This window comes from Silene latifolia, chromosome 11 (genome assembly GCF_048544455.1).
Source record: "Silene latifolia isolate original U9 population chromosome 11, ASM4854445v1, whole genome shotgun sequence".
In the NCBI taxonomy this organism is placed as follows: Eukaryota; Viridiplantae; Streptophyta; class Magnoliopsida; order Caryophyllales; family Caryophyllaceae; genus Silene; species Silene latifolia.
The window spans coordinates 188,019,056-188,091,144 of NC_133536.1; the positions used below are offsets into that span (position 1 = coordinate 188,019,056).

Here is a 72,089-nt window from a genome sequence, read left to right on the forward strand (position 1 = left end):
TGCTCGGGATCCGAAAGCTCTTTTTTTGTGACATCCATCGATCGACCAAAGATTATCGATCGATCGACTAGATTTCTATTCCAGACGTGAATTTAGAGATCGTCAATCTTGAAGCCCGTGAAGTTTAGGTTTAGGAAATAATTGTTGCGTTGGTTGCTATATAACGTAACATAAAACCTTTCAGAGAGATATCAAGTTTTCATCTAAGTTTCTATCACAATACAGTACTTTTAGTTCTAGCTTATTTCGAGTTAGGGTTTTGGGTTATCGACTTTAACATTGGATTTCTGCTTTTGCTCTTAATCTTTCCTCTTTAATCTCGGTATTCATTCTGCCCTAATTTCAGTTTTATTGTTTTACTTCCATTGTTAGTATAGAATTGATAGTTAGTGTTCCCAATCCAATTATCGCTTCATCATCGTTGGTATTTATTTTAAGTATGAATTCCGTAATGGTCATGAGTTTTATTGTTGTTTTTACCTTCACCATGAGTAGCTAAATAGTTAGTGCTAGGATGTAGGCGATTTATGGCTAGGCGGCATTAGATTGAACACGGATCGAACCCGCGTGTCGATCGATCGACCGACATTGTTGGTCGATCGACTGACCTTGTAAGGTTATCCTTCGTTTTAATTGGTTTTAATCTCGTATTTAACAAATCGAATGCATGCGACCAGTTAGATACCTAATTTGTGACCGACCCATTAGATCGAAAGATAGGGAAGGTTATTTGACCGTCAATTGAATCGACTAAACTGTGCTAAGATTGAAAGATAGGTATAGTTTAGACCATTAGTCGCTTTTCAGGACGAAAGTTAGTATTAGTGACATTAGGGACCTATAGCGAGATCGAGAGATGCTATTTGTTAGGAGTGGACCGAGAGGACCTCTTATTTCCCGCCTTACTTGTGTTTGATTTAGACCGACTTAGTTTGCTGCCGCCGAAGCTATAATGACCCGACCATCCTAGTACCCTTCTTTTATCTGTTTAAATCGTATTTTTTGTTTATTTTCCTTTTATTGTTATTAGCTATAGAACAATTCAAATCAACCCCCATATTAGTTACTTGAGATCAACATAAATCAACTAAAGTTTACAAATCGCCTCCTGCGGATCGACCACTGTTACCACTAGCCTAGGTTAGTCTTAATAGGAGATTATAAATTTTATCTTTGGTACTCACAAATGACGGGTATCAAATTTTGGCGCCGTTCTTGGGAGGCAATAGTCCTAATTTTAGTTGTTTCAATTTTCAGTCTTTCTTAGTTTAAGGAACATCCGTTCCTTAAACTGTTCTTATATTTTGTTGTAGTTTCCTCTTATGCGCAGTCTCGGGGTGGTCCATTACGCCATTTGATCCGAGATTGAAAGATCTTTGCACGTAAAGAGGAGATTATTTCAAGAACGACAACTGGAAGAGCCTAGTTCTCATTCTAGCTTTTACGAGAACGAGTTGTACGAGGGAAATCCACCATCTTCACCCGTTTCTACATCTTCACCGAGACAGTTATTCTTCTCCGAAAATTTCAGTCATGGCCGAGGAAGCGAGTATAGCTAGTTTTTCCGAGCCGACAGTACAATTTATACAAAGGGTTCGAGTTACACGGAGATGCCAGAAATTTGAACCAAAGCCTCGCTTACATCACTATGGTCGAGAGAAATCGGTTTGGGGGAGCTGCAAATGAAGATGCACTAGACATATGGAGACCTTTATTGACTCATCTTTGCTCCATTCCCCCACCACCGGGCGTGACCCAGATCAAATCAAAGAGACCATGTTCATCTTCTCCCTTCGTGATGCTTTGCAAGGGAGTGGTATAGAGATCCGGACCGAGCCGCTCGGAGATCACCGATTGGAATACATTGGCATTGGCGTTCTACAAGAAGTACTTTTCTCGCCGAGGACGATCGCTATTAGAGCTCAAATCACGGGCTTTAAACAAGGGCCAAATGAGAATTTCCACGAGGCATGGGTCCGATTCAAGAAGTTAGTGCGAACCATACCGCACCATGGATTTGAAAAGTGGAGTTTGTGCAATCATTTTTACAATGGGTTGTACGACGATCGAGGGCCATTTTGGATCTTTGCAGCCAATGGAAGATTTGTTGAAAATTTGGGAGCAACCAAGGGGTGGAAGATCATTGACGATCTAGCTACCCACAAGGCCGAGTATGGGAATTCGAGAGGGAACCAGAGGAGAGCTGCTGAATCTTCCTCTCGTTCTTTGCACTTAAGGCTCTCACCGCGAGATTTGACAAGTATGAGCTAGGAGGAGCCTCTAAGGGTGGGATATACCAAGTCAACACTGTGTCAGACGGTCCCTTCCTTTGTGAAAGGTGTGGAGTTGAGGGCCATGTCTCGAAAAACTGCCCTAGTCCCTTTGAATCATGTGCTGCCTTTCAACACTATAGGCAGGCCAATACCTACTACGAGCCCCAGCATCCAAACTTGAGTTGGAGAAGCCAGAATGTTTTGAATCCAACTCAACCTCCGCCACAGCAGCAGCCATATGTGCCTCCGCATCAAAAGCAACAGCAATACCAAAAGCCTCCTTATGTGCCGCAAAGCAGAACAAACACAAAATTCGAGTTTTCCGAGTCAAGAATCTGTTGCTAAAGGAGTCCCAAGCAAGAGAGGCCGGGATGAAGTTGCTAGAGAGCCAAATAGCTCAGTTGGCTAGCAAAAGTAACACTCGAGCTCCTGGGCACTTACCCACTCAACCCGAACAAAAGGAGACCCTACATGCCATCACCTTGAGGAGCGGGTCCACCCTTGAGGGTCCTGCCATGGTCGAGAAAGCTGTTGAGAAGAATGAGGCGGATCCAAGTCCAAACAAAGTCAGAACGAATAAATCAAAAAAACAGTAAATGCTGCCAGGTATTTCAGTCGATCGACTGACGTACCTAGTCGATCGACTGAAACACGGGTTACAGGAACTTCTGGAACTGTGCAACCCAGTCGATCGACTGAGGAGGGTGGTTGATCGACCAATGTCACTGCTGATGTTGAAGAGTTTCGTCCTTTAATGCCAAATAATCTACGAGACCACTTGTTTCGGGGTACCACAGTCCCGAAAATTTTGAAAGGAACCCGAGTGTCGATGGGTCGATCCGCTCCGGTTCGATCCGATGACGGTTAATGGGTCTCATTTGAGACGGTCTGAGGAGGGGTCTAGCTTCAACAAAGAAAAGGTGACGGACTTCCAGCCAAAGTCCAAGGACGCCGGCGCGCGCGAATTAGAGGAGAGGGCTAAGGTGCTCCTTACAACCCCATATCCGGAGAGACTCGTGCCGACCAAGGAACAGGTATCTTTTAGCAAATTTGAGAAAGTTATTCGTAGCTTAAATGTTCAGGTACCCTTTCTTGAGTTAGTTAACCAAGTGCCAAAGATATACTAAGTTTATGAAACAGTTGTTGTCAAAGAAAAAATCACTTGAACATGTTCATACTTTTTGCGTTAACTAAAGAGTCTTGGTCCTACTTGTCTCACACTGCGCCCCATAAGTTAGAAGACCCGGGCAGTTTTTCCGTCCCTTGTAGCATAGGTACCTTTTCTATCGAAAAGGCTTTGTGTGATTTAGGAGCTAGCATAAGTGTCATGCCCTTGAGTCTAGCTAGGAAGCTTAAACCGACCAGGTTCGCTATTACTTGAAATGATCGTCCCGGATGGTGACCGATCTGCGGTCGAGCCCATAGGAGTTCTAGAGGACATACCCGTCCAGATAGGGAAGTTTTTCTTCCCTGTTGACTTTGTTGTCCTTGACATGCCTGAGGATGACCATATTCCCATCATTTTGGGTAGGCCATTTCGCACACCGCCGGTGCATCATCGATGTCGGTCTAGGTACCTTAACTTTCAAAGTGGGAAAGCACTCTATTGTTTTTGCCCAGTAGGCTAAGAAAAAGGATGCCATGTGGCCTGTCACTTGTAATACGGTTTCTGAAAAGAAATCGTACTTTGTGCTTCCTGAATCGCCTATCCCTATTACTACTGCTGTGTTAACCCCTCCGCTCCGGATTGGGAGCAAAAAGGAGGAAGAACTTGTTGTTTTAGATAATGCAGGAGCTGGTTTGGGGAAGGAAGAGCAGCTGGATGCTCCAGCTGCGACGAAGCCTATCATTCAAAGAGGAGGTCTTGGATGCCTAAGCTATGGGACTGATGAGGAAGTGGAAGATGAGCCAGTCAAGGTGAGATGGTCTGATTTGGATTCCGACGATCCAAAGGAAGTCCTTGATTGGGGAGATGACGAAGCTGATCAGCTGAGTTCTCCGACTGTCAATGCTGAGAAGGGTGCAACTGATAACATGAGCACCATTGAGGCTACCTCTAGTAGCCAAAAGCCGACGAAGTGGGCCATACCTTGGTCCTTCTTGATCAACTATTAAGTTGATCAAATGCGTTATAAACTTCATTTTAATTTCGTTAAGACATTTTTTTTTTATTGCTTTTGTGTGCGCGAAAACTTCGCTTTTATTCTTTTACTTAGGATTTTTAAGTACTTTAGACTTCGTTCTGGGTTTTGCGCAATTTTTGGCGCGTATTATTGTGCTTTTGCAGGTATTTAGAGCTTGGTAGCTCAAATCATTGAGCAATTACGAAGAAATAAGACACTGCAGCAGTGTTTTCAGTCGATCGACTGGCACCATTGGTCGATCGACTGAATTGCAGGGTTACAGGAGCTACTGTTCCCGTCCACTTGGTCGATCGACTGACCTTAGTGGTCGATCGACCACTGATGATGCTATATTCGTTTACGACCTCTCCCCTGCTGTGTTTGGTCGATATGCGGACTTAAGGGAGTCTTCTACTCCACTCTATTTTCCGTCGAATGATCTATTTCTTCTATTGTCTCATTTATGCACAATTTTTACGTTTCAAAATTGCTTTCTTCGGTCTTATGCGTGGTACTTTCTGTCTTTCAGGCACTCTTATTGGTAGCACTGCTAGCTACTGAAACCTCCTAGCTCACGCTGGTTTGGGGAGGTTTCCTTTGCTGCGCTTAAAGTCTTGTGAGTTCCCAAGTCTTTACTTTTTGTCATTATGTTTTATTTTATATTCTCGCAAATTCCCGTTTTCCATTTTTATTTCATTACATGATTTTGCACAATGAGGACATTGTGCGATTTGGTTTGGGGAAGGGTTTTGCATCGCATTTCATTTGCTTGCATTCACGTTTATATTTCAGTTTTGCATTGCTCATTTATTTCCTATATATACAGAAAAATTCAAAAAACAAATTTGATAAAATTTCAAAAATTTCCATAAAATGCACGTTTATTTTAGCATATAGGTCGAGTCGGAACGGTAGTATTTCTATGATGATTTTGCATTTGCATCTGTTTCGCCTGAGCCTTGCTTGATTAACATGTTATTAGTAGAATCGTAAGTGCATACCTACGAGTTTTTGTTAATTATTTGCTGGACTTGAGACTTGACTTTAATAATTGGCAACCTACATCATATTTCTGAGAATTAGAGCCTATAACTGGTGACATTCATGACCAGTTCATCTAGGAATGTGAGTAGTACTCCTTATGAAACATGTTTCCTTAATTTGCATAATTATGAATTTGATCTACTTAATACCTGTATGCATTCGGTTTGTGGTTTGTTGACACATGTGATAGAGGTTTCCTTTTATTCTTTATGCCCATAAGCTCCACACTGCCAAAAATATCCTTTTTGTCCTATCTACTACATACTACACATAGCCTGCCTTTGTCAAGCTAGTAGTCTGTGTTCTTGGGGTTGTTACTCATTTTTGGTGGCATATGCTCATGTTTGAGATATTGTTGGGAAAATGAAAAGAAGGGAAAGAAAAAAAGAAAATGAAATAGAGAAAAAAAAGAAATGAAAAAGAAAAAATGATTCGAAAAAGAAAAAAGAAGAGTTCTGTACTGATCAAAGCAGTCGATCGACTGCCACACATGGTCGATCGACTGAGATTCGAGGAAGAAATCAATTCGCATACCTTATACCTTATCTTTTGGCGTTTTTTGCTCCCATATTTCATTTATATCTTATGGGGAGTTAGTTGATTACTTCTATTTTGGAGTTTGTGAGATTTGTGCTTGCTATAGCACCATTTTATTTGTCTATGGGAAGGAAGTTGGATGTTGTTCTTTTGGTTCCGTTTTGGTACTAGCTTGATCACCTGTACCTCCACTTTACCATAAAATGTTTTGCCTCTTCTTACCCATACCTCACATTTCCATAATTATACCTCGGCATGTGTCAATGGTCATCTGTTTGGTTGGAATGCATATGTACGGTCATAGAGGTCATCTTCATAATTTATTGCTGGCATGTTTTCACAGGTCGCAGTTAGGTGAGAGTCGCTACAAATTTATTCTTTCTATCTTACAAATATATCACCTGCGCTTATTGAGTGATTTGAGTGACCCGTGAGAGTCCAGTTTGATAAGTCTTTACAGTCAACGGTTCAGCAGTTTTAACGACTTTATAACTCGTTTGCATGATTCACATTACTAATTGATTGTTGGTTGTGCATTAAATTGGTTTAGGCTTTACAGTTGTCAATTCGCTCTGAGATTGAACTCGTTCCATTAGGTCATTAGATCGAGTCTAGTTCTTGCTTGGGGACAAGCAAGGTTTGGTTTGGGGAGATTTGATGCGTGTCATTTATATGATGTTTTACATCTCTTTTTACACGCATTTCAGAGCTCATTTGTGTAATATTTGCTGCTTTTCTCCCTATTTCCGTCCACTTCCGTATTTTGTACTTTATTGCAGAAATGTGAAGAATTCGACGGGAAATCAAGCCAAATCCGCCCCCGAGTAATCTGCATTGCAAATGACGTAAAGGAATCACTTAAGGAACGAGCTTGGTGCGCAATCCAAGGCCCGAAAGACGAGTCCACGAGTTTAGAGAAGTCAATTAGCGGCTCGACCATCGATCGACTAGATCTATCGATCGATCGACCAATGCTCGGGATCCGAAAGCTATTGTTTGCTTGACATCCATCGATCGACAAGATTATCGATCGATCGACTAGATTTCTATTCCAGACGTGAATTTAGAGATCGTCAATCTTGAAGCCCGTGAAGTTTAGGTTTAGGAAATAATTGTTGCGTTGGTTGCTATATAACGTAACATAAAACCTTTCAGAGAGATATCAAGTTTTCATCTAAGTTTCTATCACAATACAAAGACTTTTTAGTTCTAGCTTATTTCGAGTTAGGGTTTTGGGTTATCGACTTTAACATTGGATTTTTGCTTTTGCTCTTAATCTTTCCTCTTTAATCTCGGTATTCATTCTGCCCTAATTTCAGTTTTATTGTTTTACTTCCATTGTTAGTATAGAATTGATAGTTAGTGTTCCCAAGCCAATTATCGCTTCATCATCGTTGTTATTTATTTTAAGTATGAATTCCGTAATGGTCATGAGTTTTATTGTTGTTTTTACCTTCACCATGAGTAGCTAAATAGTTAGTGCTAGGATGTAGGCGATTTATGGCTAGGCGGCATTAGATTGAACACGGACTGAACCCGCGTGTCAGTCGATCGACTGACATTGTTGGTCGATCGACTGACCTTGTAAGGTTATCCTTCGTTTTAATTGGTTTTACTCTCGTATTTAACAAATCGAATGCATGCGACCAGTTAGATACCTAATTTGTGACCGACCCATTAGATCGAAAGATAGGGAAGGTTATTTGACCGTCAATTGAATCGACTAAACTGTGCTAAGATTGAAAGATAGGTATAGTTTAGACCATTAGTCGCTTTTCAGGACGAAAGTTAGTATTAGTGACATTAGGGACCTATAGCGAGATCGAGAGATGCTATTTGTTAGGAGTGGACCGAGAGGACCTCTTATTTCCCGCCTTACTTGTGTTTGATTTAGACCGACTTAGTTTGCTGCCGCCGAAGCTATAATGACCCGACCATCCTAGTACCCTTCTTTTATCTGTTTAAATCGTATTTTTTGTTTATTTTCCTTTTATTGTTATTAGCTATAGAACAATTCAAATCAACCCCCATATTAGTTACTTCAGACTGAACATAAATCAACTAAAGTTTACAACTGCCTCCTTGCGGATCGACCCTGTTACCACTAGCCTAGGTTAGTCTTAATAGGAGATTATAAATTTTATCTTTGGTACTCACAGCGACGGGTATCAATGACCATGACACATGCAGAGGTAAATATGGATATGCGAGTTAATGGGTAAGAAGAGGCTAAAATGAATTTGGAATAGAGGAGTTAAAGCCAAGCTAGTAACTACAGGAACCAAATTATAACAACATCCAACTTCTTGCTCAAGATTAATCAATACAAAACGGTGCTAATGATTAGCACTAATCTCACAATCTCCAATAATAATAAACTCCCCATATGATAATAATAAAGCATGGGAGCAAAAATCGCCATTTTAACAAAGACTTTGAATTATGCGATTTTGATTTTTTTCTTTTCTTTTCTTTCTTCTTTTTTACTACTTGCTTTTCATCATTTTTTTTTTCAATTCTCTTCTTTTTTTTCTTTTCTTTCCTCCTTTCCAACATTTCACCAACCTTCTCATAAAGAGCAATACAACCAAAAAGCAATAAACACATTCCCAAAACTACCAATACTAGCTCGGATAGGGTAGGCTAAATAATGGTATGTAGCTTATGGGACAAAAGGCAATCTGGCTATGTGAGGCTTATGGGTAAAATGAGAAAAGGAAACCTCTACCACATGTGTCAACAAACCACAAACCGAATGCATACGGGTATTAAATAGATCAAGTTCATATTTATGCAAATTAATGTAACATGTCTTATAAGGAGTAACTACTCACAAATCCTAAATGAACTGGTCATGAATGTCACCAGTTATAAGCTCTAAACCTTAGAATATATAAGTAGTTTGCCAAAATTTAAGTCAACTCTCAAATCTAGCAAGTAAATTAACGAAAAACTCGTAGACTATGCATATGTGATTCTACTAATAACATGTCAATTAGCAAGGCTTAGGCATAAACAGATGCAAATGCAATGTCATCATTGAAATACTACCGTTCCGACTCGACCTACATGCTAAAATAAACGTGAAAATTTTTGAAATTTTTTCAATTTTTTGAATTTTGATTTTTGTATATATATAGGAGATAAAATAAACAATGCAAACTGAAATGCAATAAACGTGAAACAGAAATGCAATAAAACATGTGAATGCAATGCAAAACCCTTCCCCAAACCAAATCACACAATGTCCCCATTGTGCAAAATCATGTAATGAAATAAAAGGGAAATGGGAATTTGCGATAAATTAAATAAATAAGACATGAAAAGGACTCGGAAACTCACAAGACTTTAAGCGCAGCAAAAGGAAACCTCCCCAAACCAGCGTGAGCTAGGAGGTTTCAGTAGCCAGCAGTGGTACCATATATGTACCTGAAAAGACAGAATATACCGTGCATTATCCGAGAAAACAAAATTGAAGCAGAAATTACGTGCAAAGAATTTAAAATTGGAGAAAGAACAACTCAGCATCGGGCCTTGGTTGATCGACCAATATAGCTAGTCGATCGACCATGGGAATTGAAACAATAGCTTTTGTGCTGAATAAGGCAGTCGATCGACCACTATGGGCAGTCGGTCGACTGTCATACTTGGTGTAACAGTGTTGTTCTTCGACATAACTCAATAAATTGAGTTAACGTGGTCTTTATACCTGCAATTGCACATAATAACGCGCCCAAAATTTGCGCTAAACCCAAAATTATAGTCTATAGTCTATAAAAATCCTAAGCAAACGAATATAAAATGCGAAGTCTCGCGCAAACCAAAAATAGTGAATAGTCTAAAACAGAAATAAAATGGTCCAAAAGTTCAATAACTATAAAATCCGTCAATCCATGCCGCCATATAGCTCAGAATACGGCTTCTGGCTATAAGAAACTCCATCAGCAATACTAATCTCGGCAGCTGGACTCCACCCATCTCCATCATCTAGGCAACTCAATGGGTCATCAGCATCTTTGGCCTCCCATGCTCTAGTATCGTCTGGCTCATCGAACTCCAAGTCATACTCCGTGACTCACGCTGGCTTCTTCTTTCTTGGGCTCTTCTCCGGCTCCTCATCTGATCCATAGCTTAAACATCCCAGTCCACCTTTCTGAATAATTGGTTCCTTCATAACTGGAGCAATATGCGGTAGTTCCTTCCCAAAACCAGACCCTGCAACAAGTAAAACACGAGATTTTTCCTCCAATTCACTCCCAATCTGGAGGCGGAGGTGTTAAAGCAGGAATAGGGATAGGAATAAAAGGCGAGACATCATCAATAATCACATAAGTATTAGCTGTCTTAGCATTGCACTGAACCAACATAGGATCCCTACGAATGGGAGACTGAGCAAATGAAATTCTTTCCTTCCCCACCTTAAAAGTCAATGTGCTAAGGCCAACATCAATAACTGCACCAACAGTGTGCATAAATGGTCTACCCAAAATAATCGGGGTGTGACGATCCTCGGGTATATCTAGGACAACAAAATCTACAGGAAAGAAGAATTTCTCGATTTGCACAGGAATATCCTCTAACACTCCTATGTCCTGGACCGTAGAACGGTCGGCCATCTGAACTGTCATACTCATGCAAGCAAACTAAGTTAAAACAAGTCGTTTAGCTAGACTTAATGGAATAACACTCACGCTAGCGCCTAAATCACATAAAACTTTATCGAGACTAAAGGTGCCTATTTGACACGAGATATAGAAACTACCCTGTCACTAATTTTTCATGAGCGAAGATGAATTAAGTAAGAACTAGACTCAGCAGTTAATGCAACAGACTCGACTCTATCAAGTTTCCGCTTTTTAGTCAAAAGTTGCTTCATAAATTTCATATAAGCAGGAACTTTATTTACCAACTCAAGAAAAGGTATTTGAACATTTAAACTATGAATAACAGATTTAAATTTCTCGAAAGGTACATCATCCTTCATCGGCACCAGTCTTTCTGGATAAGGGGCAGTGAGAAGTAATTTAGTACGCTCCTCTAAATCTCTCATACCAGCATCTGAAAACTTGGGCTGAAAATCGACCATCTTCTCTTTGTTGTAGCTAGAACCCTCTTCAGTCCGTCGCAGGAACGAACCATTAATAGTAGTGGGGTCATACCTAGGCACTGGAACTGACCCATCAGCATTTGGGTCTTGCCTCAATATTTTCGGAGTTGTCGAACCCCGAAACAAATGTCTCTCAAGTCCTCAGGCATTGGAGGATGGAACTGTGCACTTTCAGCAGCTTCCTCGGTCGATCGACTAGGTTGGACAGTCGATTGACTGAGGTCTTCAGGTACAGTAGCACTGGAAGTTCAGGGACTGGTCGATCGACCATGATAGGCAGTCGATCGACCGCCTATGCTGCTAGTCGTCTTTATTTTGCCACTGTTCACAGATGCCCTTTCTTTCTTCTTTTCAGGCCCATATTTCACCACAGTGGGCCCGGCAATAGTAGACCCGCTCCTCAGTGTTATGGCATTCAAAGTCTCTTTTCGCTCAGTCTCGTCTTTCGATTTCTGGAGCCGCTCAGGAAATGAAAGCTTTATCGATAACTTGGCTTGCTCTTCTACTTCCTTCTTTGAAACATCCTTTGAATTAAGGACCTTGTCCTTATCAAAACCTGGAAATAACTTCATGGCTCTTGAAATGAATGACCCGTCAAGAAGTCGGGTTGAATTATCAACAATATCAGCAGTAGGCGAGGTCGATCGACCATGGGAGCTGGGTTCCAAAAGCTTCTGATTGTCAGAAAGAGAAGCATTAACAGAGGTCTTGGTCGATCGACCAGAGTGGTTGGTCGATCGACTTTCAAATGCTGCAATTCTACTCCTAACGTTATTCTTCTGTTCTGACAGTTCAGCCTCTTCTCTTCCCGATTCATCTTCATTAATTTCCGGGCTTACCCTTTTCATAGCAGGCCCTTCAGGGGTTGACCCACTACGGACGCGCATAGCATGCACGGTCTCCATGTGTTGAAGAGAAGAAAGGTCGGCCATTTGGGACTGAGTTGATTTAAACCATGCTGCATGTTCTTCACGACGTTTGGCAGTTTTGGTCGCAATCTCTTGTATCATAGCTTTGATATCCGCCATCTCATTAGAGGGAAGAGGGATTTGCAGAGGTGGTGCAAAAGAATATGAAGGCTCTTGGAAGCCTTGTTGATAGTACGGATGTGGCGGCGTATAATGACCTTGTTTATATTGCCTGTAAGCATAGACTTGGTCCATATCTGCTCGGCATATAGCAGAATCATACCCCTCAGCACCACATCTCCCACAAAATTCCACCTATTGCTCCCAATAACGGAACATGGTGAATCCTCCTGAAGTACTACTAATAGGACCTGTAGGACCTATCGAAACAACACTAAAGAAGAGGATAAGAAATGCCTCAAGGTACTCAGCCTTCCCTTGAGGCTAAAGACAGACCAAAATAAAAACAACTAAAACTAGCGCTACCTCACGGGCAACGGCGCTAAAATTTGATACCGTCGTAAAGTATCAAGATTTAAACTTATAAATTCGAAACTACTACTGTAGACAGCGGTAGCACGAGTCGAACCACAGGAAGGAAGGGAATTTCAGTTGTTCTAGATTTCAGTTTAAAAGTAACAAATAAGGGGTGTGTTTTGGGTTTATCTAAAGCTAATATGCAATATAATTAAACTAAAGCAAATAAATAAGCAATTAAAGAAAATGGATAAAATCAAATATTAAAAGGGATGCTAAGATGGTCGATTCACTATAGCTATGACGGCGCATGTCCTAGGTGTAGGGATGGCAATGGGTAGGGTCTGGGTAGGGTCCGCCTAGACCCGGACCCGACCCGAGATTTTCCCTTTGGACCCGTACCCGACCCAAACCCGCAAGGGTCTAAAATTTGAGGACCCATACCCGGACCCTATGGGTAAGGGTAGGGTCTGGGTCTACCCGCGGGTCCGAGTTTCAGCCACTTTAGTAACAGGATTAACAGCTATGGGGTCTATAATATTAAAAAAAAAAATTCATACTACTTTAACATTATGAGTTTATTAATCTCTATTGTACACTACCAAATCCAATATACATACCAAAGAGATTAAGAAAGACAAAGAAGACCTAAATTAGTTTTACATCCAAATACATGTGAAAGAATCAAACTCGGAACCCAAATATCAATACCGTACTTGATAGCCGTCTCCATCTGACCGTCGCTGGCTGTCGTTAATGGTGGTTGTCGGTCTCCGCCTATTAGAGAGATGGTTGTCAGTCGCGTATCAGTGCTGTGGTGGTGGTTTTCTTGTGTCAGTGGTGGAGTGGTGGTATTGTCAGAAGAGTTTGGTTGAGTTTTATCACTTTATGGGATGAGGGAAGAGAAAGAGACTTTAGTTGGGTTTCTACGGTCTGCCAGTATGAATTCAGGAAAGTTGTGATTTTGTTTTTTTTTTTTTTTTTAATAAAGGGTCTAAGGGTCGGGTATGGGTCTCATAACTTAGACCCGGACCCGGACCCGAAATATTTTCTTAAGACCCATACCCGACCCATACCCATTGGGTCTGAAAAAATGAGACCCATACCCGACCCATTAGGGTCCGACCCTCAGGGTCTGGGTCGGGTCCCCGACCCACTGCCATCCCTACCTAGGTGAGTCTGAAATAAAGTCGTGTAGATGGGTAAATAACAAGTCCTCTCGGTCCAAGTTAACCAATAGCTCCTTTCGGCCTATGCTACTAGCCCCTAAGTCTCACTAATGCTAGCTCTCGCCCTGAAAAGTTATTCTTAAAACCTAAATTACCTATCTTTCAATCTTAGCAATTTAGTCGTTCTAATTCATTAATTATTTCCCTCCCCTATCTCTCGATCTTAATGGGTTGGTCAATACTAAGCATCTAACAAGTCTCCTCTCGGTCTCGTTGTCAAATATTGTACTTAATAAATTAAAACGGTGCTAATCATACACGCGTCAGTCGATTGACCACTATAGGCAGTCGATCGACCAACGGGCACACTCGATTGACCAGAGAAGCCAGTCGATCGACCAATGCCCTAATTCAGGTCGCCTAATTCTACGCCATCTACGCTACAGGTCCCCTACATCTTAGCACGAAGGGTTTAGCTACACATATTAATGAAGATAACAACAACTAATTCGATAAATACGATGAACGAATGCATAATTGAAATTGAACGATTAAAAGCAATAATAAACTAAAGGTTTCGGGATTTTTCTAACAATTCTAACTACTGTAAGAATAACTAAAACAAACTGGAATTATGAAGAAGGAATACCGTAACAAGGCAGGAACAAGAGAATCCGAAAGCAAAATAACGAATTTTATTGAGAGTAAAAGTTAAAGTAATTGAATATAAACCGTATGCTAAATTCTAAACTAATGTCTCCGTCCGTCCCCCCTGCTAATATGATAGCAGTCGAGTTATATAGGAATAACACAACTTCTTATTTTCTAAAACCTAATTGCGTTGGGCTTCTAACTTCTCGTTCTTAATTTGCGTCAGATTCGAAGCTTGGTCGATCGAACAATGAGTCCAGTCGATCGACCAAGGTACCTGGCACAGCAGCTTCTGGAATTCGCGCTCTAGTCCATCGACCATGTAGGTCAGTCGATCGACCAAGGGTGTTGTACAGTAATGCATTCTGACGAATTCTGCAGCGCGCAACGATCTTAAAAGAGCTGCCATTTCTTCGTTACTTGGTCAAATCAGGCGTTCTACGTGGCGTTGGAAAGCTAAGAGGATAAGGTTTCAACTCCAATTGAAATCACTCGATTATCAGGTTTAGAACTCGAGATATTGCCATCTGAAGCAGGCTATAATATCGTGAAGTGCTTCTTTGCTTGTTAAACTCGTACGCACCCATGCTTTTGCTATCTTTAGGCTTTGAAACGCACACCAAGCTCATTCCTCGAGTCACTACTTCATGTCAGGTCCTATGATAAATACTCGGAGACGGATTCGGCTCATTTTCCGTTGAATTCTTCACATTTCTGCAATATTACACAAAAACACGAAAGTAGAGGGAAATATGGAAATAATGGCATATATTACACAATTGAGCTCTGAAATGCGTGTAGAATAAATTGTGAAACATCATATTTTAGACACGCATCATCTTTGATGAAACAAAAATGTGTAACGCTAATGGTATGCTTGACGCGATCGGGATTCGAAACGCGGGGATGAGAAAACTCGCGCCAATTGGGCGAGCCAATTGGTCGATAAAGGTTAGGTTATGATCCCGGACACTGAACCCGACTTATGACCGTGATATCAATTATTGCACTTCAACCAAGACCTCGTTCGAGGTTCACCATCTAGGGTCGCAAAGACACAAATGTCCTAGTTTTTTCCCAGCGAAGTCGCCAATCTGTGGACATAGGCCACCTACACGCCAAGCTAAATCTGTGGACGTACAACGGTCGAAAAGCCATGCTCGGCGGCGTAAGAAATGCTTTCAACCGGATCGCTTTAGATCGGTGGGTTTCGTCTCGGCAAAGGCCTCGAAACGATGCTAAAGTTGTTCAGAGTCGCCACCAAGCAATTATGGGATGCTTGGAAACCGTTCGAGTGCACTTTATACCTAGGTCAATCAAGGCAAAAAGCGGTGCTTGACATAGGTAATAAAGATAAGGGATTGTCCCTCTTTAGCATCCTATCGCTAGAATGACTCTCGTTCGCCCTGGATAAGGTCGTCCACTATCCAAATTTTCTGAGTAAGAGGTGAGGGTACGTATTAGGAATCCCTTTTATCAGACACCCAATCCCGCCCGCGGTAGTGGCCTCTACTGATCGATCTTGGTTGGTTAAGTGCAAAAGTTGATAAAACGGTTTAAATGCATGAATGCGTATCCACAAGTTTAAACCTAACATGCGAAATTTTGCTAAGTCAGTTGTTTATCAAAGTATCAAGTAACTCATTTCAAGTTGGATTTAATGTTGTTTTGCATACAAGATGGAAATTAAACATCCATTTACCGAGTTGGGTTTATGGTGCATAACATGATCCATTTGTCTTAAAAAAAAAAGTATTTTGTAAAATTAGAACTCATTAATCTGATCCGTACTGTATTCGGGTTAACCGAAGTCGGGATCGTCCTAGATGAGTGTCGGAAAGGAAACAGGAGCAGCACCAGGCGGCATATTGAGGCGAGAGCCATAAGGCGATGCAAGGGAGCCTGTCCAAGTTTGAAAACTGGAAATCAGAAGGCATGTTTAGGCGCGAGTCTGGCGACGACCTAAAGGGTGTCTCCTAGTTGTTTAAAATGCTTATGAAATTGTTTGTGAAAATTGTTTGTAACAGGGTGTCAAAACCCGTTTTATTGAAAAAGTCGTTAAGACCGCTTTTTTGCTAATATGAAGAACGAGACTTGGTATAATTATCATTATATTGACAATATTCGATGTCGGGTTCAGTTTTGCAAGCTTGACATGGATAGTTTTATAAAAAAGGATGTGAAAATATTTGTTATAAACTAATTATGTTAAGTTCATTGCTTTGTCAATAAAGTGTAAAGAGTGCTTGATATGAACTAACTATATTAAGTTCATTACTTTGTAATTACTCAAAGTTCATCATCGTACTCGGATTAAACCGACATGGTATGTAGAACCAAGGATGATTATTTGTGTATGACTAATATGATTTTTTGCAAATGTAAACAAATGAATAAAAGGCTTTAAAATACCCTTTAAAATGTAACTAACCAAATATTATCACCGAGTCACTGATTAAACCGTCATGGTATGAGGAACCAATGGTAAGTATAATTTATGGTTAAAAAATCTTGTTTTAAACAAAGGGATTTGAAATAAGAGGCGCGAGCCACCTAGTTGTGACTAGGGACTTCTACTTCAGGTCAAAACTCAGTTTTGGCTCAATCAATCCATATTTTGGATCATATTATGCATGTTTTAGCATTTTAAAGACATAAAAAATATAAAAAGAGCATGAAAGAGGGTGAATAATTACACCCTCATACTTACATGCTAGGTTGCTTGACGAGAAATCGAAAAAGTGTGAAACTTGTGAGTCGGAAAACTCGATTTAAAATCGTTTTTGTAAAGTATGGAGTGTTGTTTTGCTTTAGTGATGGTGTAGTTGGTCGAACTGGTAAGTCAAGTGATTTAATGCATGATGACGGTACCAAACAATGTTTATGGCTCGTATTCTCAATCGGTAGGTCGAAAATACGTGTCGTTTGTTGACTGGGAAGTCGAGGTCTAGAATTTTAAGGGAGAAAAGAGGGGGCAGACGCTCGCGTGCCTTCAAATGGTGGCATTTGAGGGGTATTTATAGAGGATTATGTGGTTGTGGGCGTTTTGAGCGACGTGGCCACCTGGGCTATTTGAAGAGGCGGGAGCATGTTCGCGGGTCTTCAAGTTGTCTTGTCACTATCACGCATTTGGATTTGTGGTTTGTTCTATCCTAGGTTTTATAGGACATGATTGTTGTACTTGACCATCAAGTATACCGTGTATACTTAGAATGGAAGGTTTGTGATGTTTGTTTTTTTGTGTTTGACTCGGTTTGACCCGTTGTTGGAGTCGGGATTTGAATTTTGAGTCGGTTTTTTGTCCGGTGTCGCTTTTGACTCTAGTTAGTGTCATTGCGACCCCTTCGTCGTGCATAAAACACTCCAGGTACTTTTGAAATGTTAAAAAAATGTTTTGTTTTCAAAATCGTTTCTGAGTTTTCCAACTCGTAGTTTATATAAACCGTCGATCAAATATAGCGATTCCTAAGCATGTTGTAGTCCGATAATCATCGGGTGTTTGTTGGGGATTCAACAGATACTGGGTATCTACACAATGTCTTTCGACTTGAATTGACGTATTAGTGAAATGAGGCAACAACTTACTTTCAACAAATGAATATCTTTCGATTTGAATTTGTCGTTGGGCTTCGCTAGAGACCCCCAAAACACATATCATACCTTCAAAGACTGTTCGTTAAGCGATTTCAAAGTGCAATGCTTTTAAAGTCATGCTTTTACCTTGGTTTAGGTGAGTGCTCTAGCGAGAATTTTTTATATTCTCACATAGATGGTGGTTGAACCATGACAACCCCATAGGTAGCTCAAGTGCTTCTTAGTAGCACTTCTCATAAAAGCTATTAAGGACAAAAGTCCAACCTGAAATTAAAACATAATCCATCAAGTGCGTTTCAAAAGCAACACCAAAATATGGCTATGGACTGTCAAACGCCATAAGAATGGAAGCTACAGAGACCATCATGAATCACTCAATCTTGACTTAACGACCTAAGCCCCATTCCCTTCGACGTCTCAAGGATTAATCTCCTTATTAACCCTTTTGTAAAGGGTTCAGAAAGATTACGTTCGGACTTCACATAGTCCAAAGCAATCACTCCATTTTTATGGAGTTATTTTACCACACCATGCATGCCTTATTCGAATATGTCGTCTCTTACCATTATATACATTATTCTTAGCAACCCCGATAGCTACCTGACAATCACAGAGTAAGGAGACTGGTGCAACCTGTCGCCCCCAACCAATCTGCTTCTTGGCCTGCCAACTCAATAACAATAAACTCAGACTCCATGGTGGAGCGTGCTATACAAGTTTGTTTTGCATACTTCCACGATATAACACCTCCGCCTAAAGTAAACACATAACCACTAGTGGAACACATTTCATCATTTCTTGAAACCCAGTTTGCATCACAATATCCTTCTAACACAGCACGAAATTTGCCATAATGCAAAGACAAATCAATTGTTCCTTTCAAGTATTTAAGTAAACAATGAAGTGCATTCCAATGTTCAGCATTGAAGTTATGTGTATATCTACTTAGTCTACTAATAGCATAAGCAATGTCCGGTCGAGCACAGTTTATGAGGAACATCACACTTCCTATAATTTTAGCATACTCTTCTTGGGAGACACTATCACCCAAGTTTTTACACAAAGATACACTAGCATCATACGTCAAAACTGTCAAGTTTCTATTCGTTCCAAAGCTCCCTTACACGAGTGGTCGGGTACGGGTGCTGCAGTATCAACCTTGGAGAACTACCAGCGTGAGATGATTACCACCGCCGCTGTCGTGTCGATATAGTTTTCAAGTCAGTGGCTTCTTTACCACGACACTTCTTTCTCCTTCTATTTCGATTAGTGTTCTTATTCTGTCCATTGTTGCTACGTCTTATTTTACCAACAAAGAGATTGTTGGGCATGATATTTTATACTACCACCAGGTTGGAATTCATTGCAGCAGTATCATTCAGGTTTGATCAGCGTAGCAGCCCAGAATAGGCGCCAGGCAGGAGAGGATATAAGAGTCTTGCGAGATCAATATTTGATTAGGTGAAAGATATTTATTGCGCATTAGATTTTATCTAATTAATCACATGTTAATTATGAAGGCAGCAATCAACTACATTTAAGGAGTAATTAACCACATTTAAAAAAGAAGAAAGATATGCAATTTATGGCTGACAATTTATGAGCAAGGAGCCGTTATTTAATCAAGGACAATTATAAATAGAAGACAAAGAAGAGCTCATTATTCATTCAACCCACAATACTCTAGCTATACATTTCTTAACAAATATAGCATAAGCATTCATACAATTGTTCTCATATACTACGAAATACATAGTGAAATCCTCTCCTGGCTTGGTGCCCGTGGTTTTTCTCATTTAAGAGTTTTTCCACGTATAAATCTTTTTGTCTTGTCTTCTTTTATTATTCTTTACTTTTACTTTCCTCTCTATTTACTTTATAATCAATCCTGCAAAGGTTCGGTTATGATAACATCGAAAGAAGAATATCAGGATCAAAGTTTTCAAAGATGGAGACCTTGTCCCATGGAAAGTTTTTTCTAACACCAAATACACATCACCAGGCAAGCTAACCCCTGCATGGGAAGACCCATACCTAGTTGACTTGGTTTTTGGACAAGACGCCTACAGGCTACAAACACGAGAAAGTGACACGATTCCAACATCTTGGAATGTCATCCATCCAAAACTATTCCACCCACGTAAAAAGCATAATCATACTTGTGGTAATTTCTACCCTGCATGTTCTAGGTAAAAATCTTAACTTACTCATCTGAATGTATGATATGCCATTCCTGAATGATTAAAGTGTTATTCCTGAACATGATACATGACAATGTATGTGCATTTTTTTCCCAATTAGTAGATTATACAACCGGTTGTATACGGTTGTATGATGTAGAATTCGAGCTGTGTACTAAAGTTTTCGAGTTTTGTTTAAAAGAATCTGAGCTATGCTTTAAAGTTTTTGAACTCACACACTTAATGATGTGGCTAAAGTCGTATTACCAAATCAAAGAAAAACTATCTCAGGACTAACAAGAATAGCTAGTGATAAGACAGGTATCGAATCCACAGGGAGGCGGTGAAAGCTAAGTCTAAGAGTATTTAAATTGTCTAGAAGTAACCAATTTCGGGGGTTTTGTTTTGAGTTGATTCTAACAAACTAATTGCAACGTAATTAAATGATGAATAACAATAATATTAAAAGTCTAGGAATTAGGTTCACTAGGTCAATCAGTCGGGGATTATCAATCAATTACTAATTCTATCAAGTTGTTTAAGGTCATAAGATCGGTCGACTCCATTATGCCCTTTAGATCGATTCTAATATGCGGTCGCTATGATTAGATACTCTCTATTTGATTGTCGCAGCCTATATCAATTCTAACCCGGTCGGCGATAGGATCGATTCGCTACACTAATTAATAACTCAGGCCTCAAGCGATTAACTAGAAGAATTACAACAATCAAACAACAACTTTAGCGATACCATTAGCAATTAATTGACTTTCCCTTTTAATTAACCTAGATCCCCTTCATCCTAGATGAGGGGATTAGCTACTCATGGCAATAATAACAACAACAAACATGATTAAAGATGAAAACATAATTGCAAGATGAAAACAATAATTGAAGAACATAAAACAATGATTTAATTAAAGAGGAAAGATTAGTACCATACAAAAGGAAGATTAGGGTTCTTAAGAGAGTTTCCAGCAAATACTTCACAAAATATGACGTAATCCAACCATAAAACACGAGTTTCTAATTTATAATAAAAGATAAGTGTTTTAGGAAATTCCGGAAATAAATCCGTCAGAAAGGATCCTCGATCGAGTCAGAGGTGACTCGATCGAGTCGAGGTGCTCGATCGAGTCGTGATGACTCGATCGAGGAACTTGCTTCACAGGTTCTTTCTTCTCTTCTTTGACTTCTAGTCTTCATGATTCCTCGTTTCCCGTGCCATGCTTCGTGTACTCTACCGTGCCGTCTCCGCTATGCTAATCTCAGCTTGATCACACTCATATTGAGTCATTTCTGCATCAAAACACAAAATAGCGGCAGTATCGACAGTTCATTGAAATAAAGCATATAAATGATATAATAGGCACGAAACGGTATGAAATATGATGTAAAGGGAGCTATAAAAGTATATATGAAAGTGATACATCAAACTCCCCAAACCAAACCTTTGCTTGTCCTCAAGCAAAGCAATCGACAAAACAAAGGACAACAAACATATGGTGAATGAATAACTCAGAGCAAATGTCTATGCACATACAAGACTCATTTGTCCATATCTATAACAAAGTAATGACCGAAGTTGTGCTAATAAAACAAATTCAAAAGCACGGGTAATAGACTCACGCAGCTCTTACTCAAGATGTGACATGATACCGAGACTCAACCAAACACTTTTCAACCTTGCAAGACCATTTTGTCGGATTCTCGCGGTTTCACTCATGCACTCATAATGGGTGATTTATGTAAGATAGAAAGAAATAAGACACTCACTCAACTTATGAGATATGCATGCAATCTAATGTGATAAGAGATCCTCCAAATAATACGCATTCACGAAATGTACCAAGTACATGTATCAAGGACAGAATGGTGGTAAAGTGGCATGGGTATAGAAGTGGCTTGTGCAAAAGTACGTATGGATATGTGGGGCTCAGACGGTAGTCGCAGCTCTAGACCAATAGCCAAAACTAATAAGTAATAAATCAAACATCCAACTGGAGAAATAATCTCAACTTTGACAACATATGAGAGAAATGTAAGGCTCTCCAAATGTGCATTAGACTCCAGTAATTACCACACACGACCTCCTAACATAATCAATGAAGCAAACATTATTCATCTTTTCTTCTTTTTCTTCTTTTTTCTTTTTTTTTTCTTTTGAACTCCTTTTTTTTTTTTGTTCGAAGCTCTTTTTTTTCTGTTTTTTTTTTTTTTTTTTTTTTTTTTTTTTTTTTTTTTTTTTGCTTCACAATACTTCTTTTTCAACATAAGAGGTCACACAATCGTTACAAAAAGATAGCTACTACCCACATGACAAATAAAGTCCCATCCCAACCAAAGTAGCTATAACAATAAGGCTCAAACAACTGCGACTGTCCCGAAAAGGGTAGGCAAATTCTGGAATGTAGCTAAGAAATAGGATATAAAAAGGCTACATGGTTCAAACGGGCTAACAAAACTGGGTAATGTAAGGCTTATTTGAACAATGAGAATCGCCTATCCACATGTACTTAATCAAATGAACGCGCAAAAGCTAAGAAACTAATGTCACACTTATGCAGTTTGATATTACATAAACCACAAGGAGACCACACTCATTAGCCTAAATAACAATGAGACCGGTTTATTAATGTTCCCGGCCTAGGAAGCTCTAAAGACCTCAGAAATTTAAGTGGTTTACCAACAAAATAAAGTCAAGTCTACTCGGCATAAGGCATATTGTGACGGTCAAGACTTGAGTAAAGAGCTTTGGTCATCATAGCTAACAGGTCAAAACAACGTACATGGACAACTAAATGAGACTCAAATGCAAAGACAAAGCAAGTTATCATCATTGCTATACAATTCACCATGACTCGACTCAAAATAAACAAAAAAAAAAAAAAAAAAAAAAAATAAGACATGTTTTTGGATTTTATAATTTTCAATTTTTTTGATTTTTTTTTTTTTTTTCACACAACAATAAATAAAAGCACACAACAGAAATAAACACACTCCCCCAAACCTAAATGTCACAGTGTCCTCATTGTGACGCCTCAAAGATAGCAATCACACGAAAAAACCAAAGAACCTATAGGACACTACTAATAAAGGAAAGAGGGTAAAAAGAAATGCAATAAAACAAAACAAGAAAGATAATACCAAATGTAATGCAAAGAGCCTCCCCCAAACCAGTGGAAAAGAGGGATGTAGTGACCACCATTGTCACTCACTGGGCTCCGGAAGCATCATCAAAATCATCAATATCAGCATATAAGGACATAAGCTCAGGATCAGGAACGGCACTGCGGCCACGGCCTCTACCACGAGTGGGTGGCCTAACACGTCCACGACCACGAGTGGGTGTCCTAACACGGCCTCCAGTAGCAGCAGCGGTGGAAGTAGAAGCAGCAAACTGGCCGAACGGGCCTCTCTGGGAACAAGGGATGCCGGTGTCCTCCCCGAAAAATGTATAGGCCGAGAGGGGCGGACTGGAGTGTAGAAGGGACGGCCTAATGCACCAAACTCGGTGCTAAACTGTCCAAACTCTGTGGGAGTCACTCCGTAAAGATGAAACACACGGCTGTCGTCACCAGGAGTAGTGTAGTAGGAAGGTGACACACCGCGATACTGCCCCCCTGAAGCTAAAGTCATAGCCTCCATCTGTTCCCACATTCTCCTCTCTGTCAAAGCAGTGTTGATGCCAGTATGCATCCTCACTTCCCGTTCAACGACGGGATCAAAATGGTAACCTGGAGCATAGCCTGAAGTGGAATAGGCTGAAGGAGGTGGAGGAGGAGCGGGCTGGTAGGAACCTGGCAAATGGGTAGTGGGTGCTCGACGTCTCCGGCGCCCGCCGGTGGTGGTAGTAGTACTAGACCCAGGAAAAGTAATCAAAAGATCCTCGGGAATCAGATAAGTAACGGGTGGTGGGCGCACCACAGCCGTACTCTCCTCGAGGGGGTCAACAGCAGGCAAACGGGCGCAAGGAAGAAGCATGTATGACTCACCGCGGACCCTCCAGTAATGGTCCGTCCCGTTCTTAATATCAATATAAGAAATGTCGTAGCGAAGGTGGTCATCATCAACAAGTGGCTCATAGTCAGCCATGGGCTCATATGGGTCATCGCCCTCAAAGTCACAAACAGCCCTAGCAATTTTGGTGACAAGAGCACCACAGTCAAGGTTCCCGTACCGCCCAATCGCCCTATCAAATGCGGAGCAGACAAGAGCAGGGGGAGAGAATTGGAATGTCTCCTCCCTAAAAGGATTCAAGTAACTAGCAAGTATTAAGACCTCAATAGAGGAGGTCTTGCTCTTATCAGTCCGACCAAACAGCAAATAACTCAGATACCTCAAAAACATGCGAAGGCAAACGTGTTGGACATCTAACAAAGCCATGGCACTAACGTCCGCATCCATATAACCAAAAAAACAACGGAAAATAACGAACGGCGACAACCCACCAACACCATACAAGTCCCCTTCGATGCTTATCCAACTCCAAAATTTCAGAAATACGGCTAAAGGTTAAAGACCGTTCAACATTAAGCAAACGAAATCGGATTAGGTGATCACTGGGGAAATAAGTATAAGAGCTCAGAAATTCAAGGGTTAGGGCAGGGTAGGATAACTCGTGGAGCGTGAAAAGACCCTGCAACCCGATTTCATTAAACATGCCAAACATAATATCATCGATCTTCAAAGTGCGCAAAATTTCCCTATCAACACAACGAGTGGCACTCATAGACTTGGATAACAGATACACAAACCTGTCCTTCTGCACTTTGTCACGAAATTCGATAAATGGATAATCGTCTAAGGGAGACAACTCATCCTCCGAAGACACAATCTCCTCCGGAATGACTTCGGGTTGTTGAGCCGGTGCATTCCTTTGTCTAGTCCGCTTATTTCCTTGCCTGGAAGTCGACATTATCTACACAAGAACAAGTAGAAAATTAAACTCCAACAATGTCACAAAAACAGTCCCGGTTTTGGCACTTATGGGTCCTAAAAATCAATTTTTAAGACTCCAAATGACAATGAAAGCATCCAAAAACTTAGGGGAACATGAGTATATATCAAATATTGAAGATTCCAAGCAATAGAATACAATTCTAACCAATTTAATGCAAAATTTCTACCCGGATTTTGAAGAACCCTAATTCCCAAATTAGCAAATTAGGCATGAATTTCAACAAGTAAGGGGCTAGAAAGCAAGGAAATAGCAATTGTATACTAGCAAGGGAAGATTCAATACAATAAACTCAAGATTTAAGCATGAAAAATCAGAATTTTCGAGACAAGTAAAGACCAAAAACGTGACTTACCTTGGCAAATTAAGCAAAGAATGGAGAAAATAAGCACAAGAGAATGATTCAATCAAGTAATAAGCAATAAAGCACAAAGTTTTAAGTGAGTTTTGATGATGATTGGTGAAGAATCAAGAGAAAAAGAGTGATAGAGGAGGAAGTATGCAGGAAAATAGCAGGAAAAGAAGAAGGAAGTGAAAAGGAAATAGAGTAACAAATGCATAAAACCCGTGAAAATAAAACGCGGAACCCGGTCTAAAGTGGATCCTCGATCGAGTCGCATGTGACTCGGTCGAGCTGATAGGTTCCTCGATCGAGTCGCATGTGACTCGGTCGAGGAACCAATTTCAAAAATACCCAACTCTCGTTTTAAACTTTTCTAAATTCAGCACAGGTTCCTTGATCGAGTCGCCATTGACTCGATCGAGCCGATAGGTTCCTCGATCGAGTCGCCAGTGACTCGATCGAGGAAGTAGGTACAGGCGTCTTTCTTCGTCATTTGTTACTTATAACTTCAAATCCCGTCAAGTTTCCTGCAAAAGACACTTGAAAGCATATCAAGTACCCTCTCCTCGCCTCTCAAAATGCAAAGAAACACAAAAAAACAAAAGCAATACGTGAATTTAAATCCTAATTACAAACTAATGATTTACAAACTCCGAGCTGCCTCTCGGTAGCGCTGGTTTTTGCGGTCCCGCACGACCGTAATTCTTCATCAGTAAGAAGAATCAATGGGGAAGAGGTCAAGAGCCTCTATTACCCCCACGAAAGCACCTTCATAATAAGTCTTCAAGCGTTGCCCATTCACTTTGAAGGTCTTTCCTGTGTCAGAATGCAGTGTAACTGACCCAAACTTGTTCACATCGAGAATGGTGAACGGTCCCGGACCATCTACTCTTCAATTTACCCGAAACAAGCGCAAACGAGAGTTAAACAAGAGAACTTTCTCACCAACATGAAATTCTCTTTGCAAGATATGCTTGTCATGCCACTTCTTCGTTCGCTCCTTGTAAACTTGAGCACTATCATAGGCATGCAACGAAATTGCCTAGCTCATTCAACTGCATCAGTCGTTTCTCACCCGCCAGTGAGGGATCCATATTCAGCTCCTTAATGGCCCACATAGCCCTATACTCAAGCTCCACCGGTAAATGACAGGACTTGCCATAGACAAGTCGGTAAGGTGAGGTGCCAATCGGCGTTTTGAAAGCAGTACGGTAAGCCCACAAAGTATCATCGAGCTTCCGACTCCAATCCTTCCTATTCTTGCTTACCACCTTTTCCAAGATCTGTTTCAGCTCTCTGTTGGAAACTTCTACTTGTCCACTGGTTTGAGGATGATAAGCCAATCCTCTTCGGTGTGTAACGCCATATTTCTTCATGAGAGAATTGAGATGACGCTCATTGAAATGCGTGCCTCCATCACTAATCATCACGCGAGGCACTCCAAACCGTGGAAAGATAGTCTTCTGAAACAACTTAACAACAGATTTAGCATCACAAGTGGGGGTGGCAATTGCCTCCACCCATTTAGAAACATAATCTACAGCTACTAATATGTATTGGTTCCCAAAAGATGTAGGGAACGGCCCTTGGTAATCAATGCCCCAAACATCAAAAATCTCAACTTCGGAGATTCCAGTTTGAGGCATCTCATGCCTTTGCGAGATATTGCCAGTTCTATGACAAGCATCACAAGAACGGACAAAGTTAGTAGCATCCTTAAGGATAGTAGGCCAATAAAAACCCGATTGCATTACCTTAGCAAATGTCCTAGAAGGACCATGATGACCACCATATGAAGAAGAGTGACAATGAGAAAGGATGGCACGTACCTCACCCTCTCGGGATACATCGTCTCGTATATACCATCAAAGACACTCTCGGAACAGATAGGGATCGTCCCAGAAGTACCTCTTCACATCATGCATGAACCTCTTCTTCTGCTGATAAGATAAGTCAAGAGGAATGGCTCCTCCTACCAAATAATTGGCATAATCTGCAAACCATGGAGTGTTTGCAGCTACAGCTAGAAGATGGTCGTCTGGAAAAGAATCATCGATGGGCAAAATTTCTCTTCCTGAGAATCTCAATCTGGACAAATGATCTCGCAACAACATTTTTCAAACTGACTTATCACGGATTTCCAAATCAAATTCTTGCAATAATAAAATCCATCTAATAAGTCTAGGTTTAGCCTCTTGTTTGGTTAAAAGATATTTTAAAGCTGCATGGTCAGTGTGTACAATAACTTTAGAACCAACAAGATAAGCTCTAAATTTGTCTAATGAATAGACAACTGCAAGAAGCTCCTTCTCTGTAGTAGCATAGTTGATTTGTGCATCGTCGAGAGTCTTGCTTGCATAGTAAATGGCATGTAACACCTTGTCCTTTCGCTGCCCCAAAACAGCTCCAATCGCATAGTCACCGGCATCGCACATAATCTCAAAAGGAAGGCTCCAATCCGGAGATCGGATAATAGGAGCTGAGATAAGTGCTTGTTTGATCCTGTCGAAGGCTTGAACACACTTGTCAGTAAACACAAAAGGAGCATCTTTATGAAGAAGCTGAGTTAGAGGTTGAGCAATTTTAGAAAAATCCTTTATAAAGCGGCGATAGAACCCTGCATGACCAAGAAAACTACGCACACTTTTAACATTAACCGGATGCGGAGTTGCTCAATTACCTCAACCTTAGATTTATCCACTTGAATACCCTTACCTCGACACCAAATGACCGAGTACCACTCCTTCAAGAACCATGAAGTGGCACTTTTCCCGATTGAGAACAAGGTTGCTCTCCTCACAGCGATGCAAAACCTTAGTCAAGTTTCTCAAGCAAACATCAAAATCAGTACCATATACACTGAAATCATCCATAAAGACCTCCATGATAGACTCTATGTAATCAGAAAATATGGCCATCATACAACGCTGAAAGGTAGCAGGAGCGTTACATAAACCAAAGGGCATCCTCCTATAAGCAAATACACCATATGGACAAGTGAAAGTGGTCTTTTCCTGATCCTCAGGGTGAATGGGTATCTGAAAGAAACCGGAGTAGCCATCTAGGTAACAAAAATAACTATGACATGCTAATCTCTCTAACATTTGGTCAATGTAAGGAAGTGGGAAATGGTCCTTTTTAGTGGCCGTGTTCAACTTCCTATAGTCAATGCACATCCTCCATCCCGTGACAAGTCTAGTAGCAATCAATTCATTTTTATCATTCTTTACTACCGTAGTACCTCTCTTTTTAGGTACAACTTGGACAGATCGACCCATTTAGAATCGAAAATAGAGAAAATAATACCAAGATCAAGTAATTTCTGTACCTCTTTTCTTACCACCTCCTGCATAGGAGGATTTAGTCGTCTCTGACCTTGTGCACTAGGCTTGTGGCCTTCTTCCAAGTGAATTCTATGCATACAAAAGTCAGGACTAATACCTTTGAGATCGTCAATGCTATACCCAATTGCCTTTTTATGAGTTCTCAAAACATCAACAAAGCGAGATAGTTGACCTTGATTAGGTTAGCATTGACAATCACCGGATTCATCTCACGATCGTCAAGAAATTCATATTTGAGATGAGAGGGAAGGGGTTTCAATTCAGGTTTCTTTACCTCGCTTACCTTAGGTGTGACACCCAAACTGTATACCTTCGATGTGGGCATTCCTCTCCGTTAGAAGCTTCTCAATTCGATGAACTTCGGACTCCATGAACCCGTCTCGATCACCCGGATCGAAACCAGGGCAATCTCCGGAGGATCCTGTCAAAACACATAGGAAGACACTCATCAATAGTAAAATCAACAACATCTATACTATGACAAGTCTCTTCTATCATGGGGTTTTTCAATGCTTTTTCTAAGTTGAAAATGATCGTGTCATCCCCCACAACTAAGGTCAATCTCCTTGCCTAACATCTATGACCGCCCCGCATATGTAAGAACGGTCTGCCCAAGATGATAGGGATTTGGTTGTCTTCAGCCATGTCCATGACAACAAAATCAACGGGGATGAAAAACTTCCCTATTCGAACGGAACATCCTCTAACACCCCCGCAGGGTGTTTAACGATTCTATCGGCCATCTGCAGTGTCATATTAGTAATCACAACGGACCCATATTTAACTTTTTACAGATAGAATACGGCATAACACCGACACTAGCTCCCAAATCACAAAGAGCTTTACTAATAGAAAGATGACCAATTTGACAAGGGATAGAAAAACTTCCTGGATCCTTTAATTTCGGTGGCGAGTTAATTGGCAACATGGCACCGCACTTCGAGTGTAAGCAATAGTTTCTACCGCGTCAAAGGATCTCTTCCTTGTCAAAATCTCCTTCATGAACTTTGCATAAGCCGGCACTTGAGTAATCAATTCAAGAAAGGGACACTTACCTCGTAGATTCTTCACGACCTCCATAAACTTACCGAACCGCTTATCCAAACTTGGATTTTTGTTGTCGGTGAGGAAAAGGTAGGGAAATAGTTATGGGCTCGGCTTGCTTCTCTTTAGAAATAACTTTTGAAACACCGTCTGCTGATAATTTGGGATCCTCGATCGAGTCAGGGGTGACTCGATCGAGCTGGGTGGATCCTCGATCGAGTCGCCTGTGACTCGGTCGAGGAACCTTGGCAGTTTCAGTTTTCTCGTCTTTTTTACTTTTATCGTCGCTCGTGTTTCAACTTCACAGCTCTTTCTCATCATCACTAAGCTCCAAATTACCCAATCCTTTGGGATGCATGTAAGAGACTTCATCAACATAATGGGCACTTCATTCTCAAGACTTTGCGGTCGGGTTCGTATAAGAAGTACCGCTCCTCAGCTGGATAACATTAGCTTGCTCATGAGCTTGCTTACCTTGAGGAGGAAGACCTGTGGCCTGTTTTGATGGGTTTTGAAGTGCCATCTGAGCCACTTGATTATCTAGCATCTTGTTATGGGCAATCAACTCAGAAATCTGAGCCGTGCCTGTCGCATTGACAAAGTTTGTTGCAAAAGATTGCGCAACTCTGCCATATCATTATTCGGAGCTTGTTGAGGAATTTGTTGAGGAGTTTGCTGAGGAGGCTGCTGATATTGATTGTTGAACTGCTGGCCCCCTTGATTTTGCCTTTGATATCCCCCTTGTTGTTGATTACCGCGATTATTGGGAGGGATATAAGTATTCTTTTGCGGTTGTGACTCACTGCGGATTTTGCACATTCTGGCTAGACCATTGAAGGAAAGGGTGTTCCTTCGTTCTTTCATTGTAGAAGTTGGAGAAAGGTGTACCTTGTGCACCTTGTCCGTAAGCCCGAAAGGCGAAGAACTCGCTCAAATGTGCTCATACAATCACCGCACCATGACCATCCAAACCGCATCTAGCACAAGTCTCCTCTACTTGCTGACTCATAGCATGAACTCTCTCTTTACTACCCAATGTTTGGGTAGTCTTCATCTCAAAGAATCTGGGCGAAATAGCCTCCACCGTGTCGCCAAAGCACTATCAACCCCATACCTCGCGTGCTTCCCTAGGATTTCCATACCTCGCGGTATGGGTAACAATCTGATCAATCAACTTCCACGCGTCACCATCTAGTGTGTTATCTTGAAACCTCCCATTAGCAGATGAATCCAAAAGGGCACGATGATCGTCAAACAACCCGTTATAAAACCGGTTGCAAAGGAACCACTTTGGGAAACCATGATGGGAACTCGATCGAACTAAACGCTTGAAGCGAGTCCAAGCTTCGTTCAAATCTTCAGTGGCTGCTTGCTTGAAACTAGTAATTTGATTCCTCAAAGCATTAGTCTTCTGAGGCGGGAAGTACCTCTTGTAGAAAGCAAGAGCCAAGGAATTCCAGTCCGTAACTCCTTCTGTATCCATATCCATATCTCTTAACCACTCAGCAGCCTCCATCTTTCGAGAGAAAGGAAAGAGCACCGCTAACTTGTCTTGTGTCACTCCAAATTGTTAATGGGATAGAACAAAGCAGAAAGTGACAAACTTTTCCATATGCGTTGCGGGGTCCTCAAGAACTGTCCCTCCAAACATGTTTCGTTCCACCAAATTAATGTAAGATGGCCGAATCTCGAATGTTCCATTGGTAGAAGTGGGCGACTTGAAACCTTGTGGAATAGAATCTAAGGTTGGTTCGAGTGAGTGCTGCTAGGGTAGACATGATGATATTTTCAGAATGGGAGTTTCGGAATAGGAATATCAGAGATAGGAATTTCTTCCTCTTCCTCTTCGTAGGGCGGACCGGTGACTCGTGGAGCTCGCCGTTTCGACGTCAAGTATACTCAAGTCTTCTACTTGACTCACTTCTTGATTAAATTTCCGTCTCGTAGCGAAAAGTCTTCTCGGTTCGGGATCAAAAGGTATAATCTCGGACCTATTAGACCTGGGCATAAACAGAACTAACAAGAAAGTGTGAGAACGGTCTCAAGGAACTGGGTTCCCTGAGACAAAAAGACAAAATAAACACAAAAAGACTAAACAATTGTTGCCTCCCCGGCAACGGCGCCAAATTTGATGTGGCTAAAGTCGTATTACCAAATCAAAGAAAAACTATCTCAGGACTAACAAGAATAGCTAGTGATAAGACAGGTATCGAATCCACAGGGAGGCGGTGAAAGCTAAGTCTAAGAGTATTTAAATTGTCTAGAAGTAACCAATTTCGGGGGTTTTGTTTTGAGTTGATTCTAACAAACTAATTGCAACGTAATTAAATGATGAATAACAATAATATTAAAAGTCTAGGAATTAGGTTCACTAGGTCAATCAGTCGGGGATTATCAATCAATTACTAATTCTATCAAGTTGTTTAAGGTCATAAGATCGGTCGACTCCATTATGCCCTTTAGATCGATTCTAATATGCGGTCGCTATGATTAGATACTCTCTATTTGATTGTCGCAGACCTATATCAATTCTAACCCTATGGTAGATAGGATCGATTCGCTACACTAATTAATAACTCAGGCCTCAAGCGATTAACTAGAAGAATTACAACAATCAAACAACAACTTTAGCGATACCATTAGCAATTAATTGACTTTCCCTTTTAATTAACCTAGATCCCCTTCATTCTAGATGAGGGGATTAGCTACTCATGGCAATAATAACAACAACAAACATGATTAAAGATGAAAACATAATTGCAAGATGAAAACAATAATTGAAGAACATAAAACAATGATTTAATTAAAGAGGAAAGATTAGTACCATACAAAAGGAAGATTAGGGTTCTTAAGAGAGTTTCCAGCAAATACTTCACAAAATATGACGTAATCCAACCATAAAACACGAGTTTCTAATTTATAATAAAAGATAAGTGTTTTAGGAAATTCCGGAAATAAATCCGTCAGAAAGGATCCTCGATCGAGTCAGAGGTGACTCGATCGAGTCAGAGGTGCTCGATCGAGTCAGCAGTGACTCGATCGAGGAACTTGCTTCACAGGTTCTTTCTTCTCTTCTTTGACTTCTAGTCTTCATGATTCCTCGTTTCCCGTGCCATGCTTCGTGTACTCTACCGTGCCGTCTCCGCTATGCTAATCTCAGCTTGATCACACTCATATTGAGTCATTTCTGCATCAAAACACAAAATAGCGGCAGTATCGACAGTTCATTGAAATAAAGCATATAAATGATATAATAGGCACGAAACGGTATGAAATATGATGTAAAGGGAGCTATAAAAGTATATATGAAAGTGATACATCACTTAAACATAAAAAAAATACTCTTACAAAACTCAATAAAATTGCACATAAGCTCGGATTAATGTATAGAGTTGTACAATGCTTATTATACAACTGGTTGTATAGTAATATTTGTGTTTTTTTCCTGCCTACTTGTCTGTAATTCACATGCTTAATGTGCATTCTTTTCCTGCGTACTTGTTTATAATTTACATGCTTAATGTTCTGATCAAAACTGCTTTACTTAAATCTTGAAAAAAAAAATTTGCTTAATCGATTTATTTTTCACTTATACTTTAAATATGCAAGAACTCAAACCCGCCTAAATGAAGTTGGTTACCAACACCAGTACGACAAAACAATGGTAAAAAATAAAATCTTGATGTTGGTTGCACCTAACATACTACTAAAACTCAGAGCTCAGTACTTATACGAGGATGAAGGTGAAAGATCCCGACTACTCATACAAGGCCCTATAGTCAGGCATAATCGAAGCTCTCTAGTCAGGCCAGGGGATCATAAGCCCTCCTATCAGGCAAAAATCCTTTCATAGGTACAACTCCATAAAACAAACATAAACAGGTGTAACTTATTACAACTATTTTTTAATATTTTGCAGGTTATAAAAAGTACAGGTTATGAAATATACAAAGATCCAAATCTTACAGGATAAAAAAAAACAAATGTGTCCCCAGGACAGGAACAACATTCACATACCAACAAATACGATACCTGTCGCCGGGACAGGATTCATACTTACTAACCCTTACCCCATTGGGGCAAAGGCACAAAAGGTTAATTGTTTTACCAAGACATTCCCCTTGGTTGGGCAAAACATCACAAAAAAACTGCTTAACATTTCTGTCAATGACATCCTTCTTGCCAGGACCAAATACTATCAGAAAATTGTTCCTCACCTAACTGAGCACAAGAGTTCTTCTTTTCTTATAAAGGATATATATCATCCCCCATCAACTTAGGAGAATATTCCAATATTATCTTTGTATTACCCTGCCTAGCCGGAGCAAATGGACATTGATTTACACACACACGCACACACACACTCGGCGAACACACTTGATCAAGAGGCAAACATTACCAATTTGGCAGCTTTATCATATGGTGGAGCAGGACATCATCATAGATATAAAAGTCAAGCCATGTCAACTGCATGCAGGCTACATGACTGAATCAGACGTACATGGTATCATACTGAATATACCGGGCATGATAGAAAGAGTTGAGTACTTTTAGAAGAATATTTCATTATGATGGAGAAAGAATAGCAACTAATCAAATTAACAGGGAAGACTCCTATAAATGAAGAACTACTCCTTTGAAGCATTGACTACAAATACTGGCCAGGATATTGTGCGGATGCATATGCAAAGTATGAGATATTACCTAGTAATTTCATATTTACAAGCTCTTTTCTTAAATGATACTTCGTATTCAATAGACAATACTACTCTATCTTGTTTTGCTTGTGCGTTGACATGGCTATTGCAACCCTATCAAAAATAAAATCAACAAGCTCTAACTAATGTAGCAGAGGCAAGTCGGGTATCGTATCCACAGGGAGGCGGTCTCTATCTACTCGTTATTCGGTCTATCTACGGTCGCAAAGTAGGGGGGTTTAAGTTGTTTTTACTAAACTAACAAACTAAATTAAAAGCAAGGATTGAGGGAAAATAGAAAGAGAGATGCTAGGATGTCGGTTCACCATGATATTATACAAATCAGCTAAAGGTGGCTCAGTCGGTCTGATGTGAGAAGGGTAATGGAAAGGTCCTCTCGGTCCTCTATCCGCCCTAAAATACTACTAACTTAGCTTTCGCCCTCACTAGTGTAGTCTATTGTCCATAGCAGGTCTATTCATCTCAATCTCTCGATCTAGGTCTGAATTATCCAGTTTAATTACTTCCGTTGCATGCATTCAACCTAATAATTACAGTTATATTGCTAATGAAACAATTCTCACAACAAAACCTTCTAGACCAACTATCGCATAATTGTTATACTACCATGGTTCTCCTAATCCTAGCATTAAAGAATTAGCCACACATAACAATGAATAAAACAAGAACGGAAGATAAAACAATAGTAAGCATGGTATAAAGAGAAATAAAACTTAGAATAAAAGAGAAGAAAAAATTACAAAAGTTGAAATCCGGAAAAGAGAAGCAAAGCGTCAAACAGCATGGAAAGGTAAGAAGAACCCCCTAAACCTAATTAAGTCTCTCCTATTTATAGGAGAGATATTTATTTTACCTAAATAGAACTTAGAATACCTAGAAAATAAGTTTACGCGAGAAAATCTCACGTCAGATCTCAAAACACCCGATCGAGCATCTTCAATCTTCTCGATCGAGGAAGAAGCCAACCAAACCTCTCGATCGAGCAACTCAACTACTCGATCGAGGACCTCCATAATAGCACCTCACGATCGAACACAAAAAGGACTCGATCGAGGACTTTTGTACTCGATCGAGTGGTTTCCAGCGCGTAATTCCTGCTTCGCGCATTGAACTTCAAACGGCCGTAATTTCTTTGTTACTTGGGCAAATCAGGCGTTTTCGGTGGCGTTGAAAAGCTAAGAGGATAAGATTTCATCTCCAATTAGAATCAGCTGATTATCATTTGTATAACTCGAGATATGGCTCTTCAAAATAGGCACTAGCAATATGAAGCTCTTCCTTTGTCTGCTAAGCTTCCTTACTTCTAGGCGCATCTCAAAATAGTAGTCTCCAAGCTCCGACTCAACTCATCCTCTAAATGCATGCATAGGGACATGTTATAGGCTTGACTACGCTCCTCTTCGGTTCATACCTGCAAATAATACAAGAGAAACCAAAGTAGACAATTCGGGGGGACATTTGTAGCTAAACACTACTAAATATGCATAGGAATGCGTGCAAATGAAGTACAAAATGCCTATATAAACTATACGCATCATGCGTTGTAAGAAATAATTCATTATGTGAAGATTTTTTTGAATTGCAAAATAAATTTGTCCCATGCAGTGAACGGGAATCAAAACTAGTTTTAAATTTTAAAACACACACGAATTGATCTTGTAATTAAATTAAGCTATGCCCATAATCAATTTACTTTTACAAGAATAAATCACACGGTAGGTATATCATCAAAAAAGTTTACAAGAATGTCGAGATTAGTCGGATTGAAGAACAAACTATCCAAATTCGGAATTGACCCAGGTATAGTAACTTGAGATAACCAAGGAACATGTTCTTCTAGTAACTCTTCTGATGACAAAGTCGAATTTATAGTCCCATCTTCGCTTGAAATCTCATCTGCAAATACTTTTCCGTCATCTATGCTTGAGAGTATGTTATGATTATCGATTTTCTTATGTTCAGATTTTTTTACAACCTTGATTACTTTGGACCATTTTCTTCTTGGTATAACAAGAGGTAATATATCATGATGTTGTACGTTGCAAAAAACCTTGAGTGGTCTACCTCTTTTGCGATTAATTGATAATAGCGTCTCCTGAAGAACAATTTCCATTGATTAAAGAAGCAATTATGAGTAAAACTCCTGGAGAACAATTAAGATTTAGAAGCGTGACGATAAAAATCAGACGATGTAATGCTTTAAACCCTACCACAGTGTTCTTATATAAGTTTTTTTTTTTTTTCCAAAGATTCACTAAGATTAGGAAATAATAGTATTAGGAAATAATTAGGATTTAGGAAAATTAGGATTTAGGAAGATTTGAAATAAATATTGACTTTTTTTTAGAAGTCAATATTGTGATTAAGATTAGGATATCGTCCTTAATTTGGTAGGGACCTAACATTGTGAAGTTGCACTAGAAACAAACAACTAATAAAATCATGTATTCAGAATCTGAAAACAAAAATCATGCATTCATTCGTAGCCGTTCGAACATCAACCCCAGAATCCAGAATATCGTCATCTTCAATTTTCCTCAAATTCCCAACTTTAACATCCTACCGGTAATCATTTTCTTCCATTTCATTATTCTTTCCTCTTTATTTCCAGCATTTAATTGCTTATTATCTCTTCTGATTCTGGAAAATGGGGTTGTAAATCTCCTTTCTCATTAATATTGTACATGGACCGAAATGTTTTAGTCTAGTGGTTAAGAATACCAGGTCGAAGGTTTGAATCCCCGTCCTCTTATTGTAATGCGACTAAGTGCGTGATTTCGGGTTCCTTTGAACAAAAAAATTACATTTGGTTAATTAGCTGTTTTCTAGTGATATTTCATCTGGGAAGCTGCAAATTACATGTTTGAGATATATTAGCAATTGGGGTTTTCAAGGAAAAATTCGTAATCCCTCCGTCCCGCTCAATTGCTGTCCTTTAGTTTTGGCATAAAGACCAAGGAAAAAGGAGGGTCAATTACTAAATGACAAATGAATCAAATTGAGTGTGAAGGATCAAATTGCTCATCAAGTTCATTCTTAAAATCGAAAGAACAACAATTGACTGAGACCCAAAATGGAATAGGACAACACTGGGATAGAGGGAGTATAAGTCATTTTAGGATATTATACAAGGATTAAGAACAATCGTTGGAACTGTTATAATATTAGTTAAAGTATGATAATTATCCGAAATTGAAAAGGCAACATTAATTTTTGTATGTCTTGTTTTAACCAAAGAAAGTAACTTTGATTTGTTAAATAGTGCATGGAATTTGCAATTAGAGTAAGAAGTTCACGAGAAATGCAAAACAACTAATTACCAAATAAAAACAGTGTTTTCTAAAACGACTTATAAAGTGAAACAAAGGGAGTAAGATGGACAAATAAAGAGCAAAACAAACATTGTAAATTATGAGTGAGTAATATGATCAAGGTTTCAACATTCACTTGATTAATATGTTCAAGTGTTGTAGAATCTATAAATGCTTAAAGTTTGGTTCTTCAAGTTTAAATGGTTACAGTTGTGCGGTCTCAGATCATGTTGGTGTATTAGGCTATGCCCTATGACTACTTAGGGGTATACAGAGACCCGTTGCTATATGTACCATCTTGGGCAATTTATTGTCATTGTCATTTCGGGTCTTCCGCAAACAACCCCTTTGTGTTAGCAACATAGGGGTAAGGCTGCCTACATCTGACCTCCTACCCCGCAATTTGCATGAGGCCTTTAGGCATTGAGATAATGATGTTGTTGTTTTGAAGGATACTACTATCTTCGTCCCAAAGTAATTACTCCCGCTTAATTTTGATGGTCGACTTTAAGTTAACCATTAATTTCTCCGAACATATGTAGAAAGACAATGCAAAAGTTGCCATGATAGACCCCAAATATTGGTGCAATTAGCCCTTTAAACTTTTACTAGAGCAAATTAACCCCTTTTGTTTTAGTGAATGTGCAATTAAGCCCGATTAACAATTTTCAGTCAATTACTCGTTGGAAAAGAGTTACATGGCATTGGAAAAATGGCTATTATTTAGGTTTTGTTACGCCAATTTTTATGTGCTTCTTCTCCTCCTTGGTATCTTCGTTCTAGATTTATTCCTTTGAAGACAATCATATCTACCCATCTACTACTATATATGTAGCAACTTTTTGTAGCAAAATCAACACCATAAGGAAAAATAAAGAACCCCCTATAGGACAAGCTTATACAACTTTCAAGAACGAACTTTTGCTAGCTGCTGTTACTCTTTCAATTAGAAATGGTGAATGAGATATGGGAAGTAAGCCTTTACAGTTTAGCAAGAAGTTTGAGGTGAAAGTAGTGGAAAGCCATAAGCGTCTACAAGTGTGAGAGGGAGCCAGAAATGGGGTGAGAGTGGATGAATTAGGCAAAGAGCTAAAACTTACAGTTATAGGTAGGTAGATAAGTGTGAGTTTTTAATCCTTGTTATTTTTACGATGGCATGTTACTCTTTCCCGGCAAGTAACCGACTGAAATTATTAATCGGGTTTAATTTCAAACCCATTAAAACTAAAGAGGTTAATTTGCTACCCTTAAAAGTTAAGGCGCTAAATTGCACAGTCTCAAACATTTGGAGCCTATTTGCCACTTTGCCCGAAATGCACCGACCAGACCAAAGTTAAGTCAAATAGGATAATATTAATGGGATGGAAGGCTGTAGTTTAATAGAAAGTTAGAAACATTTAGGTGGGCGACGTGCCCGCTTAACATAGGTCTGGTGGGTCTTTTTCTGCCAGATTGAGATTTTATTATGTTGTCTAGTTGACATTCACATTGGATCCACTTTGTGTACCCAGTATGCGTGATTGTTACCATACACAATAGTTCAGCTCTGGAGACTAATCTGAGCTGAATTGCAGTTTGATCAATGGAAGGAGTTATGGCATTGACAAGTCCAACCACTATTACTACCAAGCCAACAGTATTCTTACAGCGATTATCCATTAGAAGAGCATGTATATCCATGGATTTCCGACAACGTAATGCATGCTTCATTCGAGCTCAACAGGTTTCCTTTTGCATTTTTACAGCCTAATGCCTTTTCAATCGCGTGTTAGATTTTCAAGTCCTTCGATTGGATATGATAAGGCTGATGACATTAGAGACACTTCATTTAGTTCTATGTTCTGCGATGTATTGAGCTTAATTATGTATATTAAAGGCAGGGGGTAAAATGTGCTCAGCATTCCATTTATTACAATTCTGAATGAAGACGTGGAAGTATTTATTCAAATGATGCCGTGGTTGATCTAGCTTGTTGTCATTGTAATTGTTTGCTTTAGTTGTTTCGAGTCTTTGAAAAGTTAATGAACTGTGCAGAGGCACTGTTTGATCATTTCTATAATTTTGTATAATTGCAAAGCGATGGCTTTTTGTTCAATGAGGTCTGATTCTAAGATTGCTGCCTTTATTTAAGAGGAGTTTCAAAGTGATTTTTTTCTTCCCATTTTATAGTTTCTGTTTGTGGGGTGGGATGGGAAGGTTGGTGTAGAATAGAGTCTTCAACTCTTTACTCGCTTTATGAAAGATTTTAAAAAAATGAAAGGTTTCTACTATCTTCTACAGCACGAAGTTCATCGAGTCGATGCATCCTTTCTATGATTTTCGTAGGCAATGTTCTCAAAGGACCTTTGATTCAAACAAGAAGGTGATCGAGCTTCTCTTTTATTTATCATTTTACATGGCATTTGCTATTAGTGCTGAGTAATACTCTCTTCATCCCATTTTTATTGTTCTCGAGTCTAATAGTCATATACTGTGAACCTTGATTGATTTTTTCTCGCAATATACAAGATTTGGAACTTTTTAATGATATGTACTATGGCAGAATAGTTTTGATAAATTTGAAGTTGACAAATTTGGCACTGCATTTCTACATATATTTGGATAAATTTATGGTGAAAGTGGACATTGGTTGACATTCAAAGTCATATGGGGGAATTAATATGGGATGGAAGTAGTACATGCTATATCAAATCACTGATCATCCATTGGCATGAAGCTACTAGAGTTTGGACTTTGAATCAATTTTAAATACACTTGTTGCTTTGCAGTTTGACTCCAAGGAAACATCTGAGTCAGTTTCATCTGTTGATGACTCCCCTGAGAATGTTCGTCAAGTTAAGGAATGGGAGTTGAGGGGGTTACAAGAGACAGTAGCTACTACCCAAGGAATAACTATTAGAAGACGGCCTCCGACAGGGCCTCCTTTGCACTATGTGGGTCCTTTTGAGTTTCGGCTACAAAATGAAGGAAATACGCCTCGAAATATTTTGGAGGAAATAATTTGGAACAAGGACATAGAAGTCTCACAGGTATTCTAGGGTCTTTTGCCCTCTCTGACAGCCACTTAAATGTTGTCGTTCTTTCCATAATACTCGTTTTGCATAGTCATCCTGTAAGCTGGTAGTTCCTTTTTAGTGGAAAGCGAGAAGATCGCTTGGATCTTTGAAGACAGCTCTTGATAATGCTTCTCCAACGAGGGATTTCATTGGAGCTCTAAGAATGGCGCACCAGCGAACGGGATTGCCTGGTTTAATTGCCGAGGTTAAAAAAGCTTCGCCTAGTAGAGGTGTCCTGAGAGAGGACTTTGATCCGGTATTTTCTTCATCTTTTTCCCTGTATATTGGGTATGCAGTATTGCTGGTTTCTTAATAGAAAATTTCTGCTGTAGATATCTTTAGCCTATAGTGATCAGGCTTAACACCAACTAGTATAGAGCCCGTGCGAATGCACGGTATTTTAATTTGTCGTGTGTAGAGAACTTAATAATTAGAGCTAATAATATATAAATGAACTTTGAATTTTATTTTTAATTATCTACAATTGTTAATGTGTAAAAATACTAAGAATTAAAATACAGCGAATTTTACATTTTTACTCGCGATAAGTTTATGATTAAAAAAATAAGATTGTTAGTTTAATTACAAAAACTTATGCTTATTTTTACGCATTTGAAGCATATAACTATTTTTGTAATTTTTGTCACAATATACAGAGTAACAATTTAAATAGAGTAAAAAATTTAAAGAATAGAAAAGTGAAAAGCACACATTGACTTTAATAATATGAGTAAAATCTGCATACGTTTTAAATATAATATTTACGACATTTAAGATACATATATTGGACTAATGAGATAATAATGAATAAAATACATTTGACCCAACTATAAAAGCTACCGTGTTTATAAGATACTATGACACATAAAAGGCATATATTAGGTCCAATACATATCTAGATAAAGTTAGGCCCAATTTCTAGTTAAAATCATTTAGGCGGGAAAATTTTCAGTTTTCTTATTCTTTTAGTATAAGGAGATGTGCATGATGTGATTTTGTCAAGAATATCGTAGTAGCTGATATCACCAGGTGGTCAGCATGCCTTACTACGGTCGATGATTTATAAAATTGTAGGTTCGTAGCTATAACATGATTGAGGACAAAAATGCTTTCTCTCTGTTCTGAAGGGCCTTCTGAGTTGAAAAAAGAGTACGACTAGTAGGCACATAATAGAGGTATCAATTATTTTCCTCGGACTCTTCAATTATTATTCAGTTACCCATGTGAAATACCCATGTCAGACATGGACACTCATCCATGGTCACGGATACTTGACACTTCATTTTAAGCCTAAAAAATATATATAAGAAAGTAAAAAATTAACCTAGTCTAAACTCTGAAGGACATTGTTCTTTAATTTCCATCTAAAATTATATAGGCGCTTCTTTGGTCGGGGCACATAATGGCTCTATTCTTCTCTCAGTTCTTAATGTATTAATTTTTTTTTGTCTAATGTTCCTGTAATTGTTTCCTTTTCGGGTCTTGTTGGTGGAAGTCAAATCCTTTACCAAGTAGTGGTTATTTTTTAGATAGCTAATTTAGAAAAATAGGAAAGAGGAAATTTTCTTACGTAAAGGTTATCGATACAGGTTGAGATAGCCAGAGCTTATGAGAAAGGTGGAGCTGCATGTATAAGTGTTCTGACAGATAAAAAGTATTTTCAGGTAAAGTCGCCATTCTCAACCTTTATTCAACAATTTAAAAATCGCCTATGTCATTACAGATATCATAAAATTGTCTTATTTTTTTTCTTTGTTGAAGGGAAGCTTTGAAAATCTCGAGGCTATACGTAATGCCGGAGTAAAGGTTTGAGTCTTTGAAAGTTGTATTATTTACTTTGGACATTGGATTCTCGTACTCTAAAATGCAACATCAAATGATCTAACAGCATTTTGTTAGTGCAGTGCCCTTTGTTATGCAAAGAGTTTATAGTAGAGGCTTGGCAAATATACTATGCAAGGACAAAAGGGGCTGATGCAATTCTCTTGATTGCTGCTATTCTGACTGATCTAGACATCAAATACTTGTCAAAGATAAGCAAAATATTGGGTCTATCAGTGCTAGTTGAGGTGACAAAACAGAGCTCTTCCCCTTATATTTAATCAATTATATCCATACTTCTTAGGCTGAAGTACTTGCTGCATTTGATAAAGGCCTATTACTAAAACTTTTTTATTTCGAATACACGGCTGCTGTATAGACTCAAAATTTCCAAGATTGATGCTTTTTGGTGAATGGCTCGCTATTATATGGTTTTGGATTGTGATGGAATAAAAAAAGGCCAAGTAGAGTGCTTCTTTTCATAGTAAAGTAGCAGTCATCTGAAGCAATTTCGGACGCAATATTCCGTTATGGGTCATTTGAAAGCAGCCTCTGTGCGTTTACAGCACAGGGGTAAGGCTACATGCTTTTGACCCTTAGCCTGCCATTTGCGGGGGTAATGCTCTAGTATTCTTTATTGAATGGAATGAGAGTAGCTAATTCTTATTGTTAGAGCAGAGATTTGCTTATTGCGTTAGATAAGATAGTTAATTGAGGAAATGAAAACAGATCACAGAAAGAGCAAGTCTATCATGCGTTACACTGTTAAAAACTCTCCTGATATTCTCTATAAAGTAGCACCCAGGGTGCTCTACTCTACTCCAGAAAGCCTCACTGCTAGTAGATCTGCCAAATAAGATCAAAACAACCATGAAGGCATCAACCCTTATAGTTGGGATTAGCGTACAAGTTGATCTTAATCCCATGTCTTTATTTGATCAATCTAGCTTTTGTGAACTTCAAGATCGTGGATCAAACTGAAGTGACTCTTGTTCAGCTATTTTTTCATGCAATTTTAGAGCTTTTGCTTGAAAGAACAAGTTTTTGTGTTCGTCTTGCAACAAGAACAGTTTTGAGTAATTCTAGTTAGATTGTTAGGGACTTAAGCTTACGACTTATTCTGGTGTACTTCAAAATTTCACAACTGAGAGTTCTTTAATGAAATATATTTCCATGACAGGTCCATAATGAAAGGGAAATGGACCGTGTGCTTAATATTGAAGGAATTGCGCTGATAGGAATAAACAATCGCGACCTTGGTAAGGCTTCTTCTGAACTCTTTGAAGATGGGCCATTTCGAAACTTCATTGCTCATGAACTCAAATTGTTTTTTGTTGATAAATGCATTGACTTGTTGCAATTATCTGTTTCCTTTTGTCATTTACAAAAATGGCATTTCTTTGAGCATTGACAGAGACGTTCAAGGTTGATATTAGTAACACGAGGAAACTTCTTGATGCTAGACGTATGGAAATTATTCGCGAGAAAGGCATTATTGTGAGTTTATTCTCATCTATTCCAGCTATACCCTATATCGTTGCATGTTAATCGTACAGATCTAAGTATACTGGCTAAATTTGTTTCTCCCCGATGCTGAACATTTTTCTGGTAATTCAGGTGGTTGGTGAATCTGGATTATTCACTCCTGCTGATATTGCTTATGTACAAGAGGCAGGTGTTGAAGCGGTGAGTGGGCACAAATTTTTATACATCTTGCTTGCAATTTCAATTGATTCTTAGCGCCTTTCGTCTTTATACAGGCTGTCATATTTTGCATAGTTGAGAGTTGAGACTTTCCGGATGGTTGGTTTGTAAAGGACTTTATGAGAGCTAAAGAGTGTCTAATCAAAATGGTTCTGGATCACGATGGAATAAAACAAAGTTGTTTACGTTACTAGCTATGCTTCTTATTATAAAGTAGCAGTCTTTGAATGTCATTTTCGACCTATTTTTCTTAATTCCTTCATTCGAATGGAAGGATTTGAAGGGAAAGCGAAGGGGACAATTCAGTTATACAAGGGGTGGAAACAACTAAATTCCTTTAAACATAGGAAAAAATTGGACAGTAAACGACCTTACTCCCCATCTCTCTGGAAACACAGTGTAAGGCTGTTTACATCGAATCTTGCCTTATTCCGCCATATTTGGGAACCCTTGGGGCAGAGGGCAGTGGTGTCAGTTTATGTTGTTATCATTTGATAAGAGCTAATTATTTAAAAACCGCTTGTCCACTTGATACACTACTTTTACAAACCTTTTACCACTACTTGTGTTAATCCTTACTTCTACACGGAGCTGCTTAATGCTAATGTTCTGATGTGATACCACTACTACATCTTGCAGGTTTTGGTCGGGGAGTCTCTAGTAAAACAAGCTGATCCCGCCAAGGGAATCGCTGATCTTTTTGGTAAAGATATCTCTCAATGAGACTTCATTCCACGGACTACCAAGGAGCAAGCAACAAAGTTGTATGTCCACTGTTGCTCTTCATACTTGTAATTCTGTATACATTACTAGGCGGTTTTCATTTCGGTTGCAGGTTCACCTGTACAAAATGTGGTTACCTGTGGCTGTGGCTGTAAAAAATAAAATATTCATATTCTTTCCTTCTTAAAGCAACCACCTAATAGCAATTTTTTGTCGATTTTATATTTAACTCGTATCAAGAAAAAATTCTAGTCATCATTTGATGTACACATTGTTCTTTAGGACTTAAATTTCAGTACCTATGAGTTCATGTTCTTGCTTGATGTTAACTTTGTTAGGATTCATTAATCTCAAAAGTTTACATATTCATATATAAATTAATTTATTTGGTCATAAAATAAATACAAGATCTTATGCATGCAAACATAAAACAAGGTAGAGAAGAAACCGTCACTTCTTACATTGATGTTTTGGATTTTGGGCACCAACAAGATCTCCTACTTGTTAGTTCTTAAGCTTTCCAACAATGGATGAACATGGTTCAAATTAGAATCTCTCCCAAAAGCATATACCCAAGAAAACCCTTAATAACCAATATTATTATGAACTAGTAATAATATTAATCTTACTTAAAATTAGGACACAAAATATTAATTTTGTTCTCCTCTATTTCGGTTAAGAGGAGAGGATTTTTATGAGTTTTCTATCTCTAAAAAATGTTTTTTTAGAGAGTATTTTTCTAACACTAGAAAAATTAAGTAAAGTGGTGAATGAATAATAGAGGAAAAACCCTCTTATCTTTTCCTCTAGAAAACCGGTGGGGAGGGGGGAAGGGTGGCCAATGTGTCACGGTCCGCTACTTTTGCCGGACTGTGGCGCGCACCTTTGCCCGTCTCAAGGCAAGATGTAAGCGACAAGGATCTTCGTACTAGTGAGGGATCGCCCACTAGCACGATACTCGGGTCTCGGGGTGTGAGTCGGGATCCTAGTGTCGATCCCACAAACACGGCTTGTTAGTAAAGTGAAGGCTAAGAGTCGTTCACAACAAAGCAACAACAAGCAATACGAAGGCACAAGGTAGGAAGTAGATTTTCATTCACTAGTACTCCCTAAAAAGGGAAATATGATAGTTACATCTTGGTAGCAGGAAACATTGATTTTACAAGTTTAGTTCAGAATAGCGATATACCTATTTATGGAAACCTATTCTAAAACTACTAAGAAAATACTTACTACAAATGTACAATGGAAATGAAATTACATAAGCATAAATAAATCTAAGGGTTCAAGTGTGCGGATCGTCACACTCTCCCCCACCTAATCTGTTGCCCCTCGACAACACAAAAATCTTGAATGGTGCTTCGATGAGACATCCTCGGTGAGCTCGACCGTCCATGCGGTGTTGGGGATTGGCTTGTACAACTCGGCTTGAATGTGCGCTTCGTCCCAAACAATGACTGGCCTCTTCGTCCCTTCAAGGATAGGCTGGAGTTCCTAGACATAGAAGCTGCCGAACATCATGTTCTCCAAGTCCACCACGTGCTCCTTGTCTCTCGGGAAAGTCCACTTTGCCGCTGCTTGAAAAGTCCTCTCTCGGGATTCCTTCAAGTGCGGCCCCAACGGACCTTCATCTTGTCTCTCGTCACTTCAAAGACTCGCATTCAAGGGAATGTGAGATCTCCAGACGTCGAATCGATTTCGGCGCGGCCCCGATGGTACGAGGCCTTCTTTCTTGGGTCGATGACCCGCAAACCAGGACGTCGATTCGGACATCGACGCGGCCCCGATGGTACGAGGCCTTATCTCCTGGGTCGACCGACCCGCAAAACCAGGACGTCGATTCAAGACATCGACGCGGCCTACTTCTTTGGGCATCTCGGCCCTCATTGTCTACTCCTCGGTGAGAGGGTAGACTCTTCTTTCGTCCCCGGCCACTTAGCATCGTAGTTAGCTTTGAGTCTTGTTCGCCCTCGGCTCCACCGAACCTTTAGGCATTCTCCAAGGTCGCATCCCTTGTTTCGGCGTCGGTATCACCCTCATAGCCGAAATTCGATCTTGCCCCTTGTCTTCGTCGCCGTCTCACCGTCTTCACTACGATAGACCCCATTAGTAGCATCGATCCGTCACTCGGTTTCAATACCACCAATGCTTTCTGAAAGAACTGCATCCCGAGTACTAACTTGAAGTCATCCAGCGGAACGGTGGTGAAGTCGAGCTCCCCTGCCCACTCACCCACTTGGACCGCGACCTTCTTAGCCACTCCTTGGACGCGTCTCATTTTCCCATCGACAGCTTCAGCAAACACGTTAGCATCCCGCAGAACTAGCCCCAACCGATCCGCTTCCTCTTTCGTAACAAAGTTATGGGAGGCGCCCGAGTCGATCAAGGCTCGTGCTTGCTTCCCATTCACCATCAAGTCCACGTGCATGAGCCCGTTGGATTTCTTGGCGGAGGAATCTTCGTATTTCCCCATCGCGCTGATCCGTTGGAGTGAGCCCATCCGTGGTTGGTCTTCACCATCACTCGAGTCTTCGTTACACTCTTGGTGATAGTCGGCCAACGCCCCATCAAGACGTTCTTGAGCCCCTTTCGGCATCTGCTTGAACATGGCATTGAACTCCGCTTTGTTCGGACAATCGGCCATCTTGTGAGGACCCTTGCACACAAAACACGCGAACGGTCTCTTCGTAGTAGAAGCAGTAGAGTTTCCCGCCTTCGAAGACGAGCTTGAGGGCGAGTTTGTAGTGCTCGCCGATTGGGCTTGACTTCCTTGTGAGCGGAACCGACTGTTCCCAACTGAAATGGCGCTGTTTTGTGGCCTTTGTCCATTGTACCCACTTTGTGACACACCAGTATTCCCCGTTGGTGCCACAACTCTTGGTGCCTCTCGCTCCCCGTGAAAGTCGAGCGGGCGCTCCGCGATCGATATGGCCAAGACGAGTTTTGGGATTCTGCCTCATGACCTCCTGTTGAGCCCACCTCTTCAACCCATCAATGAATTCGAATGTCCTGTCCGTCTCGGACATTTCGGTAATCTCGAGCATGCTTGCTGAGAATTCCCTCACATATTCTCGGATTGATTTGGTGTGCTTGATTTCCTTCAACTTCTTCCGAGCAACAAACTCCGTGTTCTCGGGGTAGAAGTGATCCTTCAAGATCTTCTTGAAGTCGGCCCACGATGTCACCGTAATCGTGCCCGCATCGATTTCCTTGTACCTAGCCCTCCACCACATCTTGGCATCGTCGACTAGATACATGCTTGCAGTGACAACTTCCGCGTCTTCGTCGAGCCCACTTACTCGGAAGTATTGCTCCACATCGAAGATAAAGTTATCGACCGCTTTCGAATCCCTTGCCCCATCGTAGGCACGAGGTGGAGGTGCCTTCACCTTATGGCTCCCCACAGATTTCCCGTCATTGGCCACCGCTTTCACGAGCGTGGCGCAAGTGTTCTCTAACATCTCGACTTTTCGATGCAGATGATTGATCTCTTCCTCCCGATCGTCGGGGATCGCACCACTGATCGCTAGGATGCGGGTTTCCATCCCGTCCACCTTCGTCTCAAGGTCACAAACCGTCTTTTGCAACTCCTCGAGGCTCGCAGCCATCCGCATAACGATGTCCTCGAGTTTGGGAAGCTTGACGTCGATTGTGTCCTCTAAGGCATCCACTCGGTCCTCGATTGTTTCGCCCATTTTCTCGATCTCGATAAACAAATTCGGCTTGCAAACGCCCGTCCGAAGACCGGGCTCTGATACCAAATGTCAAGGTCCGCTACTTTTGCCGGACCGTGGCACGCACCTTTGCCCGTCTCAAGGCAAGATGCAAGCGACAAGGATCTTCGTACTAGTGAGGGATCGCCCACTAGCACGATACTCGAGTCTCGGGGTGTGAGTCGGGATCCTAGTGTCGATCCCACAAACACGGCTTGTTAGTAAAGTGAAGGCTAAGAGTCGTTCACAACAAAGCAACAACAAGCAATACGAAGGCACAAGGTAGGAAGTAGATTTTCATTCACTAGTACTCCCTAAAGAGGGAAATATGATAGTTACATCCTGGTAGCAGGAAACATTGATTTTACAAGTTTAGTTCAGAATAGCGATATACCTATTTATGGAAACCTATTCTAAAACTACTAAGAAAATACTTACTACAAATGTACAATGGAAATGAAATTACATAAGCATAAATAAATCTAAGGGTTCAAGTGTGCGGATCGTCACACAATGCATGAGCTTGTATTCTTCCCAATAAATAATAGGTTTGCATGGCTATTCACTAGGGTGATCATTGTGTTTTCCATTTAAAATAATTAACACAATTTAAAAACTCTAACCCTCCTCATTTCGGCACACTTCAACATAAAATGGAAGGTCCATTTTATTTTTGTCATTTGTCAGTTGTGACATATGTGACATGTTACTTGACATGTGAAATTGTAATGTATTTTTAACATATTAAAAATCAACATACTCATAAAATATGTCATATACAAAATCGACTAGTAATTCGTAATTACTTGTACCAAAACGGTTTATCAAATTATAAATTACAACGTCTTGTATTTATAATAAATTATTCATTCAATTTCAATTGTTTCGTAAACAATAATTTTATCTAAGTAATAAAACAATTCGATTATTTAGACCGTATCTAATTTAATCGAATTATAATAAGACACGTTAATCTTACTCACAAATCATCTGTCAATTTTAAGCAATTTAATTAACTCGTATCGGCATACGATTAATTAAATAATCAATTAAGAGTATTTCCTATAGGTATGACCTAAGGGGATCAACTGATCACCACCGTCGCACGACAGTAATGTCAAACTGTAGTCCGCCAATCATTACCGATATGTGTGGACCAGTTGACTGTAAAATATTACATCCCACATGTATTCTTAAAAATGAGATTTAAACATGTGATCATTATGATCGACAGTTGTGATCGCATTATTGTCGAAGGACACATATTCCAACAATCTCCCACTTGTCCTCGACAAGTGTGCGTCATCAATTCTCTTGTCCTATTACTATCTCCCACTCAATGCAAGGTGTCTTTCAGGTCGTATTTGCAAGTGATCATATAGAGAGTGGTTTTCTCGATCGGTTTTCTCGATCTGGAGAATAACTGATTGACCGGAATTATCTACCATAGATACTTTCCGAGCGTGGCCACGCATTCCCAGTTCATTACTACTCGAGTGGCCCTGAGATATTGTTTTAACCCTGACAAGGGGTGGACAATTCATATCGCACTATTCTTTTCGATTAGCCACGGCCATCATAACCCAAAATATGTCCATTTGACCCCATTTACGAAAATCGTAGTAACATAAATCAAAGTTAATCTGAAACTGTGCCACCTTAGGCGAACAGTCTTTAGTCAAAGAATTGACTCATTAGAATATTATAGTAGCTCTCGCCACGACCAGGCTATATAAATTTGCCAGAACTCTATAAGCGGTCATTAGCCCGACAAAGTGTTCCTAACAGTCTGCCTATGTGATCGACTAGTCATCTCACATGACTCCATGACACTTGAACTTGCCATCAATCGCATCACACTCTAGTCACTTCGAGACGTCACCTAATGTAAGTGACTATGGGCGAATACAATGCTAATCCGTGTTCACTTTAACGGGGTTCAATTGTCTCTACAACCCGTTTGGATGTAACAAAGTATAGGGTGAGTTAATAATAACTCAAACGATAAATGTGGACATCACATTCGGGTAGTCAATACCATATTACCACCTTGTGATGTATATTGTAAGTGTGTAAACACTAGTCATTTGCAACATGAGTTTAACACACCATGTGTCCATGTGTTCAAACTCTTGAATTGCATTTTCCTTTATTTTTATGTTTGTCTTACATAGCATGAATCTTACCAGGTACATATCTAGTTACCCTGACTAGGTTTAGGTTCTTTATTTTGAGAGAACTTTCTTGTTGCTTATCACATAACAAACGAATTATGGTGGACGACATAACTTGCACTAGTCAAGTGTTCTTCCAACTCATAATGTACCAGGTATAGGTTTTGTAGGATCTTGCTACAATTGTCAAGATGATTAGCTTAGCACTTCTCATAAGTCCTAGTAAATTTGAAAATACTAGTTTTGAGTAACTTCTTACTATAACCAAGTATCTTTTCAAACTTCTTATTTCTCCTTTTAGTTTAAATAGCTTAGGATTTTCATAAATACTTACGCGTTTTCGAACTTCAATATGTGCAACTTCTTGTCACATAACAGAGCGTTCTATCAAACACTAGAATAGCTCATTAGTTCTCCTCGAGAATTCATGACGATTCTTATATGACTTACCAATGACTCATCATGCTCTTAAGCATATGATTCATTATAGGACATGTGCATGATTATTCTAATGGCGGAAATATTAGTAATCTTAAATCATGTAATCAACCATTAGTAGGTTCAATGAATGACCGTGACTGCTTATGGTAATTCTATTTTCATCGATATGAATAACCTACGTTTCTTGTTGATTTGATGTGCATATCTCAATGCCTATCCAACATCCCACGTTGTGATTGGATTCATTTTAGTCCATTTTCATCCAAAATTGAAAACTCAAATACTTCTTTGTGAAAGATAGTACTAGCTCGTCATTCTCAATGAGTAATGAGTTATAAATTTTACAAGATGATAGCTCCCACTAAATTTCATGTCTTCACATGACAATTTCAAACTCCCACTTAATCCCACATGTTTCGTATTTGACTACTCGATCGAAACATTTCAAGAATAGAAATCAATTTTGCTTTGCTAAGTTATTAAGATAAACCATATATGTTCCCAACATATCTTTTCAAAATACCTATTTTGAAAAGGTTTCAATCTTAAACTTATGGAAAGAGATTTTAATCTCTAACTCATTCATTTTTATAATGATACGTAGCAATGTCATCACTTAAATGCGAAATCCCATTTAATACACGTCCTTCTCAAAATACCCTTTTCGGAAGGAGGTTTTAACCATTTCTTTTTCATAATGAGGTTAAGTAACGACACTAGCGTGGTTAACAATTAACTTAGCTTTCTGCATATCTTTCTTTGCAACTTTTAATCATAAATCTCATTTATATTCAAGGATGCAACTTTGTTTCATTTAGGCTCTTAAGTAATTATCAATATTTAAACTCTATTTATATCTAGGTTATAAACTAGCAAAATCTCTTGTTGAGACTTTTCTTTAGTCATTATCTTTCAAAAACTTTCTTTTGGTCTCTTCGTGTAGTTATCTTAAGAACATGTTCTTTTGATTACTTCACTTGGTCTCGTTTGTCATGTAGATCTCATGTATTCGAGACCATAGATCTCATCTATTCACGTATACTATCTATTTTGGTATACAAGTCATTCTTTCTTTCGTAGATCTCATTTACTCAAGCATACAAATTATTCTTTGTATTCTTTGTGTCTTCATTTTTCTCTCACTCTATCTTTAGAATAAATACACTAGATATTCAAAGATAGCTTTATGAGACACAAATAATGATTTTGAAGTAGAAGGAGGATTATCTCATAGATTGACTAATAGATTTTAGATTTGATGAGTGTACTTGGTAATTGACATTCCTTTAGGAGAGTTCATCAACTCAACATCACTTTATAATTGATCATACACAAGCCTCAAGCTTGTGGACATATAATGAATCCTATCATTATAATTGTCTATTGGATCACTTTAAGTGGATGATCATATGTTTCTATATGCAAGCATATAAAGACGAATTTTAGAACAAACAAATACGATAAAAGGGGTGACTTGGGTTGTAAGCCAAACCACCAAAATCCAAAATACAACCATTGTTTAAAAGGATCACACATTTCCATGTCGAACACGGAAATTAAAATAGTTCTAAAATCCATAACATTAGAATAAAGACAATAATAAAAGTCAAGCTTCATTGGTAGCTACTCCTAGCTCCTACATGATTTCTTAAGCTTGCTTCTCTTTTCCCTTATCTTTGCTTGGAGGAGGCCCTATTTACAATAAAAAGGGGATACATTATCACAACTTGTATCAAAATACCATAGTTGAATTAGAAACATAAAAAAAAGGATAGTCATTTACCTACTAGAGTGATCTTTCCAGCTTTGAGGTCACCAAGATACTTGGAACAATTCCTCTTCCAATGTCCAACACCATTACAATAATGGCATTTACCAAGAGGACCCTTCTTGGTTTTGGAAGTGCTAGCTTCAAAAGTCCTAGCCTTGGTGTTCATGGGAGCTTGCCTCTTACTCTTTTTCCCATTCTTCTTGAACTTCCCCTTACTCTTAGTGCTTATATTAAGCACATCCTTAGGTGGGTTAACATTTAGCTCAATGTCTCTTTCGGCTTGCACAAGTAACTTGTGCAACTCTTCAAGAGACACGTCTTTGTCTTGCATATTGAAATTCACCCGAAATTGTACATATGCTTTGACTTTGGATAAGGAGTGAAGAATCCTATCAACAATGAGGTTCTTGGGGATTTCAACCTTTTGAATTTTCAACGTCTCGACTAACTCCAACAATTTGAGCACGTGAGGGCTAACCTTTTGGCCCTCCTTGAAATCGAGATCAAAGAATGCCGAGGCCGCCTCATATTGGACGATCCTCGGTGCTTGTGAGAACATTGTGTAACACCCGCGAATTTCCCTTTTTGACATTTAAAATTTATTAAACCGTTTAATCACTTTATTATATATTTTTGAATTATTCAATTTAATAAATTTTATGTCAAACACGATTTTTATGAACGTATTATATAAAAGCTCATTTTTATAAAAATACGTATTATTAAATTATATTTTTGAGGCATGATTTATATAATAATATATATACGTATTTTTGGTCGGATAATAATAATGACGGTAATAATAATAATCTTCGTCTTAAATTCCGTCTAGCTATAGACCGTCACATTTCCACTTGTGAGTCTAACCTTTCTCGACCTATCCTATAATGACAACACATCACACCCACCTAACATTTCACACTCTACTTTAATACTCTCTCCCATTCAAAATAAACCTCCCTATTTCCTTTTCCGTCTATTCACAATAACCTTCCTATTTCTTTTTTTGGTAAGTGTTTATGTGGTCCAAATTTAATTGTATGGTGGGGTAGTGTATTTGTGTGGTTCAAATTTAATTATATGGTGGGGTAGTGTGTTTCCTTAATATTTGTGCCAAAATGAAATGGGAGGTTTATTGTGAATGGGAGGGAGTATATATTACTATTATATATTATCATTATTATTATTATTATTATTATATATATATATTACTATCATTATTGTTGTGTGGTTGTGTGTAACTTATCCGGCCCCCACCCCTGCATTTCCATTTCCTCAACCTCCCTCTTTCTTCTTCTTTTCCTGCGTAAAAACAACAGCAGCAGCAACGAAACAAGCAGACCCCGTACGACGCCATTTTCGACCTTTCAAACCAAGATCCCGACTCCATTTCTCAACCAAACTTCACCATTTTTATACCATTAGCTTCCTCTCTTCTTCCTCCTCATTTCTAGGTAAGAAAGTCTTAATTTTGTTGAATTTTCGAAATGGGAATCTTATTACAAACTCGGTTTTGTGACCTATGTAACCATGTTACTCGTTTTTCTTCCCTTTTAGTTGAAGACTGAGGATAGACTCGTGTTTTGGACGTTCTTACTTTGAAATTTGCGAGGATAAGGTAACGGTGATAGGTTACTCGACAATGAGTCGATATCTTCGTCTTTTCACTCGGTTTTCATCCTTATGGTCGTAAATATTGAGCCTTTGTGTCCTTTGGCTCGTGTGTGGTGGATTACATGAATTTAGGAAGTACTTTACATGTTAATTTGACTGATTTCATAGTTTAATGCCCTTATGAGATTTCGACTATGCCTTATTTCGATTGTATATTGCGTCTTTTGATGGTAGCTATGGTCACAATCTTTCTGACTTCTAGAGTGTTGTTGTTGTTGAGTCGGATGCGAGTATTTCACGTTTTAAGTGTGTTCATTCCCGTTCCCCAACCTTGCTTTCGTTTCCGTCGAGATTTTTGAGTCGAATTGATAGTTGTGGGACTCTGTTTGGGACCGAAAAAAAGGACTGGTTTGGCTCGATTTTGGACATAATGGTTGAGTTTGTTTGACACGGATTTTGGGTAGTTGTTTGGGTGGCTTTAAGAACGGGTAGGTGGACTGTTTTACAGGCTGGGTGTTAGCCGTGGGGGAGTGATTGTAAGGGCGGTAGTTGGTGGTTTGTATGGTGACTGTTAGGGGTAGTAACCGGGTTGGTTTGGAATCGGGTATGGCGGCTTACGGAGGTCGTGTATAGTTGGGTATGGAGGTCGTGCAGGGTGCGACCCAATGACGTGTTTGAATCGTCTCACGAATTGTTTTGGCGCTAGTCGGGTTATTTAAATATAATTAAATATCCGTCTCGTATTTTATATAACGTAATTCGTTAATATCGTCATCTCACACATTTATTCGGTTGGGCTCATTCGATTTAGTTCGTGGGCTCGTTTAATCTTGGTAATTGGGTTAGTGATGTTTGATAAATTGGACTAGATAGGTTAATGAATTAGACTAGTTATACTTAGTAAGTTGGGTTTGTCATATTTATTCATTGGGACTCTTCACATTTATTTTAAATTGGGCTAGCTATATTTGGTAATTTGGGCTAGTCATGTTTATTAACTGTTTTGGTGCTAAATTAGTTTAATTAAAACATGATTAATTCTCACATTTTATATAACGTAATTAGTTAATATTGTTCATTCACTTAATTATTCCGTTGGGCTTGTCACATGATTTATTTATTGGGCTTAGCCTAGTCCATTCATTGGATTTCACATGATTTACTTATTGGGCTCCTGAATGTGCCGTGTGGGCTTGGTCACATTTTATTCCGTAATTTTCATATAACGTAAATTATTCGTTATCATTTATTATATTTTATTTAACCGGCATGATAAATTATAAAATGAAATATTTATCTGCATAAGACAAGTGTGAGATATTTATTGTTAAGTAATTATTTGTGAAGGGTCATATCCTTGATAATGTTTTGTATTGTTCGGTGGTGTGAGTCGTGATCCTATCGGACACTAGGGGTGAGCCATAGGCCCTCTAGTTGCGATATGATCGTCGGGACCGATGTTCCCATCCGTACTTATGGTGAGATGCAAGCCATAAGTATGAGTGCGACATTAATAATCTCGTCCCATGTACTTGTTTATTTTATTTAACCGGCATGTATAATTATGAAATGAAATGTTTATTTATATGTTACAAGCATGAAAAGGTTATTATAATTACTTGTAAGAGTCGTATTCTTGTAGAAATGCCATATTACCATCGTACGTGCTTGACATACATTTTTGCCCCCGCTTGTCTTTGTTACGCAAGCACGGGTTTGACCTACTTGTCTTTGTTACGCAAGTACGGTTTTGGCCTACTTGTCTTTGTTTCCGCAAGTACGGCTTTTGGCCACTTGTGTTGTTCGGCAAGTGAGTCTTATCTTAGTCTTTCCGCCACTTTCGTGTTTGTTTCGCGATTGGGGTACTCGGTCTCCTTAGTAGTCGAGTCTTGGGTGCGTGCTGTGCTGGCGCACGTCGAATCGGGATGTACACCCGAGAATCTGCAGATTTAGACTAGGACCGTATTATTATCGTAGTCCTACCCGAGGAAATTATAGTCTAAGAGTGATAAATGTCTTGCATTATTTGGATGGTTACTTTGGTCATATCTCCTTGAAAACGTGCTCGTGGTTAAGTGGTCGTGTCTGTTTCCTTGTCTTTCTTTTCCATTTATTTATTGTTGCTTATGTCTTACTTGTTTATTCCATCATTTCTTTTACTCTTGTTGGTTTAAACACGTATGATCTCATGTTTAGTTATGATTCGATTCACTCATGTCTTACCTAATATGATTGTTTGTTTATGTTCTTTGTTATGTTCGTTTCGACATATTGTGGCTAGGAGAACCTTGAGTTACTCCCCACTGACTGTGGCGTTCATGTTTACATGAATGACAGGTGGTGATGATGCTTACGTGGGGAAGGCGTGTGGGCTAGCGAGAACTAAACCATTGGGCCTTAGTTGCTAGTTTAGAAACCCCTTATATGTTTATTCGTGGATATCTTTTCCCCGTTTTCTAGACTTGGGTTGTAATAACCTAAATTTGTCTATTGCAGTATTTGTTTCTTTTCCTTTTTGGCACCCGCGTGTTAATATTTAACTAGTGATTTAAAAGTTTTTTTAAAATCTCATAAATTTCCGCTTTAATTTATTAGTTATATTTTCCGCTTTATCGCGGGGTGTCATACATTGTCACAAGTTTGGAATAGATTTCATAAGCGGTGCCCATTTTAAAGGCCCTCCTTTGGAGATCCGCCTCCATAGCAAAAATCAACACATTTTTCATAGTGGCGGACTCTTTGTGGTAAACCTCATATGTTTCCCTAGTGGCGGCACTCGACCTAGCATTAGGTTCGGGTGGAGAGGCCTCAATGAGGTAACGAAACTTGTCGTCACCTTGAACGACTAATTTGAGTTGGGCATCCCAATCGGAGAAATTTGACCCATCTTTTCAAGTTTACAACGATCCATGAAGGATCGGAGCCATGAAACATTAGTGAGAGTGGTGGCGTTGGTGTTTGGTGCGGCCATTTGTTATGAGAAATAAAAGTGGTCTACAAAACAAAAATAGAAGGAATAAAACACTTGTCGTTTTAAAATAATAATAATACACGTAAATTTTAATTTAAACAAGTTTTATTGCATTTATCTAGTGACCTCTACCCAACTTGATAAATGATTCCAAGACCCAAATTCATATCAACTTGGGCACGGTGTAGCCGATTCATCCCTTATCAATATAACTCGGTGGGTTAACTCTTTAATCGATTCTACTTTTAGAACTCTTGGTCGATAAAATTACATTAATATTTATCTTTAGCCCAAAACACATCCGGCTATGGTCGAGAATACTTTTGTTGAGTTCAACCCAAATTTCGAATAAATGTGTCCATGATCCAAATTCACATTAACTTGGGCACGCTTTGGCGATACAACCCTCATCAATATTAATTCGGTGGATAGACATTTATCACCCATTTCCCCTACGTAACAAGGTTTGTACCCCGGTGTGGCCGAGCGCACTCCCTCACGAAATAGGTTTTCATGGTTTCTAATTTTTCGTAAGGCTAAGTCTTAATTGTTTATTTAGCGAGAGGTCATGTCAATTTATTATCTATCACGTTTTAAGTGAACTAAAGCGGTGAACTACGATAATTGTAATTGACACGGTCGATAAACTCGATTTAAAATGAAATGCATGTTTAGTTGTGGCGATTTAGCGATGCATGCAACATATAAATAAAATGCAAAGTATAAAAATAAAATCCTAGTATGGCCTTCCTAAAAAAGTAAATCTAATAAACTATTACAAATTCGGAAACCAACTCCTTCGGTCCCTTGAACTTCGGTCTTGGCACGTATCTCGAGGTAACACTTTCTTTGATGGACCGCCTTCTCGAATGGCACCGTCATCAAGGAACTCCGGAATAACTAAATTACAAAACGAATTACATAATTTCCTATTCTACATTTGTAATAAAAATAAAATAAAATAAATCTATTAAATTACAAAACGGTGATACGAGATCACAATAATTACAACCGAATTGATATTCTCATACATTTCGGGTAATACCAATTAAAAACTAAGGCCATACTAAGTAAAATTACATAATTCAAAAATTACATAAAATTAAAATATGACAATCATAAATAAAATGCAGCATTATAAAATGTATGAACATGCTTAATTTTATGCGAAATCGCCTTTTAAGAGCCAATATCGTATATTTATCGGTTTGTATGGATTTGCGTGATTATAACTTGTTAAAATCACAATAATTACATAAATTCATATTTATGTACAAGTTAATTACCCTAACCATCTTAGGACTCAAAACTTAGTCTTCACTAATATTTTGACAATAACTCAACTTAATTTTATAATATTGTTCATTATGGACCAAAAATACCAAATTATGCTATAAACTTCAAATTAAATCATAAAAATTTCAAATAATTTCAAAATTTAAAATTTAAACTCATGAACATTCTGGAAAAATACCATGACACTCATAATGTTCAAAACTTAGGTTAAAAATTTCGAAAATTTATCGAGAAAAACAATGTTGCGGTTTATCGGTTTTAACAAATATGACCATTAAAATATGAGAAAATTTATTTTCATCAACTTCTCACTTTAAGATCTGAAATATATGATAAAATGCAACATGTGACGTTTTTCCTTTAGTCATGAAGTATGTTTTAGCATTATTAATAATTATAGTCACTATTTATGTGATTTTTCATCAAAAATTCATAAATCATGCAAAAAGACTTCACTATAGCCAAATATTTTACACACATCTTGTAAAATTGCATGTGACAACATACTAAATTTCCATGACCAGATTCGAAATATAACTCATATTAACCTATTTACCAATTTAAATACAATTTTAACTTATAAAATTCATATTTCGAGCAAAATAACTTATTTTAACATGAAAATTTACAGGTCATCAGTAGATAATATATGTGAAAATATATCCAAAAACCACTGAAAAATTCGAAGTTTAGCTATTTTTTGTCCAAAAATGACATTTTTCTCATAAAAATCACATTTTAATGCCAATAATATATAAAACTAGGTAGTATCACGCGCTTCGCGCGGCCTGTTTTAATATTTTATGATTATAATTGAAGAAAAATTATACTATAATTCATATATGGCCTTCAATATTTTCTCTTATAAATAATTTTTTCTCAAATTTAATATTTTTAGGTTTAACATCAATGTTTTAAATAATATACATAAGAGTTTTAATTAAAACAAAATAAGTGATAATTAGTTATGCATGATCAACGTTTTATAAATAAATTTGTGTTTGGTGAAATATCATATTAATCAAAAATAAATTTATTCGAATAACACAACAATCAACAATAAGTTCTCAAATTATATCATTTCACAATACTTTATGTCTCAAATCAATTAATATTTATTCAAAATGATGTGAATATAATTTTATGTAATTTTAAATTTTTTTATGTATAACATGTGACATTTATCTATCAACCATATAGAGTTCAAACTCAACTTATTCAAAAGTTTTGATTGTGTCTTGCATGTCATATGTGTCAAACTTATCTATGAGAAATTTGCACCTTTTGTTTTTTTAAACAATTATATATAATGATGTTTAAGAGTTTATTACGTATAAATATAATAGATTGAACTTTCTCAAATATTATTTTTTTATGTTTAACTTCAAAGTATTTAAAAGATAACATATAAAATATTTAACTAAAAGTAATACGGAGTATTTGGTTAGTCATAATCAATATTTTATATTTGACTTATACATATTTAATTAAAGATATTAAAGAAAAATGGAAGTGTTTTCTACGTTTTCATGTCGTTTATAATACTATATTACTTAATAATCATTACTTTTGTTTTGATTATTCAAATGCACTCGTGATTACTATGTACATACACACTCGTACACACACTCGTTATCACACTATTGAAACTTATCAAAATCTCAAATGTATTCAATTTGTCCAATATAATTTTTTTCATTCCCAGACTATAAAACTTTATCTCTGAGTAGTTTTTTTTAAAGTTGTGTTTTTAATATATACAATGACTCTTCCAAATATATTTTTCTTAATGGATTTAATAGTCTAAGTTTTATAACTTTCTCAAAGTGTTTTTTTACGTAAATGTAAAACATTGTGAGACACTCACTTTAATCATCTCTACATATCAAAATAAATATTTCAATAAATATAATGAAAATTATACTCAATTGAAAGCATTTTTCACAATGAACGTAATTATTTACATTTTAGAATTTTTATCAAAATAACTTTTTAGTAAATTAGAATCAAATCATCGTAATTATTTAATAAAATTTATTAAATTATAATTAATATTTTGCTGAGATTTATATAACATTTATTATGTTTGTATTTAATTTCAGTTGTAATTAATACGTATATTTAACGCTGAGTTGACACATGGCGCTTCCACAACGTTTTAACCCAGTTTTATATATATAGTAGGTAGTATCCGCTTTCACGCGACTGCTTTAAAATTTTATTATTATAGTTGAAGAAAAATAATATAATTCATATATAACCTTTAATATTTTTACCTATAAATAAAAATAAATTATTTTTTTCTCAAATTTTATTTTTTTAGGTTTAAATTCAGTGTTTTAAAATAAAATACATATAATTTTAATTAAAACTAATATTAAGGTATAGTTAATTACGCATGATCAACGTTTTACAAAAGAAATTGTAACTGATCAAATATCACATTAATTAAAATAAAATTTATTCGAATAATGTAACAATCAACATTAAGGTATTAAATTATATCATTTTACGATACATTATGTTCCAAATCAGTTAAACTATTTGTTCAAAATGATGTGAATATAATTTTATGCAATTTTTAATTTTGTATGTATAACGTTTGGTATTTATGTATCAAACATATATGGACCAAACTAAACTTATTCAAATGTTTTGGTTGTGTCTTACATGTGCTATGTGTCAAATATATCTATCAGAAATTTGCACCTTTTTTTTAACAACTATATATAACAATGTTTAAGAGTTTACCGTAAATAAAATAGGTTGAATTTTTTCAAATATCATTTTTATATGATAACATATAAAATATTTAAATAAAAGTAATATCTAGTTAGTTATAACTAATGTTTTGTTCTTGACGTATACATATTTAACTAAAGATATTAAAGGAAAAAAGTAATGTGTATTTTATACATTTTTTATTGAATTTTTGGTAATGTCATGTCATTAACATAAACATCGTCTACTCAATTGTAAACATATTTTCTTTACAAAATCTAACATATTAAAACGTGATTTTTAGTAGATTGGGTATTTTTAGAACATTTTACTAAATTCAGGGATACCACTTATATTTTCAAAAATATAGGGGTACCACGTAGAATGCGAAGAAACACGGGGTACCACGTACAAAAACCCTATATAATATTATATTAGTTAATAATCATATTACTTTTCTTTTAATTATTCAAACCCACTCGTAATCACTGTGTACATACATACTCGTTATCACAGTATTTAAACCTCTCAAAATCTCATATGTATTCATTTTATCGCAATATAATTTTTTCGTTCCCAGAATATAAAAACTTATATCTTAGTTGCTTTTTTTAAGTTTTGTTTTTAATAAATACAATGACTCTTCAAAGTATATTTTTCTTAATAAAATTAATGGTCTAAGTTTTATAACTTTCTCAAAATATTTTTTTACGTAAATGTAAAACATTGTAAGATGCTCACTTTAATCATCTCTACATATCAAAATATGTTAATAAATATAATGAAAAGTATACTCGATTGAAAGCATTTTTCGCAATGAACATTTTTATTTACAATTTAGAATTTTTATCAATTTTTTTTTAATAAATTTAGAATCAAATCAACTTAATTTTTTAATATAATTTTATAATAAAATTTATTAAAATATAATTAATATTTACTGATATTTTTGCTGCATTTATTATGTTTATATTTAATGTTCAGCTGTAATTAATACTCGTATTTAATGCTGGGTTGACACGTGTCGCATCCACAACGTTTCAACCCAGCTTTTATATATATATATATATATATATATATATATATATATATATATATATATATATATATATATATATATATATATATATATATATATATATATATATATATAGGGTTGAGATCCCATGAGAACCATTTTCCCATGGGAACCATGAGAACCTTATACACTATTGGATAAAGAAAAGCAATGGTCAATATTTGACGCGCGCCATCCTCACTAAGCAATACAACCAAATTACTAAACTACCCCATTCTTACATAACCCCTTCCCAAACCTCTTTTTTCTAAAATTATACCCATTAAAGGGGAAAAAATGTGATTGAGGGAATTGATAATTAATGATCTCAACGAAGATCATCAAATTTACTACAAAGAAATCATCATTTCCAAGGAAATCAAGTAATTCAATTATAGAAACAGGTAATCTGAAATATTAACCTTACTTATAGGAATTTTCAACATGTTCGAATTTTTTGGATTGAATTGTACAAATTGATTGAGAGGTTGTTCACACATATTAGATTGTAATTTTGGTTGTTTCTCGTTTTATGATTCATGTTGGGTTTACGAAAATAAATTATTTCAGAGTATGAATGTACTTATAACTTTTTTGTATCTCAAGTAGTTATAAATTGTACTTATAACTGTTTAATAATGTATGAATTGTGCTCTCATGTTTTGTTTTGATTACAAACAACTAGATACTGCTTTAATGATAGGTTTTGCATAACATGTTATATATATCAAAGGTTCAAAACATATGTATTGTAGGTTCAAAGAACGTGTATCATATGTAGCATACAACATTTGATAATTTGCGACTTTAGGTGTCTCATACTTTATAATTCATTGCACAGTTTGCAAAAAAATTAACTCGTAATGTACGTGTAATTATTTATATTGTACCTTAAGTAGTTATAGAATGTGACTAAGGTTGTTTAATATGTATGCTATTTTTTGTCATGTGGTCTGGACAAATTACTAACGGGTGCTCTGATGACAGGTACTCAATAAAAGGTCGTCTATACAAAAGGTTCAAAATTATGTAATACGGAGTATATAAGTTCAAAAACATGCACTATATGTTCAAAATAACATTTGATATTTTGTATTAGTGGGTATATCATAGTTTATGATTCATGTAAGGATATGCGGAAACAAGTGATTAGTACATGTAACTGTCTTTTTATTGCACCTCAAGTAGTTATAGAATGTACAATGTTTTATAAAATTATTGTCTCATGCAATTTTGACAAGTTATTTTAATGATAGTTAGTGAATAACTAGTCATATATACTAAAGGTTCAGAACAAATATACCATAGGTTCAGAAAACTTTTATCATAGGTACCGAAAAACATTTAGGCTATAAATTGTGTCTCCTCATTGTCTTCAAGATATTTTCAGTTTTCTCCTGTACTCAATTATACTGGAGTTATAATTTTAGCACTAAATTTTACTCTCATGAATTTTATAGAAAAAAATTAATCAAATTGTCCGCACCTACATACAATATTCTACTTAAAGAAACTGAAGAGTAGTTTACACCATATATATAATAAGCAAAACGAAGCAGTGGTGTTGTACAAACATTATGTAACATATTTCTTCATTAGTGTTGTTATCAAATATGGCTCGTTAATTAGCTTTTTTGCCGCAATTCGTAAATTCTTCACACCCTGAGTTTTTGCGGTACGGTGAAAGGACGATGTTGTATCAAGGCTTCTAAAGATAATATGTGCTATGAAGTTGCTTGCCTTGAAGTTGCAGGATCATCAAAACATTCCTATACAAACAAAAGTAAAATTAGCTTTATAGACATGGGTTCAAGATACATATGTCATAAGTTCACATTGCATATACCACAAGTACATAACAACATTAATGCTATATGTAAAGATTATGTTCAGAGTGTTGTCATCGATGTAGTTTTATTTGCCCAACTTAGCTTGCAATTGATTAGTTATGTGCATTAAAGTTATATGAATTATAATTAACAATATTATTCTCTTCTAGCAAATATTTGAGAACGTGATAATTAACATAAGATTTTTGGTTGTTTTTCATCAAAACGGAAACATCAAGAGCACCCAAAAACTTATAAGAAAATGTGTGCCTTTTAGAATGACGAGAACTACTAGTAGGATTTTCATCACCAAATAATAAGCTTGGATTGAAATGACTCGTATGAAGTACAAATTTAACGGACTTCCTCTTGAGTTAACATATATTGGTCTTCTACGAATAAAAGATGTGCTAAAGTAGAAGCCTAATACGAACGACAAAAGGTTAATAAACATAGTTAAAAGAAGTGCATTTAAAAGTATTTAGAGTTCACGACAAATGAAGATACAAACTAAATAAACTCTAGATCTCTGATCAAAATCGTCTTGAAAAGAAACTAGAACCTTAAATTTGACTATAACCCATTAAAATTAATGTGAAACACAAGAAAAGCACGAATTGACATAGATGAACTTAAGAATCAGTCTGGAAAATAAAAATTATGAAGTCAATATTATGTACTTGAAGGGGTGATGAAATGTACATACAAGTGTAAGAATCTGTGCTTGGACACAAAATGGGTTGGAAGTTTTCAAGTAGGAACACATACAACAACAAATAGCAAAAACACCACGTTCATCAACTAAATTTTCAAGATAAACAACCTCAACAAAAATGTAGCTACAGATCGACAAGAACAAGTGACAATCAATAAAAAAATACATAATAATTGAAATAATAATTGACATCGATAATTATAAATTAGAACCAAAACCCTAAGAAATAAGGGGAAAACAATTAAGAACGAAGGCTACAAAATCACATGGTAAATACGATCAAACTAATCATTAACAAGGATAAAAGAAGCACAAACGTGTGAAATTTACAAAAACGACCACCAAATCAGTCATAGAAAATTACAAAAATAAAAAATTAACAAAATAGCAAGGAGAAGACAATGAAAAGCGAATTATAAAGGATTAAACAACAAATTGAATGACTCATACCTTAATGATAAGTAAACTGAAAAAAGAAATTGAAGAGAGACTGGACAAGAAAAGTCATTCATGATGTTCAGGAAAATGAAGAAGCTGAATAGAGGAGTAATGAGAAAAACGCGAAAATACCCTCCACTTAAAACAGGATAGACGCGCGTCTTATTTGGTCTGTTGGATTGTGTTTGATCTGATGGTGGATAGGAGTTCTCATGGTTCTCATAGGAAGGGGGTTCTCATAGGATCCTAAATCTATATATATATATATATATATATATATATATATATATATATATATATATATATATATATATATATATATATAGGGTTGAGATCTTATGAGAACCGTATTCCCATGAGAACCATGAGAACCTATATCCACCGTTAGATGAGGATGAAGGACCAATCCAAATCTACGCACGTCATCCCCACTCAACCTAAAAACCAAATTACTAAACTAGCCTTCCTTTTACCAAACCTCCTTCCCTGTCCCCTATTTTTCAATTAAGTCCAACAAATGATGAAGGCGATCTTGACTGAAAATAATTGAGAAAAGTGATAATTACTCATTACAACAAAGATCATCAAATTATTTGCGAGGAAATCATGTAGTTCAATTATACAACAGGTAAGCAAAAGCATTAATCATAACTTATTTTGAAATATTCATTTATATAGATAGCTCGAATTTTCGTATTGAATTTAACAGATTGAATACTTCTAAGATTCACATGTTCTACATTGTAGTTTTTTCATGTATTAATTTTTAATTTAGGTTTTGTGAAATCAAACAATTAGAAAAGTACGAATTTGCTTTTTCTTTTTAAAAAAACATGTAATTATCCATTTACCTATAGTTGTTCAATATTGTGGTGGGTTGTTTAATCATGTGGTTTTAACAAATTACTGGAAGCTACTTTAATTATAGTACTGAATAACATGTCGTATATACTAAAGGTTCAGAACATATATATCATAAGTTCAAAAAAAATATAGCATGGGTTCAGAACAACATTTGATAAATTGTAACCGTGAGTGTTTCATACTTTACGATTTTTGTAAGGCATTTTCTTAAAATCAATTAATGAAGAATGTACATATATCTACTTGATGTTGTATGTCAAAGTAGTTATAAAATGTACCTAAGCTTCTTTAATGTTATATGGTTTGTTTTCTCATGCAATTTTGACAATATATTGCCAGGTACTTTAATAATCGATACCGAATAATATGTCGTATATATTAAAGGTTCAAAACTTATGTGCTATGGATACATAAAATATAAATCATGGGTTCAAAAAAGTATTTGATATTATTGTAATTGTGGGTGCTTCATGATTTACAATAAATGATAATGCCTCTATTCCGGTCATTTGGTATCCTATTTTATTTTGGGTGTCTCAGTCAATTGTTGTTCTTTGTATTTTAAGAAAGAACTTGATGACCAATTTGATCATTCACACTCAATATGTTTCACTTGTTATTTATCATATGGCCCATTCATTAGCTTTATTGCCACATTATGCAATTTCTTCATGTTCGCAACTTCAAATGGGTTGGGTGGACGATATTGTATCACGGATTTGACGCAAGACATATGCCCTTCCGTAGCTTTGACTTTGATTGCAAGTTCATGAATATAATCGTACGCAAAAAAAAATAAAAAATGGAAATGGCAAAAAAAAAAGCTTTGAATATATAAGTTCAGAGAATCTGTATCATATGTTCCAAAAAGTAATACCATAGGTTCTAAACAAATAACATAACAACATAAGTACGTGACAACATTTTAACCTATATTTATGTTATTTTAACAAATGTTAACTTGTGATTATAGAGGACAAGAGTATTTGTTATTGGATAATATTATAATTATCAAGAAGGCAATAATCGAGATGCGTAGGCAACCATTTAACTTGCGACGAAATCAAACCACCAAAACCAATTTCAATATTTTGCCAGTTACCACTGCTCATGTACCTAAAGAAATCAATGTCATCGAAATTATCAACACCAACGGTGGAACACTTAATAGGCAAAATTAACGATGATGATTACAAAATCGGACCTAAAATCTGAAAAATAAGGGAGAACAATAAAAAAAAGGAACGCTATAAAATTACCTGATAAACACAATAAAGTGAACATTAAAAGCAAAAACGAGCTCGAAAATCAGAGATGCACAGTAGAAATTGAAAACAATAACAACAAATAGAGGAGAAGACAAAGAAACGTGAATCAAATAGGAAAGAAAAAAAATGAAGGACTCGTTCCTTGATGACGAGGAAAAAGAAGGTAGATTCAAGAATTAATTGTTATGTGAGAGAAAAGGAATGTAATATGGGGATTGAAGAAGACTGAATAGAGAAGAAAGGAGTGGAAGAGTTTTGAAAGAAAGAAAGCGCAAAAATTCACTTAAGACAAGTAGGTGCGTGTCAAATCTTGTCTGTTTGATTGCTTATCTGATGGTGGACAAGGGTTCTCATGGTTCTCATGGGAAGGGGGGTTCTCATAGGATCCTAAATCTATATATATATATATATATATATATATATATATATATATATATATATAAATATATAAGATGAACAATAAAATCCATAAATAAACCAAAATATCCCAAAAATCACTTAGGACCAGAAACATTTAACATGCCAAGTTATTTATAGGTTTATCTTCATAAATCCAAATTAATTAGTTGTGTATGTTAATCTTATAACTCGGAAAAACCATAAACCGAGCTGCATGCAAACAACTTAAGGCTCTGATACCACTTGTTAGGATTCATTAATCTCAAAAGTTTACATATTCATATATGAATTAATTTATTTGGTCATAAAATAAATACAAGATCTTATGCATGCAAACATAAAACAAGGTAGAGAAGAAACCGTCACTTCTTACATTGATGTTTCGGATTTTGGGCACCAACAAGATCTCCTACTTGTTAGTTCTTGAGCTTTCCAACAATGGATGAACAAGGTTCAAATTAGAACCTCTCCCAAAAGCATATACCCAAGGAAAACCCTTAATAACCAATATTATTATGAACTAGTAATAATATTAATCTTACTTAAAATTAGGACACAAAATATTAATTTTGTTCTCCTCTATTTCGGTTAAGAGGAGAGAATTTTTATGAGTTTTCTATCTCTAAAAAATGTTTCACAAATTTTTTTAGAGAGTATTTTTCTAACACTAGAAAAATTAAGTAAAGTGGTGAATGAATAATAGAGGAAAAACCATCTATCTTTTCCTCTAGAAAACCGGTGGGGAGGGGGGAAGGGTGGCCAATGCATGAGCTTGTATTCTTCCCAAGAAATAATAGGTTTGCATGGCTATTCACTAGGGTGATCATTATGTTTTCCATTTAAAATAATTAACACAATTTAAAAACCCTAACCCTCCCCATTTCGACACACTTAACATAAAATGGAAGGTCCATTTTATTTTTGTCATTTGTCAATTGTGACATATGTGACATGTTACTTGACATGTGAAATTGTAATGTATTTTTAACATATTAAAAATCAATATACTCATAAAATATGTCATATACAAAATCGACTAGTAATTCGTAATTACTTGTACCAAAACGGTTTATCAAATTATAAATTACAACGTCTTGTATTTATAATAAATTATTCATTCAATTTCAATTGTTTCGTAAACAATAATTTTATCTAAGTAATAAAACAATTCGATTACTTAGACCGTATCTAATTTAATCGAATTATAATAAGACACGTTAATCTTACTCACAAATTATCCGTCAATTTTAAGCAATTTAATTAACTCGTATCGGCATAGGATTAATTAAATAATCAATTAAGAGTATTTCCCTATAGGTATGACCTAAGGGGATCAACTGATCACCACCGTCGCACGACAGTAATGTCAAACTCTAGTCAGCCAATCATTACCGATATGTGTGGACCAGTTGACTGTAAAATATTACATCCCACATGTATTCTTAAAAATGAGATTTAAACATGTGATCATTATGATCGACAGTTGTGATCGCATTATTGTCGGAGGACACATATTCCAACAAAGTTGTGAGCAAAATAATGCACAATTAGCAACCTAAACAAAATTAAATGTTTGGCCTAATTTGTAAAAAATGAGGTTTTGTTTTTCAAGCTTAATTTTTTAAAAGTGTGTTTCAAAAGCAGAAACAACAAATTGCTGCTTCTATTTTTATGGGCAAAATGTTGGCTTTTTGGCTATTGAGAAATTCTGTTTTAGCTTTTAAATAATGATGTGTTTGGCCAAAAAGTGTTTTTTAGCCTAAAAACACTTTTAAAACCAGGCCAAACACACGCTAAACTACTTTGCAACCGGCAACAAAGATTGGTTGACGGTTGCAAATATCCCATAATCGTTGCCATAATTTATCGTAATTAGAGTTTTAGCGACTCATTTTCAGATGCTGAAAATATAAATTAGCACAAATTCTCATTTACTACAATGGAAAAATTCCGAGAAAGATGATCGCTCATTTTGACGGTTACGGTGAAAGGATGAATCCTGATCGTGTCTTTCTTGAAGCTCTCACGTTTCATTTTGGGTTGGTTCTTCGATTTCCTTTAGAATGAAAGTAGCATACGCGAACCATCCCTTCCTATTTCTTTGTCCCGTCAGGGTATTTTTTTTTTTGTTATTTCAAGTGAAAAGATGTAAATTGATGTCAACTGGGCCAACCTCGTTGTTTTAAACGAGGGGAATAATATGTTACAAGTTACAAAGCAACTTTACTAAAGAAGAAAGTCGTTATTACGACCAGGAAAGAATATCATTAAGCACTATTATTTGCCATAACACAATCTTTCCTTAATTTGACTTCAAACTTGCAAACAATTGTTCCTGCCGAATTGTACTGTGACCGCACTGTATCGAGCTCGGCTAAGCTCGCTTACAAAGCAACTTTATACTCGCTTGATGTGAAGTTAGGGGATATAATCGAGCCAATATCGAGCTCAGCTACTCGTATATTGAAAACCAAACTCCTCCGCTCGTATATTAAAAATCAAACTCTAGGCTGAGCTCAAGCTTTTAAAACTAATTGATCTCGACTCGTGTAATTCTTCGAGCTTGAGATCGAGCTTTCCTGATCTGAACCCTTTTCGTATTTTGTCAATTTTGGCCGAGTTATGACCAGACTGATTCTGAGTGCTTGTCAAGCGGATACAACTCTTCTGAACTAAATAGTGCACAATAATCAATCTAAACTAAAATTATTAACCAAGGACAACTATTTGTTGCAAGTATCGCTTAATTGATGTCAGTCATCTAGTAACATGTCAAACGAGTCAATCGGGTCAGGTGCAAAATCAAATCACTTCTTTGGTCAGGTTGTTTCGGTTTTGCAGAATTCGAGTTGTGCTGGTTCATTTCGAGCCCAGGTCATTACGGTTGAGTTATTTCAAATTACGGAGTATTTAGGGATAATGACACGTACGCAACGATAAATATTTAACCGGGTCAGATAGGTTCGGGTCAATTTGGGTTGCAAGTCAAAACTGGGTCTCCTAATCAAGTGTGGGTCAGGTACGGGTCATGTCAACTGTGTCCGGTCGGGTTTTAGCGAATCGTTTTCAGATGCTGAAGACATCAAATTCTTGTTTCACTCAGATGCTAACCTCGTTGTTTTAAACGAGGAACAATACTTTTACAAAGCAACTTTAACGAAAGAAGAAAGTCATCGTTACGAGTTACGACCAGGAAAGAAAGCAGTATCATTTGCAATAAGACAATAATTATGTTACTGTTGAATTCTATTGCGAAGACCGCTACAAGTGCTATTTGAAAACCTAGCCTTTTTTGCCATCATTTCTTATTGACCGGGTTCGGCTTTGGTAATTTCGGGTTCAATGAAGGTTGGGATCGTTTTTTTTGTCGATTGCAATTTAGTCGCATTACGCCTAGCACACTACCTCACCTGATGAAAACAACTACGTTTACCAGCTGGAGAAGACGAGTCATTAATTTGCCGGGGTTAGATAAGTTTCGCAATCCCGGTTTAACGTTTTTTTGTGCAAAGTAGCTAATAGTCTATGTCAAACTCCTATAATTGTACAATCCATCAATTTCCCACAATAAAAAGCATGGACACTTTACGAAAGCAAAGGAATAGGATAACGAGAGTTGAACACAGTCGAGACATCCATATATACATGCATGGACCTTCCACCTTCACAAAAGTTGAGCAATGCACAAGTATACATCAGTTAAACAGTACGTACATCTCAAAATCAGTAAA

At 37.4% G+C, this 72,089-nt stretch overlaps 2 protein-coding genes across 3 annotated transcripts; one reads left to right on the plus strand and one right to left on the minus strand.

Moving 5' to 3' along the window:
• Positions 1-18,490: 18,490 nt before the first annotated feature.
• On the minus strand, positions 18,491-24,449 carry LOC141614503 (secreted RxLR effector protein 161-like). Its single transcript, XM_074433248.1, has 2 exons — positions 24,244-24,449; positions 18,491-18,923 (listed from the first exon to the last, which is right to left on the minus strand). Exons 1-2 carry the CDS (start codon positions 24,447-24,449, stop codon positions 18,491-18,493), a joined length of 639 nt encoding a protein of 212 aa, XP_074289349.1.
• Positions 24,450-36,922: 12,473 nt separating this feature from the next.
• On the plus strand, positions 36,923-57,409 carry LOC141612173 (indole-3-glycerol phosphate synthase, chloroplastic-like). Of its 2 annotated transcripts, XM_074430893.1 has the most exons (12): positions 36,923-37,037; positions 39,358-39,506; positions 40,552-40,812; positions 40,919-41,095; positions 42,429-42,503; positions 42,601-42,645; positions 42,744-42,908; positions 43,841-43,919; positions 44,075-44,157; positions 44,278-44,346; positions 45,004-45,128; positions 57,138-57,409. In XM_074430893.1, the coding sequence occupies exons 2-11, from the start codon at positions 39,366-39,368 to the stop codon at positions 45,085-45,087; spliced, it is 1,179 nt and encodes a 392-aa protein (XP_074286994.1). In that variant the 5' UTR covers positions 36,923-37,037; positions 39,358-39,365; the 3' UTR covers positions 45,088-45,128; positions 57,138-57,409. The 2 variants fall into 2 exon arrangements, with proteins under 2 accessions (XP_074286994.1, XP_074286993.1); XM_074430892.1 differs by lacking the exon at positions 57,138-57,409 and having other exon boundaries at positions 45,004-45,354.
• Positions 57,410-72,089: the final 14,680 nt, after the last annotated feature.

Bases quoted from the DNA above. Each gene is read 5' to 3' on its own strand.
- LOC141614503 (XM_074433248.1), bottom strand. From the start codon at position 24,449: ATGGCTTTGTTAGATGTCCAACACGTTTGCCTTCGCATGTTTTTGAGG. The intron at 18,924-24,243 runs GTACGGGAACCT...CTTGGGTGATAG, and splicing joins TTTGATAGGGCGATTGGGCG to TGTCTCCCAAGAAGAGTATG.
- LOC141612173 (XM_074430893.1), top strand. From the start codon at position 39,366: ATGGAAGGAGTTATGGCATTGACAAGTCCAACCACTATTACTACCAAG. The intron at 42,504-42,600 runs GTAAAGTCGCCA...TCTTTGTTGAAG, and splicing joins CAGATAAAAAGTATTTTCAG to GGAAGCTTTGAAAATCTCGA. The intron at 44,347-45,003 runs GTGAGTGGGCAC...TACATCTTGCAG, and splicing joins AAGAGGCAGGTGTTGAAGCG to GTTTTGGTCGGGGAGTCTCT.